The following is a 72089-nucleotide window of genomic DNA, read 5'->3' on the forward strand; positions in this document are numbered from 1 at the left end:
ATTGTAAATTTGAGTGATTCCAGGCATGGTCTGAGGTAGTGGTAATCCAGCCCAGTAAGGATTGGTGTAAAGGTTGAGGTCAGCCCTGTACTAATTGACCTGGTTTGTATTGGTGCTACTCCACTCGTTTAAGTGAGCAAGTTATTGTGGTAATCCTTGTGCTCGTTAGCCAAGACGGGGATGTAGGCAATTGGCCGAACCTCGATAACATTTCTATTTGTCACCCTTATTTTATTACTTTTTGGTGCATGTATGTTTGATTAAATTGTTTTATTTACTTTTTGGTATACTTTTACATTACTTGCACTAAATTGACCATAGAATTGTGAATATACTGGTATTAGGAAATCGACCTAGAGCTTAAATTTTAAAAATACCAATTCACCCCAACTCTTGGGATCATGGTAAAGCTAACAAAGATCCTTAAGATACCTCTATATGGTTGGATAATTCTCTTCCCAATAGTTTTGACGAACATCCATTTAAGAATTAATCTTGGCAGATCCAACTTCTTTCTCGTGACATCACAAAATAGTCTAGGTAGGATACGTGATCCTTAGACCCAGACTTTGACAGAATATTGTATGAAATTAGATGGTGCACGACCTTTGCCTTAAGCGTTAAAGATATGTAGCTAGGAGTATGATTCAGATCAATTACAGGGTTAGTCATAAGTTGACTAAAAAATGTACCCATTGTAAACTCCTGCTCGTTTATCTAAGTAGAAACAGAATCTGAGCAATCAAACTCTCCTCTCTGAATATCAAAGGTCTCAGCTATATATTCATCATCAAAATGGATATTAGTCTCAAAAACTCTGGAATAGTATCCCTGATCATCCTGTCCTAAAGTTTGCATAGAACAATCTAACAGGAATGGGATACATCCCTTTGGCATAATAATTGATAAAATCGTACCAACCCTGATACTTGAACATCTCTAGGACATTATCAAAATGATTTTGCATGAACTTGATATTAAGTACCTTACCCGAGATAGGCTCCTTAAGCCTGAGACCTTTTCATACTTGATCCTTCTCTCTGCTGAGATGAACCATTAGTCGAGAGCGATACCAGATTCAGCTCGTCTTTGGTCTTTAGACATGATTAGAATGAAGATTTTTGGGATAAACAAAGGAGAGTGTGAGAATAGGAAGTAGCATGAAGAGAGGAGTTCTCGGGTGTTCTGAAGGAAGATGAAAAAATGAAACAGTTTTCATAGCCAGAATATATATAGATCGCGATTCGATCACCCGATCAAGTATTCGGTCGACCGATCCATATTAAAATTAGCTCTCTGAAGGAAAATGAAAAAAATGAAACAATTTTTGCTGCCAGAATATAATAGATCGCGATTCAGTCACCCGATCAAGTGTTCGATCGATCGATCCATATTCATATCAGCTCAGACTGTGTCTGCTTGGTTGGCTGAATATAGGGTTGGTTGGCTGAATTTGGATGACTTTTCAAATTCTCAACATTGGTAGCCCGAAGGTGATAGGTCAATTTGAGTTCGGCTGATTGAACTGATATGACGTATCAAACCCTAAACTTTGATTGCCCGAAGTACAACTCGGTTTGCTAAACCTAAAGTTCTGTAGCCCGAACCTCATTTGCGCTAGTTTGTCTGAGCACCCGAAATGGTCAACATATGGCCAACATGCTAGTTCGATCGATTGAGGGACTCAGGCTGAAATGGGTTTAGCCGACCGAATCCTGTCAACCCATCACATTTTGACTTTTACTTAGAGAAGATGACTTCTATGATTTAGATGCTTGACCTAAGGATTATTGAGTGCATCAATTTTGACCTGTTAATACTTAGTTCATTTTAGGGTCAAGGAGACATGGATTCGGGGTTTTCTTTGACTCTCCACACTTGCTTCATTTTCACACCTTTTTGTTTGATTGGGCAATCAAACTTTGTGTGCCCCTTTCTTTTACATAAGATGCATGTGGTGTGAGTGTAAGGATTGGTGGAGGTACTAGCATAATGTCTTGATGCTCGCTCTTATAAAACACCCCATGTATAGGTTCTTTTTTTCCTTATTTCGAATCCCATTATAACCTATACCTTCCTTATCTAAGGTCATCTTTTGTGAATCTAGTAACTTATTAAAGTTGTCTTTGCCTCTAGTAAACGCGTAGATGATCTTAACTTGGTCATCTAATTTTCTTTTAAGATCTTGAATTTTTATATTCTCTAATCCTTTACAAACATACTGTAATTTTACAAATTCTTCGGTCAGTGTGTTTGCTTTACATTCAAGTTCTAAAATGAGAAGATCTTTTTTATTATCACTTGAAGTTTGAGATCTTAAGATATTCAGCTCTCCTTCCAACTTTTCAATCTTGTTTACTAAATTATTGATTTTGAAGTCATTTTCCTTTTCAACAAGAACTTTTGACTCAAGTTCTTTCAAAGATGCCTCATACTTGTTTTTTAATGCAGTATATCTTTTGCTAGTTCTGACAAGAGACTTATGAAATCTAACATATTTTACTTGCAATTCCTCATAAATAGGCATGCTTTCACTACTAGAACTATCACATGATTCAGTATTAGATGCATCACTAGAATTATCACATGAATTATTACAAGGATTATTTGATAAAGTGTAAGGTGACGAATTTACCTCTTTGTCGGTTAAAGCTATAAAGCAATGATTGTCTCCTTCAAGATATTTTAAGCTTAAGTCACATGGAGTAATAACCTTTTCTTACTTAGTTACTCCATATCTCTTCTCGAGTTCCTTCCATATCTCTTTAGCACTGTGACATGCCATAACTTCATGTAGAATTTTAGAATCTAAAGTCTGCAGCAAAGTGTTCATGGCATCAAAATAGATTTGCATTAAATTCATGTCATTATCATTCAACTCATTTTATGATTTGGGAACTTCAATAGAATTAATGATTTTCATAAGCACAACATTTCCCTGGGTAATAATTTTCCAGAACCTCCAATTCAAAACTTTAACAAATATGGTCATTCTAAATTTCCATTCGGCGAAATTTTCATCGCAAAACATTGGAGGGTTTGTAGATAACCTTCCCTCACAAGATAGGGATACACCAACATGAGTCATCATGATCTTTTAACAAAATAACGTTTAAGTCTAGGTAACAAGGCTCTGATACCAATTGTTGACTTGGGTGCAATCCCAAGAGGGAGGGGGGGGGGGGAGGTGAATTGGTATTTTAAAAAATTTCTCCACTAGGTCAATTATTCAGCACCAATATTTCACAATCCTAGAGTCAATCTAGAGCAGATAATCAGGTAAACCGATAAATGCAGTTGTAATTTAAATTATAGAGTTAAGCATGCACAAAAAAATAAGTAAAGTAAAAATAACACCGGATATGTTATCGAGGTTCGGCAAACGTGCCTACGTCCCCGCCTTAGCTCGCAAGCCCGAGGATTACCACTATTGCTCACTTAAAAGGTGGAGTGGCACCTAATACAACCAAGTCAAATTAAAGTAGGGCTGACCTTAACCTTTACAACCAATCTTTCAGGACTGGATTAACGCCCCCTCAGGCCATGCCTGGAATATAACCAATTCAAAATACAAAGTGTGTACAAAATGAGTGGTTCTCCAACAAGTAGATTTGTACCAATATCAATCAATGCACATCAACAAGATAGGAACTATAAGCTCAGTGTAACGTGTGTTGTCACTCAATCTAATGTTAATATGCAATCAAGTCCAAGAGTGTATAATCAATCTATATTAGAAACTATGTATCAATATTAATCAACCACAACTAGGGTTTCAAAGAGTTCCAACAAGTGTATTCAAAATATCTCAAAAATAATTAGCTCAGAATATTTGCTCAAGAGATATTTGAAGTATATGCTTGTCAAAAATAATTTTAGCACAATAAAAATACAAGCCTCGGAGTCTTGCAATGCAAATCCCAAGACTCACAAGCTTCAAAATTTTCCTCACACAATGAAGTTATTAAATAAACCACGAGGAAAAACTTTGACTAAAACTCTCAATAAAAAATCAATCAAGTAACAAAACTAATGAGAGTTTAAGTAAGTAGAATCAATGTAGAATCACTCTAGGCACTCTCACCAAGCTAGATTTAACAAAAGAATAATAATAGGTGAGTGTATAGGCTTTGTTTTTGGAAGAATAAGCTTTGAAAATTTCAAAGAATTTTTCCCTTAATCAAAATGTTAATCTCTGCTTGATCTTTGCAAATGAAGACCTATATATAGACAAGCTAAGAATTTTGACTGTTGGGGACATCAGGGGAATTATTAAAATTGTTTTAAATGAATTTAATTAAAATAACCCTGTTTTACCCCAATTAACCCTCAGTAAAATTTGGCCAACCTGAGAGTTTCGGTTGACCAAGCCATAGGTTTGGTCGTCTAAACAGACACCTGAGAAAAAGTGAATTTTTCATGTTTGAGTGCCTGAAAATATGTTCGGTTTTCTGGCCAAGGTGATTTTCCAACCTGCTCGAGGTTCGGTTGCTTGATCAAAAGTTTGGTCAGCTAAACTTCAATATTCAGTCGCCCGAGGTCAAAATGACAGTGAAGTTCGGGCACCCGGGTTGTTGAGAAAGTCCTTATTATAGGTTTGGTTGACAGAGAACACCAGGTTTTTTTTTCTATTCTATCGCCTGAAGTCAAGTCAACATTTTGAATTTCCCAATGTTTGGTCAACTGAGGTGATTTCTATGCCAAGGTTTGGTCACCCGAATCCTTAATATTTTAACACCTAAGTCTTGTTTTTGAAAATTGATTTTCCCTGATAACATATATGATAATGGGGACTTTCCTAAGTACTTGTGCAAGGACCTAGGGTCTTTCTAATGCCTTTTTGAGCATATGGTTCCTATATGCATTATATGCATCAATTATTACGGATAGTGACCTAAATAGATATTACAGACCCAAATTGAATGAAATATAAATTACAACAAATAGATATGTTGGGACTTTATTTTCTTCAAGTCACCACTTGCTTTCATATAACTTTGCCAATATGATCCTGCACACAAACTCGGCAAACATTAAATACCAAAGTATTTGTCATAATCAAAACGGGATTTGACCCATAAGGTCAGCATAGGAGTCCCAAAATATCACTACGCACATGACAAATCTCACCAAAACTTACCCTGAGTACTAGGGTAACAAGATCTCCTCTACCTCAGACCTCATTCCACTAGTTTGTTCTGATTTCCTGAAATGTTTAAATTCCGGGTGAGACGCTTTTCAGTAAGATAGAATAAACTATTGACAGTGTGTGGCAACATGAGTTTTGTTATATCATAACACATTCATTTAAATAATTATATCAACTAAGAAAAACATACAGATGTACTTATACTTATACATATAAATAACATAGTTTCATAAGCTTTCATTTCCTATCATCATGTTTCAACATATTTTCAGAAGCTTTCATTTCTCAAAATCATATTCTAACTCATGAGTATCCACCAGCATATAGCACAACACGTCTGTAACTCATGGTTATTCATTTTGCATTTCATTTCTTATATTCATATTTTAGTATATAAGTATCCACCAAAATATAGCACAATGCATCTGTAACTCATGGATGCTCATTTATCGCATTTGTAATGAGGAACCACCTGAGGATATTCATGTTATATCGTTATGTATTCACCCCATATGACCGGGTTGTGCGGCCCATAGGCGAGACCTAACCATGGATGGCCTACTAGGTTAGATAAAAAATAAACGCGTCTGTAGTACGATTGGTGTAACGTCCCTCAATTTCTTAACATAAAATATCACATAATAAATAAAATGGTCAACCTGAACTCGTGGGTAGCGGGGACACCTGTCAAACACAGCGGAAAACCTAGCAGCAGTAAACATAAAATCTCAAACATCCAATCATAAAACATAATACCAGAGCATTCTATACATCCTCACATACATCCAAATATCTCTAGGGTCAAACACAAAATAACTCTGACACTATTACAAAATCTTACCCTTCTCACAGGGTAATCTCACTAGCTCAACGGCGGCCCTGACCCGCCAGTCTCTTAGGAGCTCCTGAAAAATTAATTAAGTTTGGGAGTGAGACACTTCTCAGTAAGGGAAAATAAACTAAATACAGCTGTGTGGCAACATGAATATTTAATGCATTTGTACGTATACAGTACATTTCATAATTCTATAAACATAATCATATCGTACTGGGTAAACATATATTTTCACATCTGTTAATAAATCATATTATACATAAAATCATTTGTTATAACTGTAGTACTGAAAACAAACCTAGGATGACTAGCTAGCTGGTGTCATGTATTACCCCCCATGACGGGTTGTGCAGCCCGAAGGCGGGACCTGAGAATGGCTGGCAGACCACTGTCGAATCAAATATGTCTATAAGTACGATGAGCCCGCCACACCCTGGTCCGGACTTCCAGGTGGATGTCCACACTCTACTGAAAGCCACATCAACTATCCATCTCCCATCCCCTCGTGGCACGGTAGCACTAATAAGGCCTCGTGCCAAAATGAACCCATAGCTACGGTACCGAGCTCCTGGTCTGAACTAAACTAACATCCTGGTTGTGAAAACATATAATACATGATCATACGTAACATCATTACGGCCTCATGCCAAAAACATAGATACGGCATCGCGCCGAAATCATACATATGACCTCGCGCCAAAATCATAGTAAATATGGTCTCGCACCAATAATATAAATACGGCCTCGTGCCGATAACATAAATACATGGTCTCGTGCCAATAACATAAATACGGCCTCGTGCAGATAACATAAATATATGGCCTCACGCCAAAAACATAAATACGGCCTTGTGTCGATAACATAAATATATGGCCTCGCGCCAAAATTATTTCAGGTATATATATACTGAAAATACATCATTTATCACATAATCATCAAAACCATCACAACATAACTCATATTTTCATAATACCTGAAATCATGCTTTGTTCGTAAAATCTTTCACATCATAATACATTTCACATAAAATAATATTCATGCCACACATATGCTGTTAAAAGTCATACTTCATATTCTAAAATCGTGAATTCCTTACATCTCATACATACATATACATTTTAATCATCATAGCAGTATTTTCCCAATCGTACATTTCATTCGTAGTACACAATATAACATATGCTTTTCTATAAATAAATTTACTCATAATCAATAATAATTTGTATGAAAAATTACTGCTTTAGTTTATTCCCTTACCTGATTATTGAGAAATTCCTTAGGACCCAAATTTCACGCCATTGGCGTCGGAAATTTAATTCCTGCAATTTACATTTTTCCCTAGATTAATTAATCTATTTCTTCAAAATAATACTCATCTAACCTTCCTTAGGCTTCATATACCTCAAATTAACATTTAAACTATTATTTAACATCCCCACTTAATTTTTCCAAATTTTGCTTGCGGGTCCCAAAATTACACCCGTGGCGCTCACCCGAGGCCTAGATTCCAGAAATCCTACTTCAGTCTCAAATGCTTAATATTTTAGCATTTCTAAATTAATGCTAATTAATTAAAAATAAGCCCCTTAATAATCTCCGCACCCCAAATTTGGGGTTTTGGCCCGACACCCCCACGAGAATTTTGTCCCACTAGACTCGTAGAGAATCATCTCTAGATTCTCGTGGTGGTGTCCGTTCGTCAATTGGGCTTATATTTTGCAAGAAATTAAAGAAAAAGGGGAAAATGGTTTATCCTAGGGAATACGCTTACGCCGTTCCTACCACCGATCTACTCCGGTAGAAATGACGGCGGCAGCGAATGGAGTTCAGTGGTATCTTCGGATTTTCGATTGGGTGAAAATCTGTCACGAAATCGAGGAGAGAGAGAGAGATTGCAGTTGCAGGAAAATAAATAAATAAATAAATAAAGAAGAAGAAGAAGAAGAAGAAGAAGAGGATAGAAGATAAAGTGAGGGGGGGGGCGTGAATAATTATTAGAACTCACCTGAAGCTTCTCAGGTGAGTTTGATATATATATATATATATATATATATATATATATATATATAAAATAATAATAATAATAATTTAATTAATATTAATAATAATATATTTTATTAATAAAAATAAAACTAAAAATAAAAATAAAATTTTAATTAATTAATTTTTTTTCTTTTATCTTTTTCTTTAAATCTGATTAATTAATTAATTAATTTTTAATTTTTTAATTTTAATTTTATTTAATTTTATTTTTTTTATTTTTTGGTTTTTACAATTGGCCTACTCAATCTTGGTCCGGACCCTAGGGGGTAACACAACCCCTCACCGACCCAATCGACTATCTCGCCACACTCTATACAAGACGTGTGGTTGCACTAATACATATGCTAGCAATAGTACTGTGCTCTCTGGTCCATCAGGGTTTTCATTTCCACATTTATGTATTCACATTTCATCATGTTTGTATGTCTCATCATATCTGTATATATATCTCATCATTTCCGTATAAATCTCATCATTTTTGTATACATTTCATTTCATGTCTGTGTATATCTCAATTCAACATCTCTGTGTATATCACATATATCACCACTTCTATAAAACTTATATGTATATCTCATATATCATCATTTCTATGTAAACATATATGTATATCACATATTGTCATTTCAGTATAAAACATATCTGTATATCACATTTCATCATTTCTCAGTAAAAACACATTTGTGTATTACATTTCATCATTTCTCAGTAAAAACATATTTGTGTTTCTCATAATATCATTTATGTATAAAATCATAACTCATATTACTAGTATAACACTGTTATTTCATATTCCTTATGTCGCACAATTTTAGACTGTTATTCACAATATAATAATCATAAGGAAAATATACATACCATAGTTTTCCAAAACTATATACCATTTTCTCATTTTCACATATTTTAATCAATTAATTAATTTCCCAAAAATATTTGTTATAATTTATTCCCTTACTTGCTTATTGAGAGAATTCTTGCGAAGATCCTAAATCCACGCCTATAGCATTTCGGAGCTCAAAATCTTGAAATCATATTTCCCCAGTTCAGTCAACTCAACTCCAGAATTATAATCATATTCACATTTCCTAATCCCATACACTCCATTTAATCAATTAAATTCCAAACATTTAACATATTCATCACCCTTACCTCAACTTTGGAGTGATACATGGAAACCTCAAAACATAAAACTACTCCTATTAAATGGCGGATAAACATTGTCGGGATCTCAAAATGATGTTTTTCAACTGATTCAGGCTTAAACCAGGCACAAAATCGAAGAGAGGAGGGAGAAGGGTCGCAACCCTAGAGAGAAAGAAGAGAGTTTTGATTTTTATCCCAAAATATATTACTTAAATCCCTTGTGTAGTACACTGACTCGCAAAAAAACTGTCGACGGTTTGGTTTTTAACCAAACCTCTTTTCATCGTTTTACCGTTATCGGGCTGCAGTTACACAAAACTGTTGACGATTTTTTGGCCTCTCACCAAACCGTCGATGGTTTGGTCTGCACCAAACCATCTTTCTTCTTTTCTTTATTTTTATTATTATTTAAATTTTTCGGGTCTCTACAGTATACCCATACTTTTCATGAGTAATCATCAACAAAACTTACATAATAAACCTGTCCACTTCTTGATGCTACTCTAACCAGGCCCTAAACATCAGAATGTACATAATCAAGAATACCCTCCATTTTGTGTATAGCTGATTTGAATTTTACCCTGTTTTGTTTTCCAAGAACACAAATCTTGCAAAAATCTAGCTTACATGTTTTCATACCTTTCAAGAGTTTCCTCTTGTGAAGTTCTTTCATACCATGTTCCCTCATATGCCCAAGACGCATATGCCACAAGACGGTTTCATTAGATTCAGTATCTATGATTGCAGTTCACCTACAACAGTAGTTCCCTATAATATGTAAATATTCCCATCTAACTTTTTCCCTTTCATCACCGTCAAATTGCCTTTCCATACTTTCATAACCCCACCTTCAGACTTGTAATTGAAACCATTACAATCCAAGGTGTCAAGTGAAATTAGACTCTTCCATAACTCCAGTATGTGTCTTGCTTTGCTCAAGGTTCTCATAGCACCATCAAAAATTTTAATTTTAACATTTACAATGCCAATGATCTTATAAGAAACATCATTGCCCATAAGAACTAAACCAGAATTTACCAACATGTAAGTGCTGAAGCACTCCTTGTTTGGAGTCATATGGTAAGAATATGTCGGCTTTAGAGTCCATGAGTTTGTAAGGTGACTCGACCCTAGCAAGATTGAAAGTACATCACCATCACTGCAAATTGAATTTTCTTCTTGAACCACATTCGCTGATTTTAAAGTCCTTTCATGTTTTTCAACATTTCATTTCTTCCAATCTAGACACTTTGGTTTAACGTGCCCCTTTTTACCGCACTTGTAACATCAGAGATCCTTTTTCTTCTTGGATTGAGTACGAGCTTTAAATTAGTAGTCTTTAATAAAAATTCAACAAAGCACTTGTCACCTCTTCTAAATTAATAGTCTCTTTTCCCTATGTTAGGGTGGTAACCAAATTTTCCTAAGTATGGATTGCGGGCAAGGAATTTAGTAACGTCAAAGTCTTATTATCTTCTTCAAACTTAACATCAAGACGCATTAAATCACTTATGATTTGATTAAATGCATTTATGTGTTGATTTAAGTTCAAACCTTCAATCATCTTAGGCCAATAAAGATGATGCTTAAGAAATAATTTATTTGAAAGTGATTTGGACATGTACCGACTTTAAAGCTTTCACCACACAGCCGCTAGAGAATAATCCTTCATCACATGATATAGCACTTCGCCGGCCAAACACAAGCGTTTTGTGGAAACGACCTTTGCCTCCAACTCTTTCCAAGTTGCCTCATCCATACCTTCCAGTTGAACACCATACAAGGCCTTCACCATCCCTTGTTGTACAAGCAAATCCTTCACTCTCCTCTGCCACAAACCAAAATTCCTTGTTCCATTAAATTTGACAACATCAAACTTTGTAGAAGAAGTACCCAATGCCATGACAACAACGCTCTGATACCAATTGTTGAGAAAAGAGTTTGGGATTGCACAATTAAAATTATAAACACAGCAAAACAATGAAGCACCAAAGTATAATTCAAACACTTAGTATATCCGAAAAACAACAAGAATCAACACACAAATATACATGGTTCGGCAAAGCCTACATTGACGGGAGCAATCGGCAAAGGATTCACTGTGAATAATCAAAGTATACAATACAAAGGTTTACAATGATCTTCCTCTCTCAAAATATGCCTAGAAAGACATATTTAACAACCCTTCGGAGGCTTCGCTCAAAATACCAAACCATTCCAATTCAAAATTTAAAATTTTTCTCGCAATCGTCAACCTGGTCGAGCTCTTGATCAAGGCTCTGAGGAATTCATGTCTGAGATTTTAGGGGATGAGTTGACTTGGTCAAGCCTAGTCGAACCTGGTCGACCTCCTATTCGAGACTCTCAGGAATTCATGATTGATATTTTTATCCACCCACACCCATATGTTTTTCTTCTTTTGTTTATAAACCCCACCAAGTATAAAAACCACACAAACACAACAAGGAGTTATACTCCTTTAGTTTTCAACTTTACTCAGAGTTACAAGCCCTTGATTGCCTCTATTTAGTCACCTTGAGTTACACCTTAAGAAACACCTTTGTCTCCTCATCATAGATAGTTTACACTTCACAAATTGCCTTCTATTGCTTTGTTTAGGCTTAAAAGTAACTTGCATCTTACATATTTTCTTTTATTATTATTATTTTTTACGAAGATGAGCAAGATGAGCTATTTCTAAGCTAATAAAGTTGTAACTTGGCAAGCATGCCTACTGCACATACATCTAAGCTCCCTTTCATTGTGGTCAAGCAGGTAATCTCCACCCAAGTGGCCAAGTAGGTCATCTTCACTCAAGTAGGTATCCATTTTTTTCTTTTATTTTTTCTTTTTCTTTTTTAAAAAACTTAAGCATGTTTATTTTTGCTAGATTTGACATCCATAAATACATAAAGATTTCCTCATTTTGTCATCTATGTGTCCTCTCACATTTTTGTGTGTCATATTATTTCAAATATAAGCTTATGCAATCCTAGAGTTGGGTAATTAATGTCACCATCACTGTGATCTCTATGCTTCATTGATATTTAATAAAAAATTAGTATATATAAGCAGAGTTCACCTATTCATTGGCAAAGCTCATCTGTCAATATTGTTATGAGTCATGCTCATTTATTTATAAGTGGAGCTTGTCAGTCAATATGAGTAGTGCTTATATGTTTTTGAGCAAATCTCATATGTTTCTATAACCAAAGCTCATCTATATATGAATATGAGTGGAGATTTGTCAATATAAGCAAAGTTTACTTGTCAATATGAGTAAAGCTTATTTGTTTTTATGAGTAGAACTCATCTATGAATATGAGCATAACTCTTTTATCCTTAGCCATTTCACCAAAATAAGCCTATTCAATATGTAGAGTTAGCCTTGTAGCCTTTTTGGGCTATTCTTTGGAATATATCCTCTTGCATTCAAATATCACTTAAGAATAGAATGTATCTCACATTGTAACAAGGTTACCTAATGTAACGATTTGCTATTTAAATGGGGGTTTTTTTTTTTACTAGGACATTTAGCATGCTCTAATACCATAATAAACCCAATCATTAACCTAAGCAGCAAGAAGTAGGAATCAAATAAGCATAACCATATGTAATTATATACAATACCAGAGTGCTAACATGTTTCCCAAAATATACATATATGACTGTTCCCCAAATATCCTCACTGGAGAGGGCTATACAAAATACTCCCAAAAATATACTTACTCTCAACTGACAAGGCGGTACTGAGGCCCCTCTATCTGCGAGCCTGATCTGCTTGCCTACCTGAATCACCTGAAAAATGTTAAAGTAATTAGGATGAGCCAACGCACAGTAAGACAAAATATGCTATTGTTAGTGTATGGCAGATGAGTTACAATATTATGAAAATCTATTATTATATAGTCATGTATCACTGAATCTATAAAGTACAATACCAGTAATATAAATCTTCATCTTTTACCTGTTGCATAACATTTCTGTACTTTAGGTTTCTACTCAAAATACTGCTAAATATATATATTTTTTTTGTTTTTATAAACCTGTATGAACATAGTAATAACTATAAACTTCCCTGTGGATAACTGTGTGTCATGATTTAATCCCTCATGACAAGGTTGTGCAGCCCGTAGGCAGGATTTACCCTGGCTGGCCAACTAGGAATAAGTCACTATACTCCATAGTCTGATCAGCCCTCTTCAACCCATATCTGATGGGGAGCCTATCTACTCGTGGGCTCTATGCGATCGACCTTTATACCACGTATTATTTGAATAGGTGGTTGCACTCTATATACTGTATGTAGCTACGGTACCGTGCTCTGTAAACTATATGGTCCAACAGGGTTTGATACTATATAATACATCTCTATATACAACTATCTGTTTTACCATGATTTTGTAATAACTGTATAAACCATGACGCTGTAGCAAACTGTATCTGTATCAACTGTGTTTTTGTAATTAACTATAAATCTATATGTCATGGTACTGTAAAACTGTATAATTATGGTATTTCTGTAATTGCTATAAAATATATTTACTGTCTTTTTGTAAAACACATATCTGAAAAATACTGTAAAGCATGTTTCTGTACTATATCTATATTCTCAGGCCACACAGTAATTTTATACATATTAATCATATTGATAAACTGTATAAATCTCTACTGTAAACAACACTCTGGTGGAACATTTATAATTTTATACTGAAAACATACTCAAATAACCTAGCATAGCATATTTCCTTTACCTGTTACCTGCTAAAAATCCCCAACTATAATGGGTCCTACACCTGTAGGATTCTCCACTAAACACCCTGAAAACCACATTTGTCAGAATAGAATATCAATATTTCTTGGCCTACATCATTTCCTACAACTGCCTGAAGGCCAAAAAATGAATAAAAGACCTTACCCTGGATTTGGGATGAATTCCAACTTCGTTTCACCAACGATTCGCTCCGGTAGACTTGAAGAGAACTCCGCTAGGAACATCGTGGTGGCCTCAGATGGTCGATCTGGCGATTGATGAGGCCAAAATCGAAGAGAGAAAATGGAAGGGCCGTAGGAGAAAGAGAGAGAGAGAGAGAGAGAGAGAGAGAGAGAGAGGGTAATTTGCGCTGAAATAGGATAAAAATCCAAGTTTTCAATATTTATATTGCGGGATTCATCGACGAGCCACGTCATCTCATCAACGAGTCCTTAAGTAATTTCGTCGACAAACTCTGTCCTTTGTCGATGAAATTCAGGGTAGCCCAAATTCTACTCTCGGTATCTTCTCGTCGACGAGTTGTAGCTTTGTCGATGAGGTCCCTTATGCACTCGTCGATGAACTCCCTGTGTTCGTCGATGAAGTCGGCTGCCTCCTTCTGATATTGGTTCCATTTCTCTCCCTATTTATTATTTAAATACTATTATTCTTAGGGTCGCTACACCTAATGTGACTATTCATATATATATTTTTTTAAATTAGACAATATTACCATGGTTATTGTTGCAACATCTTGGAAGCTAGGGTGCCCCGGAGCTAGCGAATATAAAATGATGATTTTGGATTTTCGAGAAAAATTGAAAGTTGGAGTTACCACTAAACTTTTTTGGGTGTGGTTAGAACATCTAATTACTACTTAATTGAGAGTAGACAACATATGTGTATACCAGGATCATGATCGGGAGTTCGGTTAGGCGAGGGGAAGGTACTAGCATCCCCTACACACTCGTTCTACGAACGATACCTAATTATTAAAAATTATTCCAAACTGAATTTCAACATCCTTTTATTTTACTCCCTTTTAAATGAACAAATTGCCTAAGTATATACAATTAAGTAAACAAACAAATATGCACACTTGTTCAGAGTATATTTAAAAGTACAAGTGAGGCTTGAAAAGCCCATTGCCCTTTTTGAAATCATAGGAACACCCTTTCTAAAAATCAAGAAAATATTTTAAGAAAATAGCTCCTAGATTTATTTCAAAATTTTATAGAATTTTTCCAAATATTTTACAATATTTTCAAAATTTATGGGAAATTTTTTAGCCCCTTTTCTATTTTTCCAAGTAAAAAGCGCATTAAAATAATTTCCTAACCTTAAAAATATTTTTCAATTTTTTTTTTGATTTTCCTAATTTTTTGTGATTTTTCCCTATTTTTATCAAATTTTAAATCAAATAAATAATATAATAAGAAAATTATTAAAAATATAGAGGAAACTTGTTTGAACCGGTTCAACAGGGTTAACCGGTTCAAGGGAACATGGCCGGGTCCACCAACCAGGCCACGTGTCATCACCGAGTAAGGACACGTGGTTTTGTAAATATATATAACAATAATTATTTATCAGCATGGGTGATGGCGTCAAGGTGATGTCAATGGGCCACATGTTGGCCACCGAGTGAAGCAATCTAAGATGGCATGAATTGATTGCGTGGCATAATCGGGGCCATCATGAAGAAACACAGATCAGATGGCCAAGGGGAGTCTGTGTTGCACATTGAATATATCAACAATATCCTGTCGTGTGTCACCCATTGGTGGTGATACATGGCCTTAAAATCGGACATATAAACGGTGAAAATTTTCACTTGTTACCATTTAGCCATTTTGTTTCTCTCTCTTCTCTCCCCTTGTTCCTCTTGAATGTCCTCACAAAAACCCTATCCCTATCACTCTATAGATCCCCCTCTCTTTCCTCTCGAACACCTGAATCCCTAACCTTTGTTCTCTGTCCTACTGTAAACCTAACTCCCTCAAATGCAAACCCTAACCCTAACTATTCTTCTTCCTTTCTCTCGGGCCCCTGAAACCCTACAATCGTTCGCCTTCAACCATGGCGAACCACTAAACACCCAAGAGTGTTCTGATCCCGACAGAGTTTTGTCTTAAGACCTAGAAGGGGTTTGACTCGGTCTTTGAGGTGGTGTCACCCCTATTTGAAGGTTGCATAAGATAAGTATCTCCCCCCATTTTTCTCTATTTGTTCTCACTTTCTATCTCACTCTTATTGTGAGTGATTGTATGTGTTTGTGCTTTGTCTTTCCTGACGCATGTGGGTCAAATGCTGGTTTGATATTCTTGTGATTTGAATGCTGTATTATGGTTTTTATAGGGTTTTAAGGTTAGGGACGAGTTGACTTGTCCGAACCTTCCCTATTGGGTTCTTACCGAGTTGACTCGCATGAGTCAACCCCCCAAGTTCTTGTGGGTCCAGATAGGCTCCAAGTGGGCTTGGGGATTTTTTTTTTAAATGTGGTTGGGCCCAGGTCTTTTAAAAATGTGTTGGGCTTGGTTCTTTAAAAAGATGCTTGGGCTCGAGTGATTTTAAAAAGTTGGGCTTAATTTGTTTAACATGTGTTTGGGCTCAGGTCTTCTAAAAAAGTGTTGGGATAGGTTCTTAAAAAATTATTTGGGCTTGGTTTGTTTTTTGGCCCGATTTTTTAAAATTTGTTTGGGCTTGGGTCTTTAGAAAGATGTGACTCACTCTAAAATGAGTAGTACAAAAGCTATCCCAAGTATAGGAGTTTTGTCACGTAATAATTAGCCAAAAAGTTCAGATCATCTCCTCAGGGAATGTAGATTAATTTCAAACTCACGTTAAAGCAACAAGGAGAAAATAAAAAGAAATATTTACGGAACATAGTTCAGATTCAAAAAACTGGGTTTTTGAGGATTTGGAACAAAATTAAAACAAAGCAAAACATAAACTATAGACATAACATTTATAAAGTTAACGACAAGAAATGGATAATGGTAAATAAACGATGGTAAGATCAACACAACTAATATCACTCATCCAATGGTTGATTCAAATCATAAAATGACTATAAGGAAATTAAACCAACCAAAAAACTCAATAATTAAACATTCAAATAATAAATCAAAAGTAAGAACTTTATTAATCTAATAAAACCATTCAACAATAAAAAAACAACTGAAAATATGAATCCTAGGAATTGAAATATAAGATAAAATAAATCCAACATTAATAAAACTCAAACAATAGCTTAAACAAAATAAATCCACATTAACTTGAATGAAAATCAATTCATCAATCCTTTAAACAAAATAAAACCCAACAATAGTGTAACCAAAATAAACTCTACTCAATAATGGCATAAATATAAATAAATTCAACAAATAATAAATTCAAACAAAGCATTAAAACAAGTATTGAAATAACAACAATGTAAAACAAAATAAATAAATAAACAAAGAGGGGAGTGCTTAAATAAAAATAAACTTAAACAAGGTATTTAAAATAACAATAAAGTAAGAAAAAAAAAAAAGCAAAGAGAGAGAGAGAGGAGAGAGAGTAATGGAGAGCTATTCCCCAAACTCCTGCACATAGCACCCTCCTTTCCTTTTTCTTTTTGTTGTGACGCACTCCTTAAGAAAAACTCCCCCCAAACCCTATTCTTCTTTTCCCCCTTTTTACCTCAGCGCATGGCAGCTCCCTAGTCCCTACAACCTTCAATGACTTATATGGCCCATGCATTTGCATGGGCCTCTCTAGCACACGACCATTTTAAGTGCATGCATGTCATGGCCCAGCTTCTTCAAAGCCACCCTTGCATGTATTATGAATTGGGCCCAGCCCACTTGTAGTTGCATGGATTCTTCTTCCAATGAAGATGCTATTTGCATGCATGTATTTTTGAATGAAGGTGATGCCCTAAGTTGCTTTATGCATGCAAGGTTGCAACCTTTTTAATCCCCTAAAAGCTATTGTATATGGCCTTCAATTGCATGACCCTTCTTTTCTTTGGTGTTTAGCCCACGTATGCATGGTTGGTGTAGTAGGCGCAACAAATTCAAGCCTAATTTCAACCTTGATGCAACTAGTGTCTCTCAAAAATAAAAACATAAAAGTTGTAGATCTTTTTCTTGGCAACAACAACATCTTTAATCATCTCAATCGGAGCTCGGATAAAAGAGTTACACATGAACCAATGTCGAAATTGTCCATAATCGCCCAATTAGCTTCATTTTGCACTTAACGCCTCCATTTGCATCATTTTGCATGGCCCGCTTCACTTCTTTAATTCTAAAAATACCTTACAATAATTAAATATAAAAACTCATAAATTGAAGGCAAGTGTAGGATAAAAAATTCAAATATTAAAAATTAAGCTCATTATTGAAATATTGGACATAATTAGGCATTTAAGTGAAATTGCAATCTTTAATTCATGATTTTAAAAACTTAATTACGCAACTTTGACGCGTAATCAAGATGTTTGGGCTCGGTTTTGTTTTTAAAATGTGAGTGGGCTCAGTTCAATTAAAAGATGTTGGGCTTGGGTCTTTAAAAACGTGAGTGGGCTGAGTTTTGTTTTTAAAACGTGAGTGGTCTCAATTTGTTTAAAAGATGTTGGTGGGTCTTTAAAAATATGAGTGGGCTTAGGTCTTCTTAAAAATGTTGGGCTCGGGTCTTTTAAAACACAGGTGGGCTTGTGTTTTGGTTCTTGGGTTCGGTTCAGGTTGGTTTAGTGGGTTAGGTTGGTTTTGGTTCAATGGGTTTGGTTCGGTGGGGTTGGCTTAGTTCTGATGTGAATAGTGTATTCCCAAGAGGGGCAGAGGTGAATTGGGAATTTAAAAATTCTTCCTAGGTTAGTTGTGTTCAATTTTAAACCACAACCGGTATTTCACAACCTAGGATCTATCTAAGCAATTACCAATTCCACATATATTGAGATTTGCAAATATTTAAATCATACACAACAGTTTAAATATAGACATGCAAGTGCTGGAAAGTAATGAGTATAAGGAAGAGAATAACACAATTATTTTTATCAAGGTTCGGCTAATCCAGCCTACGTCCCCACCTCAAGCTAACTAGCAAGAGAATTTCACTATTTGCTCACTTAACCGAACAAAGCGACACCATTTACAATACTCCTTATGAGGTAGAGTCTCCTTGGCTTACTTACGGGCAAAGCTAAACCAGTTCTCCTTATGAGGCGGAGTCTCCTCAGTTCACTTATTTGACGAAACCAAACCAATTCTCCTTGCAAGGCAGAGTCTCCTTAGCTTATGTAACTAGGCTAGAGCCAAACCGATACACCTTACAGGATGGTGCACTCCTTCTTCAGGCCACACCTAGAATACAAAGATAATAAAATTTTGCGTACAAGGAGATGCTTATACAAACAAGCATAGATGTACAATATGAATATTTTTCAATCCTTGAATAAAAATATATATGATGAATTCTCAAAGATTCAAACCCTAATAAATATTTCTCCAAAACATTTTTTCAAAAAAAGTGTAGGAGAACCTTAAACCCTCAAAAGATTTCCCAAATAATGATATTAAAAAAATATAGTTCAAGGGCAGCTAGGGTTTTTAGCACAAAAAGATTTTTGCATATGAACACAAGTGAGCTTTTGAATCTTGCAATAGATGTGCAAAGATTCACAAGCTAAAATAAGTTTCCCTAAAGCATTTATCAAGAAAAATATGTGGGAGAAACCTAAACTTTAGTCTCTACAAATGATTTTCAAAATGAAGGGTTAAAAGAGAGTAAATGCTTTTGAATGAAAATAAATGCACAAATAAAAATTCCTTTCAACAACCCTCAAATGCAATGAATTTGCAGATGAAAGGAGTAAATGAGTGTTGGCCTTACAAGGCTTAAAATCTTATTTTGATGATAACAAATCAAAGGAATTTAACATATTTGGTTAAGTGATGATTCAGGACTTATGTATTCAAGATCAAGTGACTCAATGTGATTATAATCAATATCAAGTGCTTGACAAGAGTGTTAAAAGCTCAAACTTAATGTTACAAAATGTTATGAAGCTAAAGTCTATTCAAGCTGGAAGTCAAGTCAAATATAAAGAATCAAAGAGAATACATGAAGACATTGAAGACCAATGCAAATACATGAAGACTTAGAGCTTAGAAAGTTATAGTCTTGAAAGAGTCTCATGTAAGTACTTCAAACAATTTCAATATGGATATATGAAGCTCTTAGGTTAAATACTTGGACCTAGATACCTTTTAAAATACTTGAAAAATATTTTTATAAGGTCAAAAGTTATTTCAAAAAGGTTAAAATTATTTTTGGAATGAAAAACACCAATACAGGATTTTCCAAATTCTATTATTTTTTCTATATCCACATTGATGTGCATTTTTATCTATCAAACACTCCTTATCTTAAAACATGTTCAACTTTAAAGTTGTGGGATTTTCTCTTAGCTTTCTATTGAAACCAAGAACGTCTAATTTGGAGTTGTATAGAAAACTTTATGACCAAAATAATGAAGGGTGGTTGAAGTTGTCAAGCGACTGACCCTTGTTTGTTCAGGCGATTGACAAGCAGACAGAACCTAGTTAGGCGACTGACCTCTTAGGGTTAGGTGACTGACCCTATACTGTGTTGCAAAAATATACTGAATTAAAGGTTCAGGCGATTGACCCAACCCCCTCAGGCGAGTAACCTTCGATTTTTCAAATTTAAAACAGTGAGGGAATGTTTCCAAAATTGATTTCTTGGGCTCCAAACTCTTTCAATACTTGGGAAACACTCCAAGAAACTTGAGCAACACAAAAATATACTTATTAACTCTATAAATACAAGTTAATTTCAAGAATTAAAATCACCCAACAAGAAAATCAATCTTAAATCTCATATTTTCAAAGCTCTCTCATTGAATACTCTTGCTTATACTCTTGTTGAGATTTTGCTGATTTAAAGGCCACGGTTCTTGTGTTCTTAACTGACTTTTACAATCTAAGAATAAACCCAGGTGATATATTCTTGAGCTTCATCTTTCTATATTGTGATTTTGATTGGAGTATATAGATTTTAATTGTACTAATCTACTTTTTTTGTAGCGACCCGATAAATTTAACCTGCTAATTATGTCATATATGCTTTGATACCACCTGTAGGGCTCTGACCCGCCACGTGGGCCTGAAGTGCTAGTAAAACATATATGTCTCTTTTTGATACCACACAAAACATATATAAATGCAATCCGCCCTAACCAGGGAATTCCGGGTGCACCTGCCATTACTGAAATTAAAACCATATAGTGGAAGATTTCTAAAACATCCAAACACTTTACTAGAGTTCTAACTATTCCCAAATACATACATACATACACTATCTGTCCACAGATTACAATCCCAAAATAACAAAATAAGATATCTGGTATCTCACCAGTTTTGATAACTACTCCCAAAAGTCTAATCCCAACCCCGAGGTAAGCTAGGTACGATTCCTTGAAGGACCTAAAAATGATTTGTATAATGGGGTGAGACACTTCTCAGTAAGACATATTATATTATTATTAGTGTCTGGCTAGCATGAGTTTTCGTGTGAATGTAAAACTTTTATTATTTAATTGTATATGAAATGGCATTTTAAAACTGTACTGCACTTTGTATATATATATATATATATGAAAATACATAATTTTAGAATAATAAACTGTTGGCTTAATATAGCCCATTTATAGTAAATTTGCCCATATATGCATAAAAGATACAGCCTGGACTGCTGACGTAGCGTCATCACGCTATCACATACTCATATGACATGCTTCCCCCCATGACGGGTAGCGCAGCCCGAAGGCTGGACTCAACTCACAGCCAGCTGATTGTAGCTGAGTCAGAAATAAGGTTGTTAGTACGATTGTGCCTACCTATGGTCACTCGGAACTACCTTGGATGGGCCCTCCCCAACAGAAACCTCGGAGTAGTACTGTGGCCCAGGTCTTTAATCGACTATCCCATATCACACTTCCATGCCTATGTGATTGCACTCACTGCCAACATATAGCTACGTTACCGTGCACACAATATCTTATTTCATATCCACAGGGTTCTAGAATCATATATGGAAATTTACACAATAAAATCATATTATAACTCATTTCACATAAAATCTGATATTCAATAAAACTCGGCCCCGACCGTTATATCAAAACTCAGCCCCCAGCCGAGTGTCGTAGCTAATCGAGTAGCTCTAGAAGCATGTGTACAAGTGCGTAGTGAGGGATGTGATCTTGCTCGTGAGGGTAATGAAATTATCCATGAGGCTAGCAAGTGGAGTCCTGAACTAGCTGCTGCTTGTGAAGTATGGAAGGAGATAATATTTGAATTCGAAGCAATGGATACTTTGTAATGGAATCCAGTAATTACTCTTCATTCCCTCATACTTTATAATATCAATAAAAACATTCTGCTCATATATGCCATTTAAAAACTGTTCTCATGCCACACGATTTTTATCTGATAAACCATAAATAAAATAAACTGACAAGAAACAACATAATTTGCTAAAAATAGGGTATGAGCATCTCTAGGGTTTTATTTAACTCAAAACTACATGTTTTATAGAAAATAAGAGTCATTCAACCCATTCACGTTAATTTTTCCCAAAAACGTATAACAGTCAAAATAACCCTTTTTATATACCCGATTTGTTTAGAAAATCATATATATCGTTTCTGTAAACATGCATTACAATTTAATCGGTCCACAATTCAAAAAAAAATTGACATAATATAATCCCTTTACCTGTTTTCTTGAAACTACACCTGGAGGGATCCCAAGACTGTGCATACGGCGCTCACACGAACCCTGAATTCATAAATCCTAGTTTAATCAACTCAACCCCAAGTAAAATACTATTTTAACATTTCTTAGGTACATAAACTCCAAATTAATGATTAAACTTCCAAAAACATCAAATTTTATAAATTCCCTAAATCTTTCCCTAGCTTTGGAGTGGTGCCTGAAAAGCCCAGTTCAAAAATCTACTTCGCTAGACTTGTAGAGAAATGCTCCTAGATCTTCGTGGTGACTTCCGATCGTCGTTTCGAGTGACGAACGGTGAGAAATCAAAGAGAGAGGGGATGGAAGTTCGTGGGTTAGAGAGAGAGAGAGAGAGAGAGAGAGAGAGAGAGAGAGAGAGAGAGTTTCTATTTTCTAAAAAAAATATCTCCTTAGCTTCTTTTATAAGCCATTGACACGACCACCTTCGTCGATGAAATGGAGAATTCATCAATGAAATGCAGAAGCACCTTCATCAATGAAAGAGGGGTTTGTCAACGGGCCTTAAGCCTAATATTTTTCGTCTCTTAGGATTTATTTGTAGATGACGCCTGAATTTGGTTAACGAGTAATAGTAGGGAAATCATCGACGAAAATATAAGATTCATCGACAAGTCCTGCTGCTATGCCCTATTAAATTTTTCCTTCTTTTTTCTTATTTATTTCCTTTTGTTTTTCTAGGTTCAGGGTTCTACACTTTTGAGAGTGTTATTGTACACCAAATTGTTTCTTGTTTCTCTTGTAGTTTTTTGATGGTTCAAGGTTGGTTGAATCATTGTTCCGAGCGTGGGGTATCACTTCGAGAGGGGCCCCCACCCAATTTGAAGGAGGGATTGTAACAGTTTGCTCCGCCCTTAAAGGAGTGTTATAGTGGAATCCTTAGTTGGTGTTGCCTAAGGCGAGGACATAGATGGGTATAGCCGAATCTCGTAAAAGCTCAGTCTCACTCTCTACCCTTACTCTTTAAATTTCTACACATACATATATAAATTGCATGGTTGTGTATCTAAGTGCAGGAAGGTGAAATATTGAGATTGAGAAAACTTTTAATTTAATGAAGTATGTTGATTAATTTTTAGCGGAAACGTTAAAGGGAGTATGTTGATTAATCGTTTGTGGAAGCCTTGGTTAAAATGAAGTGCATAAAATCCATAAATATAGGGCTTTTATCAAACTCTACGTTGAGTTATACAAACGCTGAATCAAGGAAGTACTGTTGAAACTTATATATTGGTTAAATAACTTGTTGATTGGTTGATTGATTGACATTGTTGAAAGTATCTCATTAAGAATCATTGGCTTGTGTTGATATTAAGTGTGGATTGTGGTTGGTTTAATTAAGAAATAAAAATCAAATCATTCTTGTGTGTTTGCTAAGTTTACAAAAGGTTGTGAATTTGTAAAAAGATTTAAAAGAAACTTTTAAAAACCCAATTCACCCCCTCTTGGTACTACACCTTAGTTTTCAAGGAGTAATCAATGCTCCCTTTCAAAAAGGATTTTTCAAATGAATAATAGGAAAGAGAGTAGAAACTTTGCTTGCTTTTAAAAATAATGCCCAAAAAATATTTAGTAGATTTTAAATATGCGCATTAATTAAAAAATGAGTCATGAGAGCGTATTTATAGACTTTCCAAAAATATGACCATTCGGGGACACGGAGGGTATTCTTACATTTGTTTAATTAAAAATTAAACATGTTTTAGCACTGAAAATTAGCCAAACTTGAGAGGGTTGGTCAACTGACGACTTTGTCAGTCAGCTGACCTAAACCAAAATTCAAATTTTTGTGAAGCTCAGTCGGCTGAAAAAGGGGCTGGTCGACTGACCTCAGGCGATTTCCCAAACCTTCGTAGGTTCGGTCGGCTGGCCTAAAGGTCTAGTGGACCGAGTAAACAGTGTCGGTCGGTTGGGGCCATTTTGTTTTAAAAGTGCCGGTCGGCTGGGGTATGCAAATTTGCCAAGTTCTAAGGTTGGTCGGCTGGGCTCTTCAACCGTAAAATGGTTGGTCGGGCGGGCTATATAAAATTGCTAAAATATAAAGGTCAGTCGACTGGAGCATTTTGAACGTGCAAGGATCGGTCGATCTAGGTCAATGAAAGCCTATGGTTTAGCCTTGTTTTTGACCTTAAAATTAATTTAAAACCTTTGTATAATTTTAGCATTTTAGAAAAAGGTTTTTCATGATAGTGTTGGTCCCTTATGGTTAGTCTAGGGTCATTTGAGCTTTGCAATCCATATCATGCAAGACATGCAGTTATTACTGACTAATATAAACTAAATCAATTACAAATAAGGAAAACATCTTCTTCTTTTGCTTTTCATTTTCTCATGGAATACGCCAGGAGTATGAGCTTTAAGTCCTTCATTGGCTTCCATGTTCAATCCCCCTATGTGTGTGTTGAATTAAACCTGTTCGCATACTAAATACACATATAAGATACTGGTACTTTGTCAGCATCAAAACAGGGATCGGACTCAAAAATTAACAATCTCCCCTTTTTGATGATGACAAACAATTAAAAGCAAAATGGGTTAAGCCTGAAAAGGCTCCCCCTAACAATATGCATAACTTAAAGGATAAGCAGCGTAACTCAAGCATATTGACAAAAGAAGACACTTTAAATCATATGCATTTAGTTTTAGAAGTGAAGCATAGTTACATGATGCTTGCAACTCAAATATTTAACCCTTTAAAAAATGTTTACCCTATTAAAAATAAAGCAAGGAGTAAAAAAGAAAAACATTATTTTGCTCAAAACATCTCTCGCCCTTTTGGCATCAGCAAAAGGGCTACACTAAGTAAAAACAATTTTAGCATTAAAAAAAAAACTTTAGCTTAATAGAGAGCTCCCCTTTTTTTACTTAAAAATTGGGCATAGCAAATAGTCACATGAAAGAGTATAACTGGTCATTTAAGATAAAAAATTACATGATAAACATGGTTAGACCAAAAATATCCACAAATCATTTCAATTTACACATTACATAAGACCCGCAAAATATTGGAATTTAAAGCATGTGGCATATGATAGCAAGTGTAGGTTTGAGCATAAAATTTTTCTAACTATTTCACATACATTTATATATATCAATGAACTAGTTATGCAATACCCTTTTAAACACAAAAAACTTTAAAAAATTTTTCCATGACAACAACAATTTTGAATGTCATAGCATATAACATGTCATGAATCCTTTAAGCTTGAGACAAGAGGGAAGAAATTTTAATTTAAAAGTACTTGTTGATTCTATAAGTCCAATCCTATTTTGATAATGAAAAATCACTCGGTATTTGACCTGTGCAATTGAGTTTGTGAATAGGATCATAATTTAGAATGCATGAATGGTAAGCATGATATGGATGCCACAAGGAACCTAAAGTACATGTCACTTGGCTCAATCCATGGAACTAGAAGACTATAAGGGTGAAGAAGCAAGCTTCTAGTTCAAGATCTTCAATTGGAATGGGTATTTAGAATTAAATGTATTTACATATGTCATATGATATAATTCGAAGCTCAAATATACCCTATATTGACCTTAGAACTCATGGATTTTATGAAAGATTCATTTACATTAGTTCTAAGTTGAATAAATTTTTAGAGGCAAATTTTAGAGGCATCGTCAACAAACCCCATGGCCTTGTTGACAAACGCATGAAGGCCATTCAGCAATGAACGATTTGTTCTCGTCGATGAAAAAATACCGAGAGCTTAAAAATAGACTGTGCTCTTGCCGACGAACTCATGTTCACGTCAACGAACAAGTGTTGAGCACTCGTCGACAAACGTGTTTCTTTCGTTGAAGAGCTCATGGCGCAGAACAACATTTTAGCACAAATATAGACAGATTAACCTTTAATCTACATGATCCAACAACCAGAAATTAATCTGATGGGGAGAACATTATTTAAACATTCTCAAAACCCTAAAAACACAAGAAGGAAGAGTTCTAGAGACCTATTTTCACATTTTGTGCAAAGTGTGCCTCCATTCCAAGATTTTGCCAGTACTCTACTGCATTCATACTCTTTGGGCAAATCATCTTAGCTTTTTCAAAGAGATTTCATGTGGTGACCCGAATAATTATAATATTTAAATAATAGGAGAGAGGGAGGAAATAAAATTTTAAAGGAAAAGAGGCAACAAGCCTCGTCGACGAGGTGATGTGTCTCATCAATGAGGAAATACTGAGAGGATGATTTGAGCATCTCTGAATTTCTTCGACGAAGGGATAGGTCGTCGATGAGTCTTCTACATGACCTCATCAATGACATGATGTGGCTCGTCGACGAAGGCCATAGTATAAATACTGAAATCTTTCATTTTTGCGTGAAAATTCTTGCATGTTCTCTTTCTCTCACTAGAAATTTGGCCCTACCATCTTCTTTCTTCGATTTCAGGCCGAATTTAACTCAGTTAGATGATCTGAAGACACCACGACGCTCCTGGAAGAGTTCTCTACAAATCTGCTGGAGTGGATCGTCGGTGGAGCTAGTTGGGGATTCATCCCAAATTTAAGGTAAGACTTTTTATGTAAAATTTAGCTTTACCTTAGTTGAAGGAAATATTATATGCGAAGAAATACTGAAGTTTTGTTCTAGGGGATGTGAATTTTAGGGTGTTGAACGGGGAACCCTGCGAGTGTAGGACTGATCATTTTAAGGAGCTTTTCGGGAATTAGGTAAGAGGAAATATTTTATAATAGCTTTTAGTAATTGTTAAAAAGACTAATTTTGGGTAAAAACCTACATATATAGGTATAATTTTTCGGAACCAAACTGATATTGAAAATGCTGTTTTAATTATACATGTATTAAATTGGGAAAAATTGTGTGGTTGAGACCATTTTGACAATTAAATGATTATGAGCATAGTGGAATGATGAATTCATTGAGGTTGTGAATGTTATTTGGCTATAAATCTTGTTTGGCTGAATATACTGGTTGGATTGTGAACTTTGTTTAGCTGAGAATACTGGATTGTTGAGTGTATTGTGATAGTTGCGTGGACATGGTTGATTAGTCAGGTCTATTATTGATCTGTGGTGTGGTTCATGTAAATGATGATATAACATTGGCAGTGGTATGAGGAGGTCGTTATATGGACATTTATACTGAGAGGTAAACATTGGCAGTGGTATGAGGAGGTTGTTTACCTATTTATCATGAACGAGGTGTTTGTTTTGTAATCTGTGTGGTTGGAGCAGTCCTGTGTGGACACTGATACTGTGTGTTTGATTAGCCCTGTGTGGACACTGATACTATGTGTTTGATTAGTCCTGTGTGGACATTGATATTGTGTGTTTGATTAGTCATGTGTGGACATTGATGCTCTGTGATTGGATCCTGTGTGGATTGATTATTGATATGAGCGTACGCATGAAATTTTGTGAAGTGATTGTGTTGGCTTTGTACGAATGTTAATAAATTAAGTATTTTGGGTAAAGTAGATTACTCCACCCGAGGGTTTGCTAAGAAAGGCGAGTACGCTGGTAATTAATTGTGGGTACCAGAGTATAGGGAAACCACTTGTATAGGCGGGTGATCTTCCCTATTCTTGGTGACTTTACCTAAATACACGACTCGAGGGCTTATTGAGAAAGGTGAGTGCCCTGGTGTTAGCACTAGAGCAGAGGGAACCCACTTGTATGGGTGGGTGGATTTCCTTATTCTCGAAAACTAACATTAAAATACTGATGGTTATGGGTATGTGATTGGATGATAAGTACGTTGATCTTGTGTGATTTTGGGCATTTTATCTGGCTTCTTGTGAACTGTATGTACACTTTAGAGGGATATTTTAATTATATTATAAATACTTCAGCCACACACTATTATAAACTATTTCTCCATTACTGAGAGGTGTCTCACCCCGTCATATGTTAAATATTTTCAGGTTGTCCAGGTGATCGAGCTTAGTTAGCTCCAGGGCGGGGTAGTTTTGTGAGTTCAGTATAGCAGATCAGATATGTTTTTAGTTTATGTTTAATATATATACATTATGGTTTTGTATTAAGAAGGATTAGGTTGCAATTATTATGGACCAAAGTATGTAAATATAGCACTCTGGTATTTCTTTTTGAAGTTATTTACTATTTCCGCTGCGTGAATGGTATTAGAGATGTGTGTCGGTCTCTTAACGCATCGGCCCCCACGTGGCGGGTCTGGGATGTTACATTTCATCTACACATCTTGCAAACAATTCTTGGTGATTGTTCTACATACACTTCTTCATTTATATAGCCATTTTGAATGCACTTTTAACATCCATTTGATACAATTTCAAGTTCTTAAAAGCGGCATAAGCAAGCAACATACGGATAGCCTCCATTCTAGCTACGGTAGCATAGATTTCCTCAAAATCTATCCCTTCTTCCTGATTATATCCCTGGGCAACTAGTCTAGCTTTATTTCTAGTTATTACCCCATTTTCATCCTTTTTCTTTCTATATACCCATTTAGTTCCAATAATAGTATGATCGTTAGGCTTAGGAACTAGTGTCCACACTTTGCTTCTTTCAAATTGGTTAAGCTCTTCTTGCATAGACATTACCCAAGACTCATGTTCTACGGCTTCCTTAATATTTTTGGGCTCTTCTTGGGATAAGAAAGCAAAGTGACTCACTAGGTTTCTTAAGGAGGACCGGGTGGCTACACCACAAAAAGGTTCACCTATAATTTGATCTAAAGGGGTTTTCCTAATGAATTTCCAATCCCTAGGCAGCTCTTGAACCTCACTTTCATCTTTATCATTTTCAATTGATTTATCATTTGCTTTTGAATTGATATGCCCATCATTTTCAATAGATAACTTATCTAAACCTATTCTAATATCAATATCATATCATCTCTTTTAGAAAACAAATTAGATTCATCAAATACACCATGAATAGATTCAACAATAGTTAAAGTTCTTTAATTAAATATTCTATATGCTCTACTGTTAAGTGAATAACTTAGGAAAATACCTTCATCAGATTTAGAGTCTAAGTACAAAGCATTTACAACCAAAAACATAAAAATAAGATATATTAGGTCTATGGTTGTTCCACAATTCATATGGAGTCTTATTAAGTGAAGGGCTGATGAACACTCTATTCATGACATAACATGCAGTATTCACAGCTTCTGCACATAAATATTTGGGTAATTTGTGTTCATTTAACATTGTCCTACCCATTTCTTGCAAGGACTTATTCTTTCTTTCTACAACTCCGTTTAAGTGTAGAAAAATTATGTGAAATGTCCTTTAGGTCACAATAGTTTTCTATGCCATCATTTTTAAATTCAGATCCCCTATCACTTCTTATGTGTGTGATTTTGTAGCCTTTTTTATTCTGAATTCTTCTACATAATTTAGTAAATTGTTCACATGATTCATCTTTATGAGAAAGAAACAACACCTATGTGAACCTAGAAAAATCATCCACAATAACAAAGGCATACAATTTTCTACCTAGACTTTGAACTTGATTAAGGCCAAATAAATCCAAATATAGCATTTTAAGTGGTCTAGTGGTAGATATGAATTTATTTTTCTTAAAACTTGATTTAGTTTGCTCACCCATTTGACATGCATCACAAATTTTATCTTTCACAAAATGTGTTTTTGGCAAGCCTTTAACTAAATCCTTTTTGACAAGTTTTGACAACAAATCTATGCTTGCATGTCCCAAACGTCTATGCCATAACCAACTAGCTTCATCGATTACAGAAAAACATGTGACTTTTTGAAAAGTCGTGACTTGTTGAGAAGCTAAATTATCAAAGCAAGTTGGGTACACATTTTCATGATGGTCAGTAGTAAAAAGTACTTTGTTATCGAATTTGCTTTCAACTATGCATTTATAATTTTCAAAAGATACTTTATACCCCTTTTCACATAATTGGCTAATACTTAAAAAATTATGCTTCAATATATCAACCAATAATACATTATCAATAACTAGGGAAGGTTCCTTACCAACCTTATCTATACTGATGATTCGACCCTTGGCATTGTCCCCGAATGTCACGCATCCTCTATCCTTGGGAGTGATGGAAGCAAACTTGGCCTTGTCGCCAGTTATATGCAGTGAGCAGCCACTATCCAGGTACCACTTGTCCTTGGAAGAGGATGATCTTAAGCACACCTGCAAGAAAATCTAAGTAACTGACACTAGTCCCCAAATTCTGTTGGGTCCATAGGGGTTAGTGCCTGGATCACCTTTGACTCTCCACACCCCTTTAACTTTTATATGTCTATTTCTAGGTGGACAATCAAACTGAATATGACCAATTTGTTTACATTTAAAACATATCACTTGATACCAAGGATCTTTAAGTGAAATTTGGGATTTTGATTCTCGAGTAAAATGTCCCAAATAATGATTAGGTCATCTTACATTTTCAACACCATTAAATCCAAGACCTTCTTTGCTAAGAGAGTTTCTTTGGCTCCAAGTAGTTTTTCAAAAATGTGTTGGTCCTCAGAAAATTTAAAGACAATTTTGGAGCTATCTTCCAATTTTCTCTCAAGCTCGACAATTTTCAAATCTTTTTCGTTAAGAATTGAGGCATGAGAGTTCTTTGCAATTGCAAACAGTTTTGACCAATTTTCACATTTCTTTTTCAAAACATCATTCTCCTTGGTCATTTTGTTTAAAAATTTAGATACATGAATATATTCATATTACAATTTTTTAAAAGTAGGTGTTGCGACGTCCTGGGAGCGCGTGTGCCCCGGGCGGCGAAATAAAAATCAAATTTTAATTTTCAATTAAAAATAAGAATATCGGAGTCGCCACTAACCTTTAGTGTGGTTAGAACACGTGATAACTACCCCGTTAGGGGTAAAATAGGTCTACATTACCAGAGTTGGGCTCGGGAGTTCGGTTACGCGAGGGGAAGGTACGAGCACCCCCTACGGGCTCGTTCTTACGAACGGTACCTAATTAATTTGAAATTATCCCTAAGTTAATCTAATAAGTCTTTAAATTACTCCTTCTTATGAATTTATAAATACATATGAAAAAGAAATAAATAAATAAATAAATATATACATATATATTCCCTCAGAGCTTAAGGTACGTGATGCCCGAAGGCTCATACCCCCGCAATAAAATCATAGGGATTATAAAAATCAAAAATATTTAATAAAAAAATATATAATAAAATAAAATAATAATAATCATTATAATGATGAACATAATAATAACAATAATAATAATAATAATAATAATAAATAACAATAGTAGAAATAATAATAATGGTACTAATGATAATAATAATAATAATATTAATATTAATAGTAGTAATCCCATAATGACAATAATAAATAATATTAATACGCACATATTAACAATAAATACATATTCTAAATATCATAATGGTAACATAATAATTTCACACATGATAATAATAATAATACACTATAAATAAAAGGTAATAATAATAATCTTCCTAATGGTACACACCCCTAATATCCTATAAATACCTTTACACCCATATGGAAATAATTGATGAAAGAGACAAACCAAATTTCAAACTAAAACATGGAAACCTATGCACAAGTAAAGAAATAACGAAATTATGGAAACAAGGCATTGCTGAAAATAATAAATACAAGATGGTTGCCAAAATTAATACACAACCCTAACTATACAAATATTAAATACAAAGTGAGTACAATAATGACCAAAAACCCTAAGTACATAATTTATATGGAAGCAATTTCAACCCTAAAAGTACATCAAGATACAATAAATCAAAATATGAGGATACAATAAATCAAAACATGATATACAATGTTAAGAATATATAGTAGTAAGGCAGCAATTTTAAATATACCCTAATATACAATATAATAACATAACTTCAAAATACTAAGGTTACCAAGATAAATGATATTGTGTACATTAAAATGCTACAAATATGATAGTAATAAATATATAATATGTAATATCCATTATAATATTGAACATACCTTAAAACTAACATGCTAAATACACTAAAATACTAAACACAATATTACTAGATATATCAACATGCTAACCGTAACCAAAATATAAAATATGCAAATCAGTTATATAAACCTAAACATAATAATGAAACAATCTACATAATAAACACAATAATAGCATATAACAATAATAAAACAATCTACATAATAATAATACCAACCATATACAAACAATAGAATATTAATACTAATAAAATCAATATGATAATTAATATAATAATAACATCCAAACCATACCGTAATTTTACTAATAGTGATATACAAACCAGTAACATAAGAATAACGCAATCATGTAATTAATAATAATATACAAACTACGTAATACTAATACTAATATAATTAATATAATAACAATGCTAATATTAATAAACCAACTATATAATAATATTACTAATAATGATATATAAATCATATAATACTAATAATAACAATACACCTATGATGTGATGACAATATTAGAAATATTATACAAATCATACAATAATATTATTAATGGTAATATACGAACAATCTAACAACATTATTAATAATGATATACAAAACAACATAATAACATAATATATAAATAATAATAATATTGCTATCAATAATATACGAATAATAATGCTAATATGGTCAATATAGTATATACATATAGAGGCAAATATATGAAAAGTTTAAACTTTAAGTATTAAAACCTCAAACCAAAACCAATATATACGTGTATATATATATATTAACACTAATAAATATATAAATATATATGTCTATTGTGTGTGTCAGTGTTTGCATGCAGTAGGGCTTACAGAGGGGGCCGGAGACCGGTGTGCCGTCTGGCTGTGTGGAAGCAGGAGGCCGCCGGGGTGACTGCTGGTCTGGCTGTGTGAGAACGAGGGTGTGCGACAGTGACGGTGATGCTGTGCTGTGGTGTCCGAGAATGTTGCAGAGGAGAGTTGCTGCAGGTCCTGGGGAAAGAGTGATGATGGAGAACGCCGGTGATGGTGGAAGCTACTGCTGCTATCGCCGGAGGCTGGAATGGTGCGGTGGTTCTCGGGCGTTGCTGCATTGCTGTGACTGACGAGTGGGCTGCTGGGGGTTCTGCTGCAGGCTGGAGGACCTGCTGGTCCTGCTGGTACTCGGGCTGGCTGGTGGTCGCCGGAGATGGTTGGAAGATTGAGGTGTGAGGTGGCCGGAAGTCACGATCTGTGTCGCGGCGGTGGTGCAGAGTGTGATGGAGAGACGAGAAGAGCTCCCAGAGGCTGTTCTCTGTGTTGTCTCCGGAATGGTGTCTGGTGCGGTGCAGAGGTTGGGAAGATGAAGGAAGAGCTGCGGCTGAGTGTGCAGGGGCTGCTATGGAGAGAGAGGCTAGGTTTCTTTTTTTTTTTTGTTTGGTCTCTCCCCTGTCTTGGCTGTGCGCTGCCCCCCCTTGCTGTCCGTTTCTTTTGTGCAGCGCCCCCCCTTTTTATAAAATTTTCAACCCTAAAAAATCCTTCTTTTCTTTTCCTTTTTCATTTTTATTCTCTTCATACTTTTATGGTAACAATATATACAATAATAATGATAATAATAGTGAAAATAAAATAAATAATAATAATAATAGTAAATATGATAATAGTAAAATGGTAATAAAATAATAATAAATGAAATTTTAAAATAAAATAACAAAGATAATAAAATAATAATAATAGTAATATAATAATAATAACAATAGCAAGATAATAAAGTGATAATAATAATATTTTAAAAATATTTAATAACAATAATAATAAAAATAATAATAGAATCAAAATAATAATAATAAAAATAATAATAATAATAACATAATAACATAAAGATAATAAAAACACTAATAATAATAGTAATAATAATAATAATAATAGCAAAATAATAATAATTTTAAAAATAATGATAATAATATTGGGCTTGGGTAAAAATGGGGTGTCTACAGTAGGCATGCTATCAAAATCACAATCATCATCAGAATAATATGAAGATAAGGAGCAAGAAGACAGTACCTCATTGTCCCGTGCCATTAGGCACAAGTTGGCAATCTCAGAGTCACTACAATCTAAATCTAAATCGCTACTATTTTGTCTATCCCACGAAGTACCTGGTTTCATGGTTTTCTTCTTTCTCTTAGACACATTTTTCAGCAACGGGCAATCAGGTTTAATATGCTCGACCTTTTTGCAATTGTAGCATGTGGGAGCGTTCAATTTTTATTTTCTTTTACTAGGCTCTCCCTTCTCAGATACTGAATCTTTAAACTTTATATATGGCCTACTGTTCTTCCTGAAGAACCTGCTGAACTTCCTAGTAAGCATAGCCATGTCATCTCTAGACTCATGTTCACTACACTCACTAGATGTATTAGTAGACGTTTTTAAGGTAGTTACTTTTCTCATCCTATTGTGCTCATTCAATCTCTCATTAATGGCTAACTCATAGGTGATAAGTGAACCTATTAGTTCATTTAGTGACATAGCCTTAAGTTCTCTATCCTCATATATGGCCGTAGCCTTTGCTTCCCAAACAGGAGGCAAACCCCTAAGGATTTTCCTAATTATTTTATACATAGGATATGTCTTACCTAATGCATGTAGTGAATTAATGATGTGTGTGAATCTAGTGTACATGCTCTGATTGGGCTCACTAGTGTTCATCCTAAGTGCTTCATACTTATTGGTCCACATATCAATCCTACTATCCTTCACATCTCTAGTACCCTCATAGGTGACCTCTAACTTAACCCATATTTATTTAGTAGAAGAACATGCCATAACTCTATTAAATTCATTAACATCACAACCACAATGCAGATTATTCAGCCGTAGCATTTTTACTAAGAGCTTTCATATCATCATCAGTATATTCTTCTTCAGTCTTAGGAACTTTAGTTTCACCTTCAGTTTTCATAGGAACATAGTTTCCCTTAGAGACAACTCTCCACACCTTCCAGTCAATATTATGAAGATAAATACGCATCCTCTGTTTCCAGAAGGTGTAATTAACACCACTGAAGATGGGAGGACATGTGGAAGAGGGTCCCTCAGGGAAAGGGGTTACAATGTTATGAGCTATCTAGATATTTCGCAGAATAACAATTAAGTCTAAGCTACTAGGCCCTGATACCAATTGTTAGCTTTACTGTAATCCGAATGGGGGGGGAGGGTGAATTGGTATTTTAAAATTTCTTCCTAAGGTCAATCAACTAGAAGCAGTATTATACAACCCTAGTGTCAATCAAGTGCGGATAAAATAAAATCAGTATATTTAACAGAAATTAAATTACATAAGTAAACTAATTTAGCATGCACAATAAAGCAGTAAAGAGAGATGACACCAGATATGTTATCGTAGTTCAACAAAAGTGCCTACGTCCCCGCCTTGGCTCACGAGCACAAGGATTATACTAAGGCTCACTTAACGGGTGGAGAGTACCTAAATACAACCAGGTCAATTAGTAAAGGGCTGACCTCCACCTTTACAACCAATCCTTCCGGTCTGGATTAACACCCCCATAGGCCATGCCTAGAGTGCAACCAATTTCCAATACAAGATGCGTACAAATATTTGTTGGTGTATATATGTGCAATGCCCACCTTCCATGAGTTAATTGGCACAGTTACTTGACATATGGTTCAGATGAGGTCAAAGCGGTAGAGCACAATGGTACTATAAAGACAGAAGATGTTCCCCTATGAGACACGGGGGTTCGGGGGCAATGCCCCCAGTGGGGGGGTTATGGGGGGGTTATGGGGGGGCAATGCCCCCCAAGACGGTATGGCCTATCCACTATGAATGGTGGGCATGGTATGTCAAAGACAACCACTAATGTCAAAGATGACCACTAATGTCAAAGACGACCACTAATGTCAAAGTCGGTCACTAATGTCAAAGACGACCACTAATGTCAAATTCAGCCACTAATGTCAAAGTTGACCATGGTAGGTGGGCTACCACCACCTACCATGGTAGGTGAGCCACCCATGTGCTTCTTCCATGGACCAGAGGCTATAAATAAACCCCCCCCCACCGGAGCACCAAACACATCTCGACTGCAAGATTGTGTCCTCTTTTGTTTTTCTATTTGTTGTCCTTTCACCATTGAAGCTCATTTAGTGAGTGCATGGTTGGATAGATTGTTGTAATCCGATTGTTGTAATAAAACTTTGCGTTATCAAGCTCATTTAGTGAGTGCATGGTTGGAAAGATTGTTGTAATCCGATTGTTGTAATAAATCTTTCTGTTATCTCTTCAATTGTTTCTTCAAAATAGACCTTGGTGTTGTTATTTTACATGGTATCAGAGCTGAAGGCTACTAAGAAGAAACAACTATAATTGTTGAGATGTTGCAAGGGCAAGAACTTCATCTTTTGCTATTGCATCTCCACCAGCACTTCAGATACATCCACTAGAATTCACAGAAGGAAAGCTAGATGACACGAACTACACTTTGTGGAAGTTCAAGATGAGTGCTATTCTAGATTCATATGAACTACTTGATACAACTCAAGGTGTGGATCCATAACTGATTGGCACGCTTGATCCCACCAATCCTAAGGTTATCATCCCTCCAGATGCTACCCTCGTCAAAGCATGGAAGAGGCGGAATGCAGATGCACTTTGTGCTATTGTCAAAAGTGTATCCGATTCGGTACTTACGTTGATCCAGCATACATCCAAGGCTGCAGATGCTTGGAATGGTCTAAAGAATCAATATGAAACAAGGAACCAGACAAGCATTCAAAACTTAGAGAATCAACTTGCTGCAGAAAAGCTACATGACGGAGAATTGGCAAAAGTATTCATCACTAGAATAAAAAATCTATGTGATCAGATGGCGGCAGTGGGCATAGCATAGACCAAGTAGCACATTGTGCTAAACCAGAATTAGATCTTTTCATGGTAACAGAAGAAATGTGCTCAACTGCTCTTACAGTACCTAGGAGATTGCTCATGGGTACTTGATAGTGGAGCTTCCCGACACAAGACCAGCAAAAAGAAGTGGTATGGTTCCCTTAAGCCTCTACATGAACCTATGAATGTGACAGTCCAATAGAGGGCACTGGATTCATTTCCTTAAAAACCGTGAATGGCCAAGGTAAAACTCTTTTAGATGTCCTTTATGTTCCTTAAATTAAGAGTAATCTTTTATCTATAACTGCTATCACCGACCATGACTATGAAGTATGATTTATGAAAACAAAAGCTAAGATCATTGATAGTAATGGCAGCATTGTGGGTGAAGGTATTCAAAAGAATAATCTGTATGAGTTTGTGGCACTTGCCCCAACAACTAGAGATACAATAAGTAGACTTTGGCATAAAAGGTTTGGACACATCTCCTATGCAGTTTTGAAGGAGATGCAGAGAAAGGAATGGTGGTTGATCTGCCTATGATAGTTGATACTGCAGAGCCTTGTGAAGCTTGCATGTTGGGCAAGCAACATCATATGCCATTTCCACAAGAGAGCAACAACAAATCAAAGCTTCCTCTAGAGCTGGTACAAGCAAATCTCTGTGGTAAAATGACTACTCCTGCACTAGGAGGATCTTTCTATTTTATGCTGTTAGTCGACGATTATAGTAGAAAGATGTGGGTGTACTTTTTTCGTGACAAAGCTGAGGCTTTTGTAAAATTTAAAGTGTGGCATAAAATTGTTGAAAATGAGACAGGTTTGTAGTTAAAGAAACTTCAAACAGATTAAGGAGGCGAGTTCACATTAAAGGAGTTCAACAATTATTACAGTGCATTTGGCATCAAACGCCAATTGTCGGCACCAAAAACTCCACAATTGAATGGTGTTGTGGAATGGCAAAATCGCACTGTGATGGATATGGACAAAGCAATGATGAAGGCACAAGACCTTCCAAAATCGTTTTGGGAAAAAGCTGTTAATACAGCTATGTATATCCTCAACTGATGCTTCATTGTTTTTGGGAACAAAACACCTCACGAAGCTTACTATGGTAAGAAACCCTCCATTTCTCATCTTAGAACATTTGGTTGCAGATGTTTTGTGTATGTTTCATATCACAGTCAAAGGAAGTTAGATGACAAAAGTTGAAAGTGCGTCTTCTTGGGATACAATATAGAATCGAAGGCATATCGTCTATATGATGTAGAGGCAAAGAAGATCATCACAAGCCAAAATGTGGTATTTGATGAAGGACCACACTTAGTGGGAGATAGAGATCGGCCCACTTTATCATCAACCGATAAAGTAACCCACCATGTGCCTCACTCAGAGCAGTAGATTGAGGTGAATGAAGAAGAAATTCAAAACCAACATGTTGTACCAGTAGCAGTTGTTTAGAAGCCATACCTTAGGTGGATACAACAACTCTTTGATGAAGGCAATCCAACACCTGTGAATCAAAGTTCACAACCTGATAGACCTCAAAGGTCGAAAAGAATAGAGGAACAACATCGATCAACGAAGCACTTGGTAAATATGGCCTTAATGGCTGATATAATCAGTGCAGTTAAGGAACTAAGTTGCCTAGATGAAGCGCTGGCTGATCCAAAGTGGAGAACGACTATGAAAGCTGAATATGAAAGTATCATGACAATTAATACTTGGGAGATTTTGGATCATCCCCCTTTATAGGAAGGTAATCGGCACGAAGTGGATATGGAACGTAAAATATAAAGCTGATGGTACTTTAGAGAAGTACAAAGCTCGCCTTATAGCATAAGAATTTTCTAAGGTGGAAGGTTTTGATGTTACTAGAACCTTTGCACCAACAGATAGTACGGAAACAATCCGTCTGGTTTTGGCTACTATTGCACACAGAAGTTAGGTGCTATTTCAAATGGACGTGAAGTATGCATTCCTTAATGGTCATCTTAAAGAGGAGGTTTATGTGATGTAATCACCTAGATTTGAATTGCCAAATTCAAACAACAAAGTGTGCAGGTCAAAGAAAGTCTTGTATGGGTTGAAAAAAGCCCCCAGAGCTTGGTACCAGAGGATTGATTATTTCTTCACCAATTATGGATTTTGTAGAAGTACCTCTGATGTAAATTTATATGTATTGAAGGAGAATGAGATGTATGTAATAATTGTACTATATGTAGATGATCTTGTGCTTATAGGTGACCACGAGGAGAAGATCAAAAACATCTGTGAAGGCCTATGCTCATAATATGAGATGACAGACTTGGGCTACTCCACTTCTTCTTAGGCATTGAAGTGTGGAGAAATCTTTATTTCTCAGCAACGATATGCTCAAGAGTTATTGAAGGCATTTGGGATGGCAGAATGTACTCCAGTGGTTACTCTAATGGAAGTAAACATTAAGCTCTCCATTGAAGATCCCTCTCCACTTGTTGATACTAAAAGGTACAAAAACCTAATTGGGAGTTTGGTGCACTTGTGCAACACAAGGCCTGATATCAGTTTTGCAGTTGGTATCCTGAGTAGATTTGCAAACAAGCCATGAGAAATTCACTAGAAGGCTGGAATAAGGGCCCTCAAGTATATAGAAGGGACTCCTCATTTTGGCATCTCTTATACATCAGGAAACTCCCTAATTGGATATTGTGACTCCATTTGGGCAGAAGATATTGATTCCAAAAAGTTAGTTTCTGGATATTGTTTTCTCTTTGGGACTGGAATTATCTTATGGACAAGCAAGAAGCAGCCAACAGTGTCGCTATAATCCACTAAAGCCAAGTACCAGTAAGCTTGTATCACCTCATGTGAAGTTGTCTGGTTAAGAATACTTCTTACTGATATTGGGATAATGATAAATGTTGTAGCTCTAATTCACTGTGACAATCAGAGTTGCATAGCTATCAGTAAGAATTCGATGTTCAATGCAAGAACCAAATGCAATGAGATTCAGTATCATTACATATGAGACTCATTGGGGATGAGGTTTTTGATATGGAGAATTACCTAATAGAAGATAATCATGTAGATATCTTCACCAAAGCATTGGGTAGTTCTGACTTCCAAAAGCATCGGGATGCTCTTGGTATTGGTCCAAAAGCGTAGGTGGACATTGAGGGGGGGGGTGTCGGTGTATATATGTGCAATGCTCGCCTCCTACGAGTTAATTGGCACACTTACCTGACGTATGGTGTATATGAGGTTGAAGTGAAAGACCGCAATAGTACTATGGAGACAGAAGACGTTCCCCTCTGAGACACGGGGGTTTGGGGGCAGTGCCCCCGGTGGGGGTATTGAGGGCAATGCCCCCCGAGACGGTATAACCTATCTAGTGTGAACGGTGGGCACGGTATGTCAAAGACGACCACTAATGTCAAAAATGGTCACTAATGTCAAAGATGGCCACTAATGTCAAAGACGACCACTAATGTCAAAGTTAGCCTCTAATGTTAAAGTCGGCCATGGTAGGTGAGCTACCACCACCTACCATAGTAGGTGAGCCACCCATGTGCTTCTTCCACGGACCATGGGCTATAAATAAGAACCCCCCACCAGAGCACCACACACATCTCGACTACAAGATTGTGTCCTCTTTTGTTTTTCTATTTATTATCCTTTCGCCATTGAAGCTCATTTAGTGAGTGCATGGTTGGACAAATTGTTGTAATAAAACTTTGTATTATCTCTTCAATCATTTCTTCAAAACAAATCTTGGTATTATTATTTTACAATATTATGCTTCTCAATGCTATATGTGTGCAACCAACACTCAACAAATGTCTATATTCAATCTATCACATGAGTGTATCAACAAGTAAATATTTGAAACAACGTATGGATGCAAATCTCAATAATGATTTAGGGTTTCAAAGATTTTCACAAAGAGTAATCAGAATATCTCAAAAATATTTTCTCAATATCAAAGCACAAAAAGATATTCAAAAATGAGCTTGTGAAAAGATTTTTGCACAATCAAAAATATGAGCTAAGGTGTCTTGCAATATGAATGTTAAGACCCACAAGCTCTAAGTTTTCCCATACAAAATATTTATGAAATTAAATCTGGGGGGAAAACTAAGCTCAACCCTCAATTTGAAAATCAAATATACAATAAAAAAATGAGGGTTTTTAGCAACCACCAACAATGAATAATCACTCAAGGATACTTTGAAAATTTTCAGAGAATTTGTTACTAATCAATTTGCTAATTAACTTGCTAATCAGAGCAATAGACTGGTCCAATTTTATAACCGTTGGGGATACATAGGGTATTATTAAATTTATTTTAAAAATATTCAGGAAAATTAACCCTATTAAACCCCTTTTAACCACAGTAAAAATTTGTGCGACTTGAGAGTTTCAGGCGTCTAACTTGTGGTTCAGTCACTCGAACAGACATGAGAAAAAGTACGTTTTTCATGTTTGGGTGCCCTAGGAAGAGAATGGTTTGCTGAACTGAGGCAATTTTCCAAAAGTCTTCAATTCAGTAGCCCGGTAGGAAGTTCGGTAGCCTGAGGCAGTTTTGAACATGAAAGTTTGGGTTGCCGAGTTGGTGGAAAAGGTCAAAATAAAGATTTGGTTGATTGAGGATGCTCTAGTCCTTTTGGTTCGGTCACCCAAAACCAAGTCAACTCATTGACCATTCAATGGTTTAGTCGACCGAGGTGTTTAAACAACAAGGTTTGGTCGCTTGAAACCTTACTATTTTAGCCCTTTAAGTCATGTTTCAATTGAATAGGTTCCCTTGATAGTATATGTGATATTGGGGACTAACTTAAGTATAAGTGCAAGGACCTAGGGTCTTTCTAAGGTCTTTAAGCTTGTTAGTTCCTACATGCATGATATGCATTCATTATTATAGACTTTTCCTATATTACTATTATAGACCCAAAGTGAAGATAATATAAATTACAACAAATGAATCTTCTGGGTCTTTATTCTTCAAGTCTTCACATGCCATCAAATGATCTTACTAATATGAACCTGCACACAAACTTGATAGATATTAAATACTTGATTATTTGTCATAATCAAAATAGGGTATGACCTATAAGGTCAACAGTTTTGCATGCATTTAGTAAACTCATTATACAATTCATCATTTGTAGCTCCAAAGATAATATCATCAACATATATTTATATAAGGAGCATATGATCATTTTTAGATTTAATGAAAAGTGTAGTATCAATCTTGCCTCTGGTAAATCCATTTTCTAGAAGAAAACCACTAATCCTCTCATACCAAGCTCTAGGAGTTTGTTTCAATCTATACAAGGCTTTAGATAACTGATATACATGATTAAGATCTTTATGGTTTTCAAATCCTGGTGGTTGTTCTATATAGAATTCCTCGTTTATATAGCCATTCAAAAAGGCATTTTTGATATCCTTTTGATATAATTTAAAATCCTTAAAAGTGGAATATGCAAGTAACATGCAATGACTTCCATCCTAGTCATGAGAGCATATGTTTCCTCAAAGTCTATTCCTTCCTCCTGATTATACCCTTGGGCTACTAACCTAGGTTTGTTTCTAGTCACTACTTCATTTTCATCCTTTTTGTTTCTATAAACCCATTTGGTTCCAATAATAGTGTGATCGTCAGGCCTAGGAACAAGGGTCCAAACTTTACTTCTTTCAAATTGATTTAGCTCTTCTTGCATAGATAGTACCCATGATTCATCCTCTATGGCTTCCTTAATATTTCTAGGTTCTTCTTGAGGGTTCACCTATGATTTGGACTAAAGGATGGTTCCTAATAAATTTTCAGTCTCTAGGTAGTTCCTGAACTTCATTTTCAACTTCACTATCTTCAATTGATTTATCATTTATCTCTAAATTTTTATCTATATTATTTTCAATGGAGAGCTTCTCTAATCCTTTTCTAATTTCAATATCATCTTCATCATCTCTTTTGGAAAAAAAGATTAGATTCATCAAATACAACATGGATGGATTCAATAATAGTTAATGTTCTTTTATTAAATAGTCTGTAAGCCTAGTTGTTAAGAGAATAACCTAGAAAAATTCCTTCATTAGATTTTGAGTCAAACTTTCCTAGGTGCTCATTATCCCTAAGTACAAAGCATTTATAGTCAAAGACATGAAAATAAGAGATGTTTGGTCTATGGTCATTGGATAATTCATAGGGAGTTTTATTAAGAGATGACCTGATTAATACTCTATTTATTACGTAACAAGCAGTGCTTACGGCTTCAACCCAGAAATATTTGGGTAATTTATGTTCATTAAGCATTGTTCTACCCATTTCTTGCAAGGACCTATTCTTTCTTTCAACAACACCATTTTGCTGTGGGGTCCTAGGTGTAGAGAAATTATGAGATATACCCTCTAAGTCATAGTAGTTCTCTATGCCATCATTTTAAAATTCAGTTCCCCTATCACTTCTAATGTGTGTTATTTTGTAACCCTTTTCATTTTGGATTCCTCTACAAAGTCTAGTAAATTGTTCACATGATTCATCTTTAAGTGTAAGAAATAATACCGTGTGAACCCGGAATAGTCATCTACAACTACAAATGCATATAATCTTCCTCCTAGACTTTGAGTTTGATTAGGATCAAAGTGCATCATTTCAAGTGGTCTTGTAGTAGATATGATTTTCTTTTTCTTAAAACTCGACCTTGTTTGCTTACCCATTTGACATGCATTACAAATTTTATTTTTCACAAAAGGTGTTTTTGGTAAGCCTTTAACTAAGTCATTTTTCACAAGTTTTGACAGAAGATCCATGCTAGCATGCCAAAAACATTTATGCCACAACCAACTTGCTTCATTTATAGCAGAAAAACATGTTACATGTTATGAAGCTAAGTTATCAAAACTAGTGGTGTAAACATTTTCTTGACGATCAGTAGTAAAAAGAATTTTGTTAACATATTTATTTTCAGCAATACATTGGTCATCTTCAAAGGACATTCTATAACCTTTGTCACACAATTGACTTATACTCAATAGGTTATGTTTTAAACCATCAACTAATAAGACATTATCGATAACTAGGGAAGGTTCCTTACCAACCTTACCTACTCCGATGATTTTGCCCTTTGTGTTGTCCCCAAAGGTCACGAACCCTTATTCCTTGGGTACGATGGACGCGAACTTGGCCTTATCGCCAGTCATATGTCATGAACACCTGCTGTCCATATGCCACTTGTCCTTGGATGAGGACAAACTCAAGCACACCTGTAAAAACATTTAAGTAACTGATGCTGGTCCCCAAATTATGTTGGGTCCAAAGGGGTTAGTGCTTGATTCACCTTTGACTCTCCATACTTTCTTAATTTTCACATTTCTATTTCTAAATGGACAGTTAAATTGAATATGACATATTTGTTTGAATTTATAACATGTCATGTGCTTGAATGATTCTTTAGGTGGGATGTGTGTATTTGATTTATGACTAAAATGTCCCAAATAAATATCATTTCTTCTTATGTTTTCAATTCCATTAAAGTTGAGACCTTCTTTACCAAGCAAATTTCTTTGGGCTCGAAGAAGTTTTTCAAAATTGTTTTGGCCCTCTGTATATTTATATATAATTTTGGAGCTATTCTCTAATTTTATTTCAAGCTCAACAATTTTCAAATCCTTTTCTTCTTGCCAAGTAGAGTGAACAAATTTTCCTATTTCAAAAAGCTTTGACCAATTTTTGCATTTATTTTTTAAATCAATATTTTTCTTGTTCAATTTTTCAAGCAATTTGCACACTTGAATATGTTCATGCTGCAATTCTTTATATGTAGGCATGCTATCAGAATCAGAATCATCATCATAATAATAAGAAGATAAAGAGCGAGATGATAGTACCTCATCACCGTGTGCCATCAAGCACAAGTTTGCAACCTTAGAGTCACTAAAGTCCCCATCTGAATCACTGCTACTATGTTTGTCCCATGATGTGCCGACTTTCATTACTTTCTTCTTTTTCCTTGATTCCTTTTTTCAGCAATGGGCAGTCCAGTTTGATATACCCGACTTTGTTACGGTTGTAGCATGTGGGTGTATTTGATTTTTATTTTCTTTTGCTTGATTCTCCCTTTTCATATATTGAATTCTGGAACCTTCTATGTGGTCTACTATTCTTTCTGATGAACTTACTGAATTTCCTAGAAAGCATAGCCATATCATCTCCTGATTCTGGTTCACTACATTCACTAGAGGTGTTAGAGGACATATTTAAGGCAGTCACCTTCTTTGCTCTATTTTGTTCATTTAATATCTCATTAATAGTCATCTCGTATGTGATGAGTGACCCTACTAGTTCATCTAGAGACATTGCCTTTAAGTCTCTACCCTCAGCTATAGCAGTAGTCTTTGCTTCCCAAACAGGTGGCAATCCCCTAGGTATTTTCCTAATCATTTCATATGTGGAGTATGTCTTTCCTAGAACATGTAATGAATTAATGATGTGAGTGAAATGAGTGTACATGCTCTACATGGATTCACTAGTGTTCATCTTGAATGCTTTGTATTCACTGGTCAACATGTCAGTTATGCTATCCTTAACATCTCTAGTACCCTCATAAGTAACCTATAATTTATCCCATATTTCCTTAGCAGTTGTGCATGCCATAACCCTATTGAATTCATTTACATCAAGTTCACAATATAGATTATTCATAGTAGTTGCATTTATACTTACAACTTTTATATCATCATCAGTGTATTCATCCTCAATCTTAGGTACTCTAACCTCCTCTATAGTTTTCATGGGAACATAGTTTCCTTTAGAGACCACTCTCCACACCTTCTAATAAATGTTTTGAAGGTAGATATGCATCCTTTGTTTCCAGAAAGTGTAGTTCACTCCACTGAAAACATGAGAACGTGTGGACGAAGATCCCTCAGGGAAAGGGGTTACAGTATTATGAGTCATAATGATCCTTTTGCAGAAAAATGATTAAGTCTAAGCAACTAGGCTCTGATGCCAATTGTTGACTTTACTGCAATCCCAAGAGGGGGGGTGAATTGGTTATTTTAAAAATTTTCTCCCTAAGTCATTTAACTAGCAATAGTATTTCATAACCCTAGAGTCAATCTAGAACAAGAATGAAATAAACAGATAGATGCAATTGTAATTAATTTTCTCTAAGTATATTCAAACAAGAAAGCACAATATAGCAAGGAAAATAAAGTAAAGATGACACCAGATACGCTATCGATGTTCGGCAAATGTGCCTACGTCCTCGCCTCTAGCTCGCAAAACCGAGGATTCCACTAAAGCTCACTTCTATGTGGAGTGACACTGAATACAACACCAAGTTACATTATCAGGGCTGACCTCAACCTTGACAACCTCTCCTTAAATGGGTGAATAAGTCCCACCTTAGGCCACACCTGGAATACAACAATGAATATAAAATCTGTGTACAATTCAAATGCTTCTCAACTTAGTGAATATGTACGAATATGTACAATACAATTAATTGCACTTCAGTATGATATGATTTATAAGCTCAATGAAGTTTATATGAATACTCTCAAGATAATGCAAGTATAGCAATCAGTATGTGAGAGTGTATGTGTAGGGATCTTTGAAACAAGATAACTATATCAATCACAAGGAGCAATATCAAAGATTTGAAACACACTAGCGAATATCTCAAAAATATTTTTCTCAAAAATCAACCACAAGAAATATTTGGTTTAAGTTTGTCAAAAATGTTTTTCACATATAAAAACAATACAAGCTCTTGAGTTTTGCAACAATAATGCAAGACTCACAAGCCTTGGAGAGTTTTCCCAAAAAAGATTTATGAATGAAATGACAAGGAAAAACTCAAGCTTACTCTCAATAAAAAAAAAAAATATCAATCAGAGAATATGAGTGTAAGCTTATATGGATAATCTCAAGAAACTCTCACAAAGGATATCTTGCAATAGGAATAAGTAAGAGTAGGATTTTTAAGCTTGTATGAGGGAAATGGGTATTTGAAATTTTAGAGAATAATTTTCTAATGATGTTTTTTAATCAGTGCTAATCAAACCAAAAAATATTGTCGTTGGGGACTCATTTGGAATTTTTGAAAAAGTTTAAGTATGGTTAATAAAAAATAACCTCGGTTTAACCTCGAAAAAAATTGGGCAACCCGAGAGGTTCCACTTTAAGAGGTTAGGTCAACCGTGGAGATTTTGAACTGAGAATATAGTCGACTGTCTCTGGGAGATTTTAAACCCCTTCATGGGTTCGGCCGACCGTGACAGGTTCGGTTAGCTACTCAACTAGGTTTGGTCAACCGTGGCCAAAATAAACTACACATTTGGTTGGCCGAATAGTTAGGGTGTCAAACACGTGCTGGTTCGGTCGACCTAATTCTGTAGAGACCTAAAGAATTATAGTAATTAAATAATAAAAGAAACGAGAGAAAAAGGAATTTTTATAAGAGAGTGCAACAGGGCCTTGTCGACGAGTGTAGAAGTGCTTGTCGACAAGCAGACTCTTGGGCTCATCGACGGAGACGTGCATCTCGTTGATAAGAACTTACCAAGAGGCTTGTTCTAGGGTCTGAAACTCGTTGATAAGGAGACGGTGTTCGTCGATGGGATCCCTTCATTGACTCGTCGACGAGTCCACGTGGAAAACACTTTATATATATAGCCAAAATGGATTTTCAGCAAAAGGATTTTTCTCTCTCTCTCTCTCTCTCTCTCTCTCTCTCTCTCATTTTCTCTCTCTAGCAATGAGTTTCTCTCCCTTCTTTCTAAGTTTTTGGATTCGTATTCCTGGTTTGACGATCATAAGTTACCACAGTGATCCTGGGGAGATTCTTTACAACATAACCGGAGTGAAATGTTGATTTGAGAAGTTTGGGAACCATCCCAAAATCAGGGTAAGTAGAATATTTGGATATTGTTAGTATTACCAAGTTCATTTGAGCTCATACTTCGTATTATATAAGAATATACTGGAGTTTTGTGAAGTAAAATCAGGGTATTACATTTTCGGGAATAGGGTGTTTTGGGACCCTGTAGGAATGGGTTGAGGACCCCAGTGAATATCTTTTCAAAAGCCCAGGTAAATAATGAATAGTTTATAATTTTGAAGATAGAAAAATGAAGAATATTTTAGGTATTTAGTTGATTGATAGTTCAAGGTTATGGAATTATAAATGCCAAAGGTGTAGTTTAGAATGTTAGTAGGCGAGCTTAATTACGAGATAAGGGAAATATGCTATGCCAGATAAATTAGAAATTTTATCAGTAAATATAGTATAAGTTTATGGGTGTTTTTCAGAGCAAATATTATGTAGTTGTACAAATTATATCTTATGAGTTATCAACTATTGTGTGGCATGAGTAATATGAGTACATACTGAACTTATACAACTTTTATAGAATTATGATATACAGTCATTTACAGAGCAAATTATACAATATTTATTTCAGATTTATGGTTATCCAATATTTTTCAAAATTATGTATTTACATAGTTTATCATGGTTTAATAGAAAACATAATATACAGTTTTACAATGAGCATGTTATATACATATCTCAGGGCCATAACAACTAGTTATACAGTTTTACAGATCAGTTATTACAGTATATGTTCAAAGTAGATAGTACAGTTTATACAGAATATTTATACAGTGTTATGGCTATTACAGCAAAAAGAGAATCATGGTAAACAGTAAAATATATGTATACACCAGAGTATTATATATATATATAGTATCAGATCCTGATGGACCATTACAGATCAGATAGTAGAGCACGGTACCGTAGCTATACAGTGGAGAGAGTGCAACCACACATCTCAGTTAAAGTGTGACATTTTATGGTTGATTGTGTCGTTGGAGAGATTGTAGACTCCTTGGTAATCTGATCCAAGAGGAGGGGAACGATTGCAGTGCTCCCTGGATAGACCCAGGTTGAGGGGCCAATTGTACCTTAGGGGAGCTATAGTTGACTAATCCTAGAGGGTTGACCAGGATTAAGTCCTGCCTTCGAGACGCACAACCTTGTCATAAGGGGATTTGAATCATGACATCCAGTTATCCATTTAGGGAAATTTTCATAGCTATTATATATGTACAGGAAAAAACAGAATTACTTATAGTTATTAAAAGTATATTCAAATAGATAGTTCAGTAATAGATTATTTTAAGAAACATAGGAGTAAGTTACACAGTATGTTACTTTTACATGTTAATTTAGATTCAATTAATTACAGTATATGTATATAGTTTAAAGAAACTCATATGCCACACACTGGTAATAGCATATTTCATCTTACTGAGCGTTGTCTCATCCCAGTAATTTAATATTTTCTAGGTGATCCAGTTAGACATGCAGACCAGATTCGTAGATAGAGGAGATATCAATTCTGCCCTATTTATAAGGTAAGTAGTTTTGGGTGAGATTTATTTTTGTATAGATCCTAAGGGATCTGGAATTTTAACCTAGAGTTATGTACATAAGTGGTGAAAATTCTGGTATTGTGTTTTTGGTTTCACACTTTATGTTTTCCGCTGCCTAGTTTTATGTTTTTGGGTATCAGAGAACAGGATATATTTACCAGTCAGTATTATGTTTATTATTATTATTATGATTATAAAAAAAATGGTATGAAAAATTGAGTCGTTATTATTTGGTATCAAAGCCTAGGTTGTTAGGTTCTGTAGACTCTAGAGTACAGCGAAAAACAATACCAGGATTTAGGAATGAAATTTTGAGAATAATAGAACATATCAGTGAGTTAATGTTGAGGAATTAGGATGAAATTTAGGGTTCTGTTCTACAGTCTGGAAGTAGAAAATTCAGGGTGGTTTTTGTGTTTTTCCTAGGGTGACGATTCCTTTAAAACCATAGCAAACTATGAACGATTTCTATTTCTATACGGTAGAACTAGACCTAAAATTAGAAATAGGAGGCATAGAGATATTTAATTAGAATAGAATTATGAGGTTTGGATTCTTAGGATAATTTGGTGTTATTTCAAGATGGGTCCAGGAGGCAGTAGCGCCCACACTAGTGGAGATGATGGAATAGGACCTTTTGGCATAGGAGGTGAGGATTCAGATGCAATATTGCGTAGTGTAGCTTAGCAAGTCATGGCTGAAATAGCATGGAGCTCCAGGGAGCTGGGAGGTCCATCTACAACACATGGCTACATGATAAAGAAGTTTACAAAGATGAACCCTCCGACATTTTTAGGAACATCTGATCCTATAGTTGCTAAGAACTGGATGTAGGAGATAAAGAAGGTATTGATGGTGCTTCATTGGACTGATGAGTAGAGAGTCCTCTATGCCACGTATAAGTTGGTAGGAGAGGCCGAGAGATGGTAGATGGCCATGAACTTACTAGAGGAGCCGAGATCCATTCCAGTGCCAATGACCTTGACCCAATTCAGGGACATCTTCTTTGACATCCTGCCTCGGTCAGAGAGGTTAGAGTACAGGAGTTTCTAAACTTGTCCCAGGGATCGATGATAGTCTAACAATATCCGACGAAATTCATTGAGTTGTCGCATTTCTGTCCTTATATTTTCACAGATGAAGCTAAGAAGGGCAGGATGTTCGAGAGGAATTTGAAGTGGGACATTTATAGATAGGTGGCAGTACTAAAGATATAGGATTTTTCAGAGTTGGTTGACAGGGCTATAATAGTAGAGGAGGGTTTGCCGAGGAATACTGAGACACAAAGCCAAAAGAAAAGGCCCACGCCTTTGAGTTTTTCGGTAGGTTCCAGCTGAGGCTCGTGGAGGGGAGGTACATCCGGTGGGGGTCAAAGGCAAACGACATGGCATAGTGGATTTCAGGGTGGGTAGTCTTATCCGACCTACCCTAGATGTGGATGGAGACATCTTGGTGAGTGCCGACTGGGGGAGAATGTCTGCTATCATTGTGGGAGACTTGACCATATGGCTTGATCATGTTAGGGACCACCGATTTATGCACCAGCTCCCAGATCGAACTAGGGTGGTCATCAGGCGCCCTGTGGAGGTCAGTAGAGGAATATGGTGCCAAGAAGGGTTTATGCATTGATGTCGGGAGACGTTGAGACTGTTGGAGATGTTGTTATAGGTACACTTACTATGTTATCATATAAAGTTATTCTTTTGTTTGACACAGTTGTTAGATGTTGAGTTGTCTGTTGCCACATTGACTAGATCTACTGTGAGGTGTAGGAAGATACTTAGAAACTTTCTAGTGTGCATTTAGGAGAAAGTACTACCAACTGATCTTGTGATACTAGATATGCAGGGATTTGATGTAATATTGGGTATGGATTGACTGGCAGCTAATCACGCTAGCATAGAATGTTATCAGAAAGAAGTAATTTTCGTACCCCCAAGTGAGCAAGAATACAGATTTGTGGGTCCACGTGTGTGTGCCTCGCCTCAGCTAGTGTTAGCTATTCAGGCGAAGAGATTTCTTCTGGGTGGTTACTAGGGATACATTGCCTAGATAAAGGAGCTACCAAAGGAAGAATTGAAACAGGCTGACATTCCAATGGTTAGAGAATTCCCAAATATTTTTCCAGAGGATTTACCTGACTTACCACCAGTTTGGGAGATAGAATTTGTAATTGATTTGCTTCCAAGGACAGCACATATATCTAAAGTGCCTTATCAAATGGCTACAAAAGAATTGAAAAAGTTAAAATATCAGTTGCAGGAGCTGTTAGATAGAGGTTTTATTAGACCCAACGTGTTGCCTTGGGGAGCACCTGTTTTATTTGTGAAGAAGGAAGATGGGACCATGAGGATGTGCATTGATTACAGAGAAATAAACAAAGTGACGATAAAGAATAAGTATCCTCTTCCCAGAATAAATGATCTATTTAATCAACTCTATTGGATTCAGGTCTATTCCAAGATTGATCTCCTATCCGGTTATTACCAGATGAAAGTTAAAGTAGAGGACATTTCGAAGACGACTTTCAGGACCAGATATGGGCACTACAAATTTCTTGTTATACCGTTCAGTCTGACGAATGCACCGGCAGCGTTTATGGACCTGATGAATTGGGTGTTTCATCAGTATTTAGACTAGTTTGCTGTGATTTTATAGATGATATACTGGTCTATTTGAAGAGCTTTGGGGAGCATGAGTATCATCGAAGGCCAATATTGTAGATATTAAGGGAAAAAGAACTGTATGCAAAATTTAAGAAATGTGAATTCTGACTGAGGCAAGTCACCTTTCTAGGGCATGTGATCTCTAGGGATGGTATATTAGTTGACCTAGGGAAAATAGAAGTAGTAGTTGATTGGCTAAGGCCAAGGAATGTTCAAGAGATCAGGAATTTTCTAGGTTTGGCAAAGGTATTACCGGCACTTTGTGGATGGTTTTTCTAGACTATCAGGTCCTTTAACAAGGCTCATGAGAAAGAATGCAAGGTTTGAATGGTCCATTGAATGTGAGTAGAGCTTCTAGGAGTTGAAGCAACAGTTGGTTACAACCTTAGTGTTAACTATTCCATCGGGAGAGGATGGATTCATTATATACAGTGATGCGTCCCAAAAGGGACTCGAGTGCTTGTTGATGCAGCACGACAAAGTCATCGCCTATGCATCTAGACAACTTAAAGAATATGAAAAGAACTATCCTGTGCATGATCTAGAATTAGCTATAGTGGTTTACACTTTAAAAATATGAAGGCATTATCTATATGGTGGGAAATACAAAATCTTCACGAATCACAAAAGTTTGAAGTATTTCTTTACCCAGAAAGAGCTGAATATGAGGCAAAGAAGGTTGTTGGAACTCATTAAAGATTATAACTGCACTATTAGTTACCACCCAGGGAAGAAAAACGTGGTAGCAGATGCTCTGAGTAGGAAATCAGTGGGACCAGCACCGACAACTATGGAGGTTCAGCATCTGATCCTGATGGATCTGGAGAGACTTGGTGTAGAGTTGGTAGAGAGTAATCCTCAAGCATTTATTGCCAGCTTGGTTGTGCAACCTACGCTATATGAAAAGATTAAAGCCGCTCAGGGAGATGATGCAGAACTAGTAGAGGTAATAGCCAGAGTATAAGATGGTCAAGGGGAGGAGTTCAGTATTTTTTATGACGGAGCTCTGAGGTTTCGCACTAGATTATGTGTGCCTACAGATGATGATATTAGGAGAAAATTCTAGAGGAGGCTCACAGATCTCTATACACGGTTCATCCTGGCAGTACAAAAATGTATAGGGATCTGCGAGAGTGTTTTTGGTGGGGCGGCATGAAGAGGGAGATTGCTGAATTTGTGCAACAGTGCTTGATGTGCCAGTAGGTTAAGGCTGAGCACCAGACACTGATAGGGTAGTTATAGCCACTTTATGGTAGGAGGTATCGTTATCCTTTATACTGGGATGAGTTAGGTGAAAGGCGAGTTTTGGGGCCAGAAATAGTAGGCGTATGATAAATTCCAACTTATTCAAGATAGAATCAATGTAGCTCAGAGTCGGCAGAAAATTTACGCGGATACTCACCACCGAGAATTGGAATTTAAAGTGGGTGACCATGTGTTTTTGAAAATAGCACCATTGAAGAGAGTCATGAGGTTTGGGAAGAAGGGTAAGTTGAGCCCTAGGTTTATTGACACATTTGAGATACTTGAGAAGATTGGGTTAGTTGCCTATCGGCTAGCTTTACCACTAGTTCTGTTCAAAATACATGACGTATTTCATGTTTTTGTGTTAAGGAAATACGTCTCAGATCCTTCTCATGTCGTCAGTTATGTAGAATTAGAATTCAGTGATGCTCTAGCATATGAGGAAACTCTAGTACAGATATTAGACAGGAAGGAACAAGAATTGCGTAGTAAGAAAATTCAGTTAGTAAAAATCCCTTGGAGAAATCATGCCATGGAAGAAGCTTCATGAGAGCTTGAGGAAGAAATCAAACAGAAATACCTACACCTGTTTAGTGGGGTACAGTAGTGATTTGTAAAGTTCAAATAAAGATAATTTTATTTTGTTTTGTTTAGTACAGAGTAATAAATGTGTAATTGTAATTTAGAATATATGATAGGTAGTGTTTTAGTTTTGAAAGAAATTTCTTTTATGAGTATATTTGTAATCTCCTAGGACCCTAAATGTAACCACGGTATTCCTTTTCCATAAGTGAGGGTTAGTAATAAAATAAGTAGTTATTTTTCCTGAAGGATAGTGTACAATACAGATAGTAAACATTGAGGACGAAATTTTTATAAGGAGGGGAGAATGTAGAGACTCGAAGAATTATAGTAATTAAATAATAAAATGAATGAGAGAAAAATGATTTTTATAAGAGGGTGCAGCAGGGCCTAGTCGACGAGTGTAGAAGTGCTCGTCGACGAGTAGACTTTTGGGCTCATCGACGGGGACGTGCGTCTTGTTGATGAGAACTTACCGAGAGGCCTATTGGGTCTAAAACTCGTCGATGAGGAGACGATATTCGTCGATGTGATCCCTTCATTGACTTGTTGACGAGGCGACGTGTCTTGTCAATGAGTCCACATGGACAACACTCTATATATAGATAGCCAAAATAGATTTTTAGTGAAAGGATTTCTCTCTCTCTCTCTCTCTCTCATTTTCTCTCTTTAGAAATGGGTTTCTCTACTTTCTCTCTAAGTTTCCAAATTCATCTCTCCCTGACGATCGGAAGTTACCACAGTGATCCTGGGGAGATTCTTTACAACATAGTCGAAGTGAAATGTTGATTTGAGAAGTTTGGGAACCATCCCAAAATCAGGGTAAGTAGAATTTTTGGATATGGTTTGTATTACCAAGTTCATTTGAGCTTAAATTTTGTATTATATGAGAATATAATGGAGTTTTGTGAAGTAAAATTAGGGTATTATATTTTCAAGAATGGGGTGTTTTAGGACCCTACAAGAATGGGTTGATGACTCCAGTGAATATCTTTTTAGAAGCCCAGGTAAATAATGAATAGTTTATAATTCCAAAGATGGAAAAATGAAGAATATTCTAGGTATTTAGTTGATTGACAGGATATATATATATATATATATATATATATATATATATATATATATATATATAATATTTTCAAGGTTATGGATTTATAAATGCCAGTGGTTTTATTTAGAACGTTCGTAGGCGAGCTTAATTACAAGGTAAAGGAAATATGTTATGCCAGATAAATTAGAAATTTTATCAGTAAGTATATTATAAGTTTATGGGTGTTTTTCAGAGCAAATATTATATAGTTTTACAAATTATATCTGATGAGTTATCAACTATTGTGTGGCATGAGTAATATGAGTATAGTACTGAACTTATACAACTTTTATAAAATTATGATATACAATCATTTATAGAGCAGATTATACAGTATTTATTTCAGAGTTACGATTTTCCAATATTTTTCATAATTATGTATTTACATAGTTTATCATGGTTTAATAGAAAGCATAATATATGGTTTTACAGTGAGCATGTTATATACAGATCTCAAGGCCATAACAACCTGTTATGCAGTTTTACAGATCAGTTATTACAGTATATGTTCAAAACAAACAATACAGTTTATACAGAATAATTATATAGTGTTATGGCTATTACAGAAGAAACAAAATCATTGTAAATAGTAAAATATATGTATACACTAGAGTATTTTAGATATAGTATCAGATCCTGATGGACCATTACAGATCAGATAGCAGAGCACAATACCGTAGCTATATAGTGGAGAGAGTGCAACCACACATCTCTGTTAAAGTGTGGCATTTTATGGTCGATTGTGCCATTGGAGAGATTGTAGACTCCTTGGTAATCTGATCCAGGTGGAGGGGAGTGATTGCAGTGCTCCCTAGACAGACCCAAGTTGAGGGGCCAATCATACCTTAGTGGAGCTATAGTTGACTAATCCTAGAGGGCCGACCAAGATTAAGTCCTGCCTTCGGGCCGCACAACCCTATCATGAGGAGATTTGAATCACGACCTCTAGTTATCCATCCAAAGAAATTTTCGCAGCTATTATATATGTATAGGAAACAACAAAATTACTTATAGTTATTAAAAGTATATTCAAATAGATAGTTCAGTAACAGATATATTTTAAGAAACATAGGTGTAAGTTACACGGTATATTACTTTTACATGTTATTTTAGATTCAGTTAATTACAGTATATGTATATAGTCTAAAGAAACTCATATGCCACACATTGGTAATAGCATATTTCATCTTATTGAGCGTTGTCTCATCCCAATAATTTAATATTTTCCAAGTGATCCAGCTAGACGGGCAAACCAGGCTCGTAGATGGAGGAGATATTAGTTTTGCCCTATTTATAGGGTAAGTAGTTTTGGGTGAGATGTACTTTTGTATATATCTTAGGGGATTTGGACTTTTAAACTAGAGTGATGTACATAAGTGGTGAAATTTCTGGTATTGTGTTTCTGGCTGCACACTCTATGTTTTGCGCTGCCTAGGTATTATGTTTTTGGGTATCAAAGAGTAGGATATATTTACCAATCAGTATTATGTTTTTTATTATTATGATTATAAAAAAAATGGAATGAAAAATTGGGTTGTTACAAAGTCACTACATTCAAATGCTAAATGGTCAACCGTGTGAAATCAAAAAAAGTTGACTTCTTGACGATTCGGTCGACAGTGGCATTTATACGGCCACAGGTTCGGTCAACCGTAGCTAAGCTTTTTCAGGTAATAGTGGTTCGGTTGACCCAGCATAGTATAGCTGTGCTAGTTCGGTCGACTGGAGCCCTTTCAAAGTTAATTTTGTATCCTGATTTTATTATTAGAAGTCTCCCCTATTCACATAGGTATAACTTTTGAGTTATAGGGGACTTTTCATGGATGTTTAGGGACCTAAAGTTAATCTATGGTCATTGAGCTTATCTGTCCTATCATGCATGCTATGCATTAATTATTACAGATCATATAAAATTACAAACCCAAAATAAATTAAACAATAAATGAATGGTCTTCATTTTTTTATGGTTCTTCAGCTTATTTTCTTTTCAAATGCCATAGTTGATGTGATCTTTGCATTCCTTATGGCTTCCTTGTGTTCCTACCCTTAGTGCATGCAATGGATGATCCTGTTCAAAGAAGTCAGTGCACAAGTAAGAACTATTAGATTTTTCCTAATTAAAACAGGAAGGACTCATAGTGTCAACAGTTGCAAGTACACTCAAGTGCTATGAATGCATTATATTGTGCTCTTGATGTAAATGAATTCAATAGGGTCATGGAATGTAAATCAGCCAAAGAAATATGGGATGAATTAGAGGTAACCTATGAAGAAACAATTGTTGTTAGAGATAGTAGAATTGACATGCTCACAAGCGAGTATGAGGCCTTTATGATGAATCCAGATGAAATTATTACTAGCATGTACACTAGGTTCACCCATATAATAAACTCCCTCAATGCTTTAGGGAAAAATTACTCAACCTATGAGATGATTCGTAAAATCCTTAGAGGACTTCCTCCTATATGGGAACCTAAGGTCACTGCTATAACAGAAGGAAGAAACTTGAAAAATACTTCCTTAGGTGAATTAATTAGATCTCTTCTCACATATGAGATGACTATGAATGAACGAAATTCTAAAAATAACAAACACAAGAAATCAATAGCCCTTAAAGCTGCAAAAGAAAGCTCTAGTGAAGAAGAAGATGAAAAAGAATTAGACGATGATGAAATAGTATTACTCACTAAGAGACTTGGAAAGTTCTTTAAGAGAAATAAGAAATTTTCTAAAAAATTCAGAGGCACAAAATCTGAAAAGGGAGAAACAAACAAAAAGGAAACTAAAAATGAACCTCCTCTATGTTATAATTGCAAAAAGATTAGACATATTAAACTTGATTGTCCATAGCTCAAGAAATACAAAAAGAAGAAGAAGAAGGCAATGAAAGATACTATATGGGATGACACAAGCTCAAGTGAATCGGAGAGTGAATCAAGTGAACAAGAAGTGACAAACAACTACTTCATGGAAAAAGATGATGAGGTAAATTCCTATTTTAGCTCATCTTAAGAGTTTAGTGATGAATCGTGTAGTGACTCACGTGAAAGTGTGCCTTCATATGGAGAAATTCAGGCTGAGTTGTGTGCATTACATAATACTTTCATAAAAGTATCTCAAAGAAACATAGCTTTAAATGAACAAAACGAAACACTCAAAAATCAACTAGAAACTTCAAAATTAGTTGAAAAGAAAAGGAATCACACATTGATGAACTCAAAACAAGATGTCTTAAGGTTTGGTAAAACTTCAAGTAGATGTTGAAAGCAAAAAAGAGTTAGAAATAAAAGACCTTAAAAGTAAAATTGAGGATAAGGATAAAATCATCTACAATTTTACAAAAGGAAAAGAGAACTTTGAAAAGTTGATTAGAGCAAAAAAAATGTCATTAGACAAAGAAAGAATTAGATATAATGGAATTGAGAACAAAAATAAAAAGAATCTATATATGGGGTACTTTGTAAAGGAATCAAAGTATTATGCAAGCACATCTTCCAAAAATATCTATGAACGCACTACGTTCTTCTTGTGTAAGAAAAAGGGACATATAAAATTTGAATGTCCATTTAAAAGAAAAAAAAGTTAAAGTCAAGAAAGTATGGAATGTTAAAGAAAATAAATCTGAAATAAAAAGACCTAAGAAAGTTTGGGTATCTAAAAGTAACACATTAAACCCTTCTTGCAGGTTTGCTTTAGGATAACCCTATAAAAAGACAAATGGTACTTGGATAGCGGGTGTTCAAGGAACATGACCAAGTAAATTCAAATTCACCACACTAACACAAAAAATGGTGGATACGTCACGTTCGGCGACAATGCTAGAGGTAAAATCATTGGAATTGGAAAAATAGGTAAAGAACCTTCTTCGACCATTGATGATGTGTTGTTGGTAGATGGGTTGAAACATATTCTTTGAAGTATAAGCCAATTAAGTGATAAAGGATTTGACATGATCTTCAAACAAGACAAATGCATTGTTGAAAATAGAGAAAAACATAATGTTCTATTCACTGCTAAAAGAGTTGATAACGTGTATTGCATAATTTTCAAAATCTAAAATCTCAAGATATCACATGCTTAGCGGCCATGAATGAAGCAAGTTGGCTATGACATTGACATGGTAGTGTGGACTTACTATCAAAATTAGTTAAAAAGAACTTACTTAGAGGACTACCAAGCACTAAGTTTGTAAAGGATAAAATATGTGACGCTTGTCAACTAGTAAAACAAACTAAGTCTAGCTTTAAGAAGAAGAAACATATTTCCACTAGTAGCCCTTATAGCTTATCCGCTTAGATTTATTTGGCCCTACTAGAACACAAAGTTTAGGAGGAAAGAAATATGCTTTCGTCATTGTTGATGACTACTCCATATTTACTTAGGTACTCTTCTTAGCCTCAAAACATGAAGCTTGCAATATGTTGATAAACTTGTGTAAAACACTTCAAAATGAAAAAGGATATGGTGCTTTAAATATCAAGAGTGATCTAGGAAGAGAATTCAATAATAAAGATGTTGATAAATTATGCAATGAACATGGAATAAAATACAACTTTTCAGCACCCAGAACTCCACAACAAAATGGAGTTGTTGAAAGAATGAATAGACCCCTTCAAGAAATGACTAGAACCATGTTAAAAGAACACAAGTTACCTAAGTACTTTTGGGCTGAAGCGGTTAATATCGCATATTATGTATTGAATAGAGTTTCCATAAGATCAACCTTAAATAAAACCCCATATGAACTATGGAAAGGAAGAAGGCCTAACATAGCTTACTTTCATGTATTGGGTGCAAGTGCTTTGTACTAAATGATAAAGATGACTTAGGGAAATTCGATGCAAAATCAGATGAAGGAATCTTTTTAGGGTATGTGTTGAATAGCAAAGCATTTAGAATCTACAATAAAAGAACACTCACAATTATAGAATCAATTCATGTAACCTTTGATGAAGTAAATCCATTTACACAAGCAATTGATATTGAAGACGTTAAAGATGATGCTAAACAAAAACTAGAAGACTTAGAAATCATAGCAATGAAAGAAGAGAAAAATGAAGTAAATCCAAATAATGATTGTACTGAAAATTTTGAGTTTTCTAAAGAATGGAAATTTGTAAGAAATCATCCCAAAGATCAAATCATAGAAGATCCATCACGAGGAGTATCAACTAGATCTTCATTGAAAAACCTACGTAATCATTATGCATTTCTATCCCAAGAAGAACCTAAGAACATTGAAGAAGCCTTAAATGATGATTCTTGGATAATTTATATGCAAGAAGAATTAAATCAATTTGAAAGAAATAGAGTATGAAAACTAGTTCTTAGACCCGATGATCATTCAATAAATGGAACAGGATGGGTATTTAGGAATAAAAAGGATAAAAATGGTATTGTAGTAAGAAATAAGGTAAGACTCATGGCTCAAGGATATAATCAAGAAGAAGGAATAGACTATGATGAGACCTTTGCTCCTGTAGCAAGAATGGAAGTCATAAGAATGTTATTAGCATATGCATCTCACAAAGAATTTAAACTCTATCAAATGGATGTGAAGAGTGCATTTTTAAATGGATTTATAAATGAAGAAGTCCATGTGGCACAACCTCTTGGTTTTGAGGATATAAATAACCCTGATCATGTATTTAGATTAACAAAAGCATTATATGGGTTAAAACAAGCTCTTAGATCTTGGTATGAGAGGTTGAGTGGATTCCTGCTAGAAAATGGATTTTCAAGAGGAAATGAGGACAACACCTTGTTCATTAAATCTAAGAATAAAGATATGCTTATCATACAAATTTATGTTAATGATATCATATTTTGTGCTACAAATGATGATTTATGTAAGGAATTTGCAAAATGTATGCAAGATGAATTTGAAATGAGTATAATGGGAGAATTAAATTACTTCCTAGGACTACAAATCAAGCAAGCTAAAAATGGAACATTTATAAATCAATCAAAATATATAAGAGACATTTTTAAGAAGTTTGACATGGAAGGTAGCAAGCCTATAGGAAAACCAATGAGTACTTGACAGTTGACATAAAATACTATCGAGGTATGATAAGCAGTCTGCTATACTTGACAGCTAGTAGACTAGATATAATGTTTAGTGTATGCATTTGCACCCATTTTCAATCAGCTCCTAAGGAATCTTACCAGATAGTGGCAAAAAGAATCTTAAGATATTTGATAGGCACTATTGACATAGGTTTATGATATCCTAAGGACATTGGCATTGAGATGATTAGTTATTTAGATGGAGATTATGGGGGATGTAAAATTGATAGAAAAAGAACAAGGAGAACCTGTCATTTTCTATGATGATCTCTTGTGTCCTGATTCTCTAAGAAACAAAATTTCGTAGCCTTATCTACTGCTGAAGCTAAGTATGTGGTAGTAGGTAGTTATTGTGCACAAACACTCTATATGAAGCAACAATTAAAAGACTTTAATTTAGAATACTCAGCTATACCTATAAAGTGTGATAATACAAGTGCTATAAATATTTCCAAAAGTCCAATATCTCATTAAAGAACAAAGCATATTGATATTAGACATCATTTCTTGAGAGATTATGTATAAAAAAGAAGATATAATTCTTGACTTTGTGAATACAATGGGCAGACATCTTTACAAAACCACTTTTAGAGGATCGATTTATCTCTATTAGACATGAACTAGGATTGTTACATATTAGAGAATTAGTTTAAAGAAGAAAATATAAAGTTTGAAGGTCAGACGACTAACTCGCTACTACTTGACGAATTTAAGTTCATCAGGCGCCTAACTCTTCGATTGTCAGGCGACTGACAAGCAACGGGTTATGTACTTATATAAGAAAAACCCTTATTTCTAAAACCCTTAGCCATCTGACTTTGCGTCTTCACTCTTCCAAAACTCCCTCTCCTTCACATATCAATCTCTTACTTCTCAAAATTTTTCGATTGTCACTTGAATCACATACTCCTACTTCATCTCCATTAAAATCCCTAGGGTTACCACCTAACCATCATGCCATGTACAAAGACAACTAGGAACAAAGCTTCATCCTCCAAGCATGTTGATAACGATGAAGTTGAAAAATGGCTAACCACCCTATATGCGAAGCAACTATATAAGAATCATATTCATTCCACAAATGCTATATTCAATAAAGTTCTTGATACATCCTTCCTTGAAACAGATTTTCCTGAAATATTTCCTATGTTTAAAGGATTAGGATGGAAGAAGTTTATCACGTATCAAGTCATTGGATATTATCCAACTTTGATTAAAAATATTTTATGCCAATTTGTTTAAAAGTGATTTGGGACTATCTACTGAGGTAATGGGGAATTCGATTACACTCACCCCTCAATCCTTAGCCAAACTTCTCCATATTAAACAAGGTGAATTTGAATGTCCTCAAACTGAGAAAACATGGATAATGGCTCAAGACTTCACTCCAAAAGCATTTTTGCCACTGGTTATAAAAGAAGAACCTATTTATTTTGGCAATCCCCCGCTTTACAAACAACTAAACCTACAAGCTCTAGTCCTTCAATAACTAATCACCTACAATATTTTACCATGAGCTGGATCACATGACCATGTTACATTTCTATATTGTTTTGTAATATGGTGTCATCTCAAAAGGAAGAAGTTGGATTTGCCAAGCCTCATTCATAAGTGGATGATTATGAGGGAAGAAGCTCGTCATGTTATTCTTTCGTATGGTGGGATTCTGAACTTAATTTTTGCACACCTTCACATAATCACACCATCCTCCCTGTTTGTTAAAAGAACTCACTGTACCATCTTCTCTGCTACTACCCTTAAGCTGATGGGATATGAAAGACATGAACAAGGGTTGTTTCCCAAAGGAGGTAGGCAATGCTACTAAGTTCTTGAACCCCAATGACCGGTGCAAACTGCAAGTGCACAGTATCGTAGTTTTATAATATAATGATGTGTAGAGTATCGTCCTCAGGGATTGATGTCTTAATTTTACCAAGTACCGAAATTTTACTAACCTTGATTTTATTTAGAAAAATTAACAATTTTAGACTGCAAAATTTAAACAAAGCTACTTTAAATAAACTATTCAGGAGAATTTAAAACTGGATACCGCGTGTCAAATTGATGATGGTGAAAACTTCTAGGAAACCGATTTCACCTAGTTTCTCACTATGCTTTACTCATTTAGCTAATTCAACTTCGTTTTCTCTGTTTGTTAGCAAATCACCAATTTTTCCAAAAGCCTCTTTCGATAGTCAATCAGAACCTATTCTTGTTTATTATTTAACATAAGAGTATGCAAATTAATAACGCAATAACGCAGTAAGACCCTCGATTTTTAATGCTACGTAGGTTCATACAAGTCTTTCGATCTCTATATTTACCTACGTTGAATTATCCAAGATCTATCCTATAATCCCCCCTTTCGGTAGCAAATCACAAGACTAAAATCATTTAATTAATGGCCAGTTAATTAAAAGCATTAGGCACAGAATAACTCAAACAAACATTAATGAAAACTACTTCAGATTGGCATCAAAGAGCAAGCATAGTTCGAAATTGGCTACATCGTTTTCCTAGAATTCAAAAATTTAGTTCATTCCGAAAATTAAATCCAACATAACAGATTTCACCATATTTTCTTCAATTTGGAGTGTACGGAAAAGATCAACACTCGCCGCACCGCCGTCGCGCGTCACGAACACCCCGAACACCGCGTTGTTCGCCGCCTTCCGATTTTGAAAAGATATTATTTTTGCGTGCTTCCAACTCTCCTTTGCTGGCTTTGTGTATATCTTCGCAGCACCCCCCAAAAGATAACCACAAGAAAGCTCCCCAAAAAATAATTTTTCCAAGAAACTCTCTGTGGTTTGGCCTCCCTTGTGTGTCTAACCAAGAAAAACCTTTTTTTTTTTTTTTTTCTATGGTGCGGCCTCTCCCTTCTCTCCAGCCCAGCGTACGCTGCCCCCATTCCTCTCTTCTTGCACATGGCTCCCTCCACAAGGAAAACCCTCCTTTGACTTTTCCATTCCTTTCCTTTTGCTTTTCTTTCCTTGCTTTTCTTTCCTTTCTTTTTTTTTCTTTCCATTCTTTTGTCTTTCCTTTGTATGTACCCAGCGCCTCACCTTCTGAGATGACCCGGCTGCATAGTCAGGTCACATCTCATTTTTTGATTTTTTGATTTTTTTTTCTTCAAAGGTACATGAACTGCCCTCGTATTTCAAGCCCACTTTCGACCCTCTTATAGCTCGTAACTCTCAAAGATTAAAGCACAAAAGATGTAGAACTCTTTTTTAGCTTTTCCCATAATTTTGAATCAGTTTGATCGGAGCTCGGATGAGAAAGTTAGGCCAAGATTACGAAGAATTGTCGAAATAATCCATAAAACGGCGTATGCTAACTTCACGTCTGATTTCGGCCTTGATGCTGCCAGTTTATTTGCAAAACACAAAATATGAAAATTGTAGATTGTTTTCTTATCTTTCTACGGCATCTTGAATCATCTGAATCAAAGGTTGGATGAGAGAGTTACGCACAGATTGCAAAGTACCATTAGTTTTTTTTAGCTTCCAATAGTTGCTCTACAATAAAAAAAAAGAAAACCAAAATTTCATACATTACTCAATAAAACCCAAATTTTATAAATAGAACACAATGTTAGAATATTGAGAGTAATTAGGCATTTAAATACAAAATATCATTCGCAATGCATGAATTAAAGCACCTAATTACGCAATTTAAGCGCATAATCACCCAACCACCTATTCAGCAATTAGAGCAATAGTTTGCTCTTCAGGCAGAGGATACTCCTACATGGTTCCTTCCTTTGCATTACCAATTCACCACTTTTAGTAGTGACATGAGGTATGGACTTAAATATCTTCAAGAGAATGTTGCATCTCTATAGATCAACTATTTCTCACTTGATCAGAGACTTGGACATATTGAATAGCATCTGGCTAGTTCCTCATAGAGAGTAGATCCTATGGACATTAGCTCTACACCTCCCAGTGATGATGCATCTGATGAGATCTTTGAGAAAAATGAAAGTGACGATGAAAGCACTAAAGAAAATGTAGATGATGATTGATATCTCTTTCTATTGCTTTTTGTTTTGTGTATCTCCGTTATATATTTGTATTTTCTTTTCAGTTTTTAGTTTTTTTTTCTTTTTTTTACCTTGGTTTGTATCTCCAGATGTTTTTGACACTGTATACATCTCTGGGATTATTTTTTTTGTCTGCTATTATATGTCTACATTTGACTGTCTTTTGGTTACTTCTCTCTTTTTGATTCATGTCAAAAGGGGGAGAAAGATATTCGAGTTGCAAAATTGAGTAGCAAAATTGAGTATAACATATTGGTATCCATGAGCATGCTATTAATTGGTATATCTTTTGGTTTCTGGTATCCATGAGCATGATATGATATTGCTTTTGCTCTTGATATTGGTTACCATGACATGATAATGATATGCTATTGCTATAATATTAATTTTTGAGCATAATAGTAACTTTGATCTTAATTGACCTAATAAACATTGTTAAGTTTTTTGCTTATCATAAGGGGGAGCCTTATTATGGCTTACTCCATTTTGCTTTTTGTTTGTCATCATCATAAAGGGGGAGATTGTTGGCCTAACAAGGCTTAGAATATTATTTTTATGATACCAAACTAAATGAACTTAACATGTTTTGCTAAGACCAATTTCAGAGCTCAAATGATTGGTTAAAGAGATTAAGCTCAGACGTTCTTGCAAAAGACCAAGTTCTTAAAAAGATCAAGATCAAGTCTTTTTAGAGATGCCCACATGAAGAATATACTTAAAGACTTGGCTCATGATGAAGCAAAAGAAAATTGAAGAAAGGAAGCTCAAAAGAATGGAAGCCACTACAGGAAGACTTAGTGTTTTAGAAAGATCATAATATTAAGAGTCTCATGTAAGTACTTCATATTTTCAGTATAAATGCTTGAAGCTCTTCAGGAATGATTATAAACTTAGAGACTCATTTTTAAGACCTTGGAAAATACATTTTTCAAGTTTCGAAACAAAAATTCCAAGATTAAAAGCTAAAAGAGTTTTTAGAAACAAAGTCTTAAAAATAGTATTTTGCATGCTCAGGTGCCTGACTGAGTATTCTTAAGTGACTGACCTTTTATATGGCTTTTAATAAATGCAAATAGAACTGAGACAGGCACCTCACAAATCGTTCTCATGCGACTGATTGGTTTCTGAGGTTGAGTTAGGCGACTGACTAAACACACTCAGGTGACTAACACAACACTAACTTTTGAAATACGCTGGATTTTTAAAGTGATAGGCGTCTGACACTTTTTGACAAGCGACTGACTTTCATAAAATTTGAAATGAAGCAGTGTGGGAAAGTTTCCAAAAATGATTGCTTGGGCTCCAAACTTTGTATAAACTTAGGAAATACTTCAAGTAACTTGGGCAATATGAAAATTACTTTTAGAACTCTATAAATACATCTTAATTGCAAACTAACAATCACCAACAATCAATTGAAAATCAATATTCAAGCTTACATTCTCACTTTCAAGTTCCTCTACTGATATACACATTGCTAAAAGTCTTTACTAATTCTTGCTGATCAAACTCTCACCGATTCTAAGTTTTCTACTGAAATTTCAATCCAAGAAAGAATCCACGATAATATTTGCATTGAGCTTCAAATATTTATATTGATTATATTGCTAAAGTATATAGATTTCAATTGTACTAATCAACTCTATTTTGAGAGTGTCTTTGTACACAAAAATTGTTCTTGTTCTTGTTTTTTTTTTTTTTTTTTTTTTTTTTTTTTTTACGATTTGGGATTGTTGAATCGTTGGATTACTGAGCATGGGGTATCACTTAAAGAAGATGGCTCTATCCTACTTGAAGGAATGTGTAAAAGGTTTGCTCGGCCCGATTAAGGGAGCTATATAGTGTAATCTTTGGGTGGTGTACCTAAGGTGAGGACGTAGGCAGGTATGGCCAAACCTCGTAAAAATCTTGGTGTCACTTTCTTCCCTATTTTATTTTAAATTTTAGCACATATATAAATTGCATGGATGCTTATTGAATTGCTGGAAATTAATTTGTGATTGAGAATTGCAGAAACCTTCTAAGCGAGTACATTGATTGAATCTTGCGAAAACCTTCAAAGGGAGTACGTTGATTAATACATGCCATTCATTCATCAGCTACATACTTGAATCCAATTTCAAAATCAGAATCTTGGATCTTGCTGGAATTGTTATAGTATTTCATATTGTGAAACTTACCTTGATTGATTGAGTTGACTTACAAAGTTTTAATTTGGATTATTGAAAGAAGTATTAAATTGCAAAGCATTCAAGTTCGTTCATAAAGTTTTAAATTAAATTGTGTCTTGGCTAAACTTGTGATTTAAAATCAATCCTTACATGTGTGATTGCTGAAACTAAATAGAGTTGAGAAGGATTAATAAAAGGAGTTCAAAGAAAGTTTTAAAACCCAATTCATTCCCCCTGTTGGGAGAACACCTTAACTTTTCAACATTCAAGTACAAATTTTTAAGTTTTTGTCTCACCGCTCAAAAACAAAATCGTCTATAGTTTGCAGTGACTTTTCTAAAATTGTCGACTGCTTCAGAAAAATCACAGAAGTCGTCGATGGATTTCTGTTTCCAAGCCACAAAACAACATTCAAAACCTTCCAACTTAGCCTACCCATTCCTACCCTCTTCATCATTTATGCCTATACTCTAGTAATGATCATTCCTAAAGTCTATAGAACCTAACAACTTAAATCTCTGAAACCAATTGTGACACCTCAAACCTAGAAGTGGGGTCTAGGGTGTTATTTCTCTATACTATACTATCTCTGACACCATAATTATCATACAAGCAGCGAGAATAATTCATACATCTCAGATGCATTACCAGAGTTCTAAACCATCACTATATAAGTATCTCCAAATAGCGTTATTACAGTCCAAGGATTTAGGGAAAAGATAACATCAAAGTTCCATATCTTACAACCACTTACAGATACAAAAACTAAAACCTTCCCAATCTTCTGTAGGTCTTGAAAAATTTAATATTCATTAGGGTGAGACACCTCTTAATAAGAAGGAATATATTATCATCAATGTGTGGCTAACATGAGTTTTCGTGTAGATAAAATTTAACCTTTACCTTAACTTTAAGAAACACTGCATTTAAAACTATAACTCGCGCCTATATAAATAGATAAATATACTTTCCATTTCATTTATAACAAAATTATATCATATACTTTCAACCCAGTCATAACATAGTTCTATCATTATACATAGAAGAATCTTTTTGTCTAGCAATCATGTAATATCATGAATTCACCCCACATGATCGAGTTGGAAGGCCCGAAGGCTGGACTTAGCCCGAGTGATCAACCCAAAGCTAAATCAATAAAGTCTTGTCTGTAAGTACGACTTGCCAACCTCATGTTGACCTGTATATGAGAGGAATAATCCCATGCTGACCTGTATACGAGAGGGTATGTTAGAATTGGTGTATTCCCAAGAGGGGGGGTGAATTGGAATTTTAAAACTTATCACCTAGGTTAAGCCGGATAAACAGCAGTATATACACAACCTAGGGTCTGCCTATTCAATTTCCAAATGCGTAGATAAGTATAATGTAAAATTTAAGTCATACGCATCATTCACCCATAACATACATGTGCGGCTAATATAAAGTACGGAAATATAAATGAACACACCATATGTTATCGGGGTTCGGCCAACCGTGCCTACGTCCCCGCCTCAAGCTCGCAAGCTAGAGGATTCCACTAAGAGCTCACTTAAGGGTGGAGCGTCACCGTTTACAACCAGGTCAAATTAACACAGGGCTGACCTCAACCTTAACCAGGTCAATTAGCGGGGCTGACCTCAACCTACACGCCTTAACAGGACGACGCACCTAGCTTTCCTAACCGGGTCTAAGCCAATCCGGGACTATTCCAGGGCTAGTCTCCCTCTTCAGGCCCGTGCCTGGAAATACAACCAAAGTGTATTACAATGAGATGGTACAGTGATTATGCTTTCAAGTAAAGCAGATATGTACCCAAATTCGCGCAATAATATACACCACAAATATGAAATAATTTGTAAGCTCAGTGTGGTCTAAGATGTCAACTCTCAAATAGATTTACTATCGTTGTAATGAGTGCGTGAGAGTGCAAACTCAAATGATCTTTGTATCACAAGATATTCAATATAAGTGCTCAAACAAAGATATCATCCAGACTTCATATATTTCAATCAACAAGTTTTCTCAATACACATATGTATATGAAGCTCTAGCAACGTATAAGTTTGGTTTGCAAAAGGATATTCAATCTTTGTATTCAGCAAAAGATATATGAGTTAACGAGTATTGCAACAAAGATTTTATCACACTATCAAATATCTCATCAAATATTTTCAAGATTAATAACACAGTAGATATTTGAAAATGTTTTGCAACCACAATACAAATACTATCTTCTTAAGATGTTGCAATGGAGGTGCAAATCTTAGAAGATCTATCAAAGTTTTCTTAGGATAGACTTATTAATAAAGTCCCCTAAGAATACTCAAGGTTTAGCTCTCAAGGATAATAAAACAATCAAATATGAATGGGAGAGCAAACCTACTTAGACTAGCACTCAATCAACTTACAAAGGGTTTAATTTGTATGAGAAGGTAAGTATGAGTGTAGGAGGCTTAAGAATGAGTATTATAGGGTTTTGGATTTTCAAAGAATTTTCCCTGATCAAAGTGGCTAATCACCTTTAATCTTTGCAAATGAAGGCATATATATAGGCAAGGGAGGAAATATGACCGTTGGGGACCTATAGGGTATTATTAGAAAAGTTTAATGGAGTTTAATGCATTTTAACCCTGTTTAGAAAAATATTAACCACGGTAAAAATGGGAACAACCCGAGAGGTCCGGTCGACCAAAAGTGGTTCGGTCGACCGGGACTCAAGTGGCTCGGTCGACCGAGGGAATTTTGAACTAAGGGGTCGGTCGACCGGGATAAGGCGATTTTGAAATCTCCGAGTTTCGGTCGACCGGACACTTTTTGAACTACATGGCTCGGTCGACCGGACCGCTGGGAATTTTCCCGAGACCCTTCGGTCGACCAAGTTGTTGACGAACAAAAATGGTCGGTCGACCGGCGGGTCAAACTGTTGACCCCCAGGAGGTTCGGTCGACCGAGGTCAAATGACCTGTAAGGGGTCGGTCGACCGGGACCGGGTCAAATAGTTGACCCGGACCGGTTTCGGTCGACCGGGCCAAATTGAACTGAGTTGGCCGGTCGACCGAAAGTGCACCAAGTGTGCATTTCGGTCCCTTCTTGCAACATTCAAACCCTATTCAAGTGCCTATTACATACAAGTGCAAAGGTGAGTGTCCTAAGGTTACACCCTAAGATCTTTCTATGGTTCGGTTTGAGCTTACAAAGTAAATCATTCATGTGATGTGTGTGAGCTTATTACAAACCGAAAAACCCTAATTACTATTACAGACAATTTCACTGGAAAATATTATAATTAAGAGTTTATGAAATTGTCTTCAAGCCTTTCTTGCTTTGTGCACATCTTGATTTTATCATTCTTGATTCCTGCACAAAAACTCAACTACTCATTAGATACAATGAGTATTTGTCATAATCAAAACCGGGCGTGACCAATAAGGTCAACAATCTCCCCCTTTTTGATGATGACAAATACGACAAGTGAAAATATAGGGTTAGGCCTAATAAGGCTCCCCCTCACAATATGCATCCAATGTATTTAAATAAAACCATTAACCTTGTATTTAAATAAAACCATTAACCCATTATTTTTGCCCTTTTTCAGGGTACATCCTCATGTTGACCTGTATATGAGAGGATAAAATCTTATGTTGACCAATAAACAGGGAGGGAACACTACTCTTCTCAGGCCAAGTTGACTATCCCATACCACACTTTCACCCTATAGACCTACTAGAAGAAGTATAGTGTAGCTACACTATACTTCTTCTAGTAGGTTCGGTATCGAGCTTTCACGAGATCATTAATCATTTCATTTATGACTTATCATTTATGTGGCCCGTACACCACTATACCCTTTATCATTTCAATATTCATGGATTCTTTTAACAAGTCTCAAAAAACCAGTATACTACTCCTATACATTTCTAATATAGCATCATAAAAATCACTACAAACTACATAACATAATTTATTCTCATGCCACACTATTTGAATATTAACTCATACTTTCATAACTAAACTTGAGAAAAGGATATCATAATATACTTGTATATTCTGCTGAAAATATGGGAATGATCATCTCCACAATTTAATTTAACAAAGATCTTTTTCGAATGAAATAGAGATAATCAACCCTACTCACTTTAATCTTTCACAAATACATGTATAATAACTCAAAACCCTTATTTTATCTACCCAATTCATTCAAAAAATCATG

This window comes from Malania oleifera, chromosome 2 (assembly GCF_029873635.1).
Source record: "Malania oleifera isolate guangnan ecotype guangnan chromosome 2, ASM2987363v1, whole genome shotgun sequence".
In the NCBI taxonomy this organism is placed as follows: domain Eukaryota; kingdom Viridiplantae; phylum Streptophyta; class Magnoliopsida; order Santalales; family Ximeniaceae; genus Malania; species Malania oleifera.